The 71,503-nt window shown below is 49.1% G+C and overlaps 1 protein-coding gene across 2 annotated transcripts; it reads right to left on the reverse strand.

The window, feature by feature from the left end:
- Positions 1-35,877: 35,877 nt before the first annotated feature.
- On the reverse strand, positions 35,878-48,728 carry LOC127035719 (C-type lectin domain family 4 member F-like). Of its 2 annotated transcripts, XM_050925994.1 has the most exons (6): positions 48,603-48,728; positions 44,845-44,958; positions 42,153-42,278; positions 40,389-40,534; positions 39,352-39,458; positions 35,878-37,000 (listed from the first exon to the last, which is right to left on the reverse strand). In XM_050925994.1, exons 1-6 carry the CDS (start codon positions 48,691-48,693, stop codon positions 36,862-36,864), a joined length of 723 nt encoding a protein of 240 aa, XP_050781951.1. In that variant the 5' UTR covers positions 48,694-48,728; the 3' UTR covers positions 35,878-36,861. The 2 variants fall into 2 exon arrangements, with proteins under 2 accessions (XP_050781951.1, XP_050781952.1); XM_050925995.1 differs by lacking the exon at positions 42,153-42,278.
- Positions 48,729-71,503: the final 22,775 nt, after the last annotated feature.

The following is a 71,503-nucleotide window of genomic DNA, read 5'->3' on the forward strand; positions in this document are numbered from 1 at the left end:
CTGGGCTGGCCGGCAGTTCATAACAATAAGTTGGTTTTCAATAGACAGCTAAATATCCTGCCTTGGGGTGCCTCCTCTGTAATCACTGAGGAAGGACACCAAGTCCGAGGTTTTTTCAGCATTAGAGTTTCCTTGCGGAAGCAGCTGAAAAGCCAATGGGCCTTTGAAAAGCTTTGCTCTAGCAGATTTCATCGATCTCTCTCTTTCCCTTGCATTTCCCTTTCAAATTCCTTGGCAAATGCTAAGAACATTCGTTTGGCTTCTTGCCTGTATTATCTGGAAACGTTTCAGTAAATGTGGAAATTATTAAACTCAGACTGAAGTGGCATCTAACTGAGCCCTGCCTACAACACTAATGCAGAAGCCACAGCCTGTGTTGTTGTAGCTGTGTTGGTCCCAGGGGATTAGACAAGGTGGGTGAAGTAACAGCTGTTATTGGACCAATTGCTGTTGGTGACAGAGACAAGCTTTCCAGCTACACAGAGCTCTTCTTCGGGTCTGGGGAACTTGGGCCATATCTGCACTACCATTTATGTCGGCAAAACGTACGTCGCTTAGGGGTGTGAAAAAAAACCCAGCAGAGCTTCTCCTGCTGACATAGCTACAGCCGCTTCTTGGAGGTGGGAGACGTCTTGCCCATTCATAGGCACCGACTCCGTGGGTGCTTCAGGGCTGGAAAAATTGGTGGGTGCTCTGTACCCACCAGCAGCTCTCCGCCCCCCACCCAAGCTCACCTCCGCCTCCGCTCCACCTCCGCTCCACCTCTTCTCCCCGCTTTTCCCCCCTGGCTCCCAGCGCTTGCTCCCCCAAACAGCTGTTTTGCGAGGCAAGCACTGGGAGGAGGGGGAATGCGGCGCATTCGGAGAAGAGGCAGGGCCAGGGTGGGGAGAGGGCGAAGACTTTGGGGAAGGGCTTAGAATGGGGGCAGGGCAGGGGCAGGGAAAGGGTGGAGTCAGGGCAGGGCCAGGGGTGGGGGGGCACGAGCACCCACCGAAGCCTGGGAAAGTTGGTGCCTATGCTCCCATTGGTATAGAACTGCTACACAAGAGATCTTACAGTGGCACAGCAGCATCGGTACAACTGTGCCCAGAGGCAGTGTGTGAGTCTTCCATTTGGGGAGGCTTACTCATGAGTGCCAGAAGCTCCCTAGGAATGGGGGCTGTGGGGGGACCACTGGCGTGTGGACTTTGCCCCCCCTCAGGGCCCACCGCTGCTCCACCTCTTCCTCCAAGGACCCACTCTCACACCATTTCTTGCTCCCTCCACTCTGTCCTCGAGCCCCCTGTCTGCCCTTCTCTGCCCCCAGCTCCTCTCTGCATCTCCCCCCGAGGCCCGCCTGCAGGCCAGCTTGCCTCTTTTTCACTCGCTCGCTCCCCTTCGCTGCAGAGAGGAGCGAATGGTGGGTGGGGGGCGCCCAGAGAGAAGAGGTGGAGCAAGGATGGAGCCTCGGGGGAAGAGGCTGAGTCTGGGCAGGGACTTGGGGTGAAGTGTGGGTGGGGCCACGGTCCAGGCACCATTGTACCCACCCCCACCCCTCAACTTCTAGGGAGTTTCACTTCTGGCGCTCCAAAGGCAGCAGGCGGATGCACTTCCAAATGGAGGAGACCCGCACCACATCTGTAGCATTTACCCTCCTGGATGGCCAGCCTTTTCTGGGGAGGCTTAGCCACCTCAAGCCTCTTATATGTGCAACCTACAGCTGTGCCGCGGTAAGGTCTGTAGTTAGACATGGCCTTATGCAGAGTGTCACAGTTAACTACACAATGGAACAGATTGTTGCACAAGAAGGTAACACATCTCAAGGGATCATTGAAGGTGAAGTGGTCTGTTAATGCCCCTCCAGTCAGGGAGGAAAGGCAGGGGGAGGGAGGGGTTGTATTGAGTTATAAATTATTGTAATAAGCAATATATCCCGTATCTCTGTTCAGTCCATGGTTTTTAGATAAGATCTGGCCTATGCAGATAAGACCCTGCAGACACAGCGTTCTCCATTTGGCATCTTTGGATCCAGATTAGATGTCTCTTTCTAAAAGAACTTAAGCTCCAGTTCAACCACAAAGTATTGGGTGAATTGTGGGTGAAATTCTCTGGGAGGTCAGTCTCGGTGCTCAGAATGGTCTTGTCTAGCTTTTACATCTAACCCTTTATGAGTATGTCTACACGGCATACAAGCCCTGCTGCATTGTTTCGGTTGGCCCGCTCAGCTTACTCGGGCTTGTGGGGCTCTGGCTGCATGACTCAAAATAGCAGTGTAGACGTTTGGGTTTGGCTGGAGCCTGGGCTCAGAAACCCAGCAAAGGGGGAAGGTCTCAGAACCTGGGCGCCAGCTCGAGCCTGAATGTCTACTCTCAAATTTTTAGCCCTGCAGCATGAGCACAAGTCAATTGACCTCGGCTCTGAGCCTCGGCTCCATGGGTTTTAATTTGCAGTGTAGACATACTCCTTGTCTAGAGACAAACAGAGCGTTATTATTATCAGACGGACGCAAGCGATCTAGAAGAAGCTGCTGATCTATTGTCAGTTAATTAGGAAGAGGTCTCAAAAGGAATACGCTCTGCATGCTAATCCATGGCAGAATGGGCCTGGGTGACATCAGACAGGAAAAGCAGGGGCAGTGTCTCAGAACGAGCCGAGCCTGCCTGACAGTTAGAGTAACGTTTTTCTTCAGTCAGAGAGAGGGCTAATTTCATAATTGAACTAGGCCAGGAGAAGCATTGAATTAAAGCAAATTAGCTCTTCAGAAGAGCAACAAAAGAGTCCTTGATTTTCTCCTCGTCAGAGGATATGGCTGCTTCTGCCACTCATTCACTGGTTAATAGCTGTGCAATTTGTCATCATCCCGAGAAAATGGCACCTCTTAGCAAAATGTGGCATATTGTGTGGCGAGCTGCCCTTAAATCTCAATGTTGCAAGGTTGCCTTGTTTCTGCAGTAGAGGCCTAACTCGCAGCTGGATGCGATTTTTCAGTTTGTCTGTAATCTGGTAACTTTTGACAGCAGTGTCCAAACAGTTCCAACATTTCAGGGAACGTTCTAGGCATTCATGAGAAGAACCCTCTGGATTTTGGTGACAACTGGGAACCAGAAAGGCCTGATTTCCACTAAAACCGCTGATTGGCTGATTTGCCTTTGATGTCACAATCCGACTGGGAAGCTTCTTTGGTGCTGAGATGGAGGACACAGACAGCCCCTGGCATGGGGGGCAGAATGGGTGGCCTTGGTATGACGGAATGGGGCTGTCATAAACAGATAGTTAAGGGTTAATGTCTCTTTTACCTGTAAAGGGTTAAGAAGCTCAGTAAACCTGGCTGACACCTGACCAGAGGACCAATAGCGGGACAAGATACTTTCAGATCTTGGCAGGGGAAAGTCTTTTGTTTGTGCTCTTTGTTTTTGGCAGTTGTTCGGTCTTGGGACTAAGAGGGACCAGACATCAATCCAGGCTCTCCAAATCTTTCTGAATCAGTCTCTCATGTTTCAAACTTGTAAGTAATAGTCAGGCAAGGCATGTTAGTCTTATTTTTGTTTTCTCAACTTGTAAATGTTTCTTTTTGCTGAGAGGATTTTACCTCTGTTTGCTGTAACTTTGAACCTAAGGCTAGAGGGGGTTCCTCTGGGCTATATGAATCTGATTACCCTGTAAGGTATTTTCCATTCTGATTTTACAGAGATGATTTTTACCTTTCTTCTTTAATTAAAAGCTTTCTTTTAAAGAACCTGACTGATTTTTCCTTGTTTAAAGATCCAAAGGGATTGAATCTGGACTCACCAGGTATTGGTGGGGGGAAAGGAGAAGGGATGGTTAATTTCTCCTTGTTTTAAGATCCAAGGGGTTTGGATCTGTGTTCACCAAGGGATTGGTGAAGTCCCTCAAGGCAACCCAGGGAGGGGAAAGTTTTGGGGGACAGAGAGTGCTCCAGACACTGGAATTCTGGATGGTGGCAATGTTACCAGATCTAAGCTAGTAATTAAGCTTAGAAGTGTCCATGCAGGTCCCCACATCTGTGCCCTAAAGTTCAGAGTGGGGAAGAAACCTTGACAGGGGCAATGGAGGATTACCCAAAGCCCCTGGCATGGGGGGAAAAGGGGGACTTTGGCATGGGGGGGTATCGGGGGGCAGGGCTATTGTGAATCAGAACTCTGTCCATCAAACTGTTAATTCTGTGGCATCTTCTATTAAGCCTCTGCCACGTTAAGGTACAATAACTTTGCAGGTGCATGGCTGGCATGGCTGGTGGATGTGAATGCTGAGGAGGCCACCATCGGAGGCTGCAGAAGTTCGCTTTGAATGGAGGGGTGGTGGTAGGGTTGCCAACTTGGTAATATTTAAAAACCAGACACTCCAGCAAGAGTTCCAGAACTTCTCCTCTCCTGCCTCTCCCCCCCCAAAGCCCCACCCCTGCCCCACCTCTTCCCCCCCCCGGAGGCCTTGCCCCACGTCTTTCCCCTAAGGCCTTACCCCTGCCCCTGCCCCACCTCTTCCCTCGGAGGCCCCCCGCCTCCCGTCCACTCCTCTTCCCCCCCCATCCCCCTGTCACTTGCTGCTTTTTTCCTCCCATCCACCCAGGTTGGGAGGGACTTGCCGGTGGAGTTGGGCTAGGAGCTGCAGCAGCCCGATGAAGGTAGGAGGTGGCCCTGACTGAATAGAGGCTGGCGTAGGTGATGACCCAGCGCCTCCCTTAATCCGCCAAAGTTCCTGCTGGGAGTGACCGGCCCAGTGTGGCTGCCACGAGCAGCGCAGAGCCGTGGCATCCACTCCTCCAGCATGCATGGTCTCTGCCACTGCCTCTGCTTTGCGGCCACACTGGCAGGGCTCTCCTGGGCCAGCAGTTTCTGCTGGCAGGCACCGCTTCCATGCCTGCCTCCCTGAGGGGAAGCAGGTGCTTCCATTGAACCCCACTAGCTATATACTGGTGACCAGATGTCCCGATTTTATAGGGACACTCCTGATTTTGGGGTCTTTTTCTTATTACAGGCTCCTATTACCCCTCATCCCCTGTCTGGTCACCCTATATGTATGGGAGCTGCTGAGACTCAGCAGGCAGGAGCAGGAGCTAGCTCCAGGCTGGGAAGTCAGTCTCAGCCAGTCTCTGTCTTGTCAACCATCAGGTAGCTGCTCCCAGCCCCGGCCTGATCACTCCAGTTCCTACCTGGTCCTTGGCATGGCAGCAGCCACTCCAGCCTCCAGAACCTGCTGTCCCCTCTGCACCCCACAGAGGCGTGTGTGCAGTTTACAGGGCATATTGGGTCCCAGGATGTGCAGTGGAACAGGGTGTATGGACAGGAATACAGACCAGCCCCCACAATATTTGTATTGCAGAGGTGCTAGCCACCTCCCCAGGTCTGTGTGACAATGCTTAGAAGGGAAGCTGCACAGAGCACTGCATGAGTTAAGGATGGCGTTGTGAGTAATATGAACGGCGTGAGTGTCAGAACAGAACCCAGGACCTGTAGATTTAGAACCACACACACCTATGGCCTGAGCTACAGCAGCTGCTTCTAGGTTGGTGGCTGCAGCAAACTCACAGCCGTGTCTCTGCTCTGGTGCAGCATCTCAGTGCGGTAGGGGCTGGTGGCGCAAGCAATGCAGGGGACTTAGGGCTATATTTACAACGGTATTTAGGTGCTTAAAGATGCAGATAGGTGCCAAGTAAGTTTTACACAAGCACCAAAGTGAATTAGGCCTTCAACATAGGTGTGGCCTCGTGGAGCACATCTTGGACTGAGAGGGTGGAAATGTGGGCTCTAGTCTCACCTCGGTAACTGGGTGAGGGCAGGTCTGTTTCCTGCTCCGTGCCTTAGTTTCACCATCTATAAGACTGGGATGATAATAATACTTGCCTCCTTTGGAAAGGACTTTTAAAATGGCGAGGGTTATATAAGAGCTAGGAATTATTATTATTACTATTATTAGTTATTATGATGTACCTTTTTAAACCTGGCCCTTTTTCCTTTGCTTGTTGTTTGCTTTTAAGATTTTGGATGGGTGGTGGTGGGGTTTGATATCACCTTAAACTGTCACTAAACAACAGTTTTGTTGGTGTTCATTCTGATATTAAACCCAACGCATTGTCATACATTTTCCATCTGCTGCAGGTTTTTCATATTAACACATCACTGAGTCGTAACTGTCAAGGGAGAAGCTGGATGTTTCCAGCATCTGCCTGGGGCTTTTGAGATTCAGTGGGAAGCAGTTGGCAGTTGTGACTGGCATGAATATATTTGCTTCAGCTACAAAGATCATGGGTGAAATTGCAGTCCTTATGGAATTTTCTTCACCGTAGCAGACAAAGGCAGGATGAGATCTGACAACTGGGACGTGAAGGGAGACGGACTAGAAATAGGGCGCAAGTTTCTAACATGAGAGTTAAGCATGGAACAGATTCCTTTGGGATCTGCTGCATTCTCCGGGATCAGCCCAGGATAAAGAACAAACTTTTGTAGCCTGTTAGGTTTGTCTGAACTGGAAGGTTTTACTCTCAAAAATGATGCCAGCCACTCTGCTGAAAATGAGGATGCATCACAGAATAGCTTCAGACATAGGCGGCGGGTTATATGGGCTCGAGGTGCCTGGGCTCCAGGAATATTCAGGGCAGGGTGCCCTGCTCCAAAAATTTTTGGAGCTGGGTCTCTCCCCCGGCCCTGCCTGGATCGGGACCCGGCCCCCGCGGGTCTTCCCTCATCGCCCCACCGCATCCTTGCCTGGAGTGGGTCCCAGCCCCGGCCCCCAAGGGTCTCCCCACACCGCCCCGCCACGTCCCTGCCTGGAGCGGGTCCCGGTCTCCGCTTTCCACTCCTCCCCCTGTGTCCCCCCTCCGCTGCGTCCCTGCCTGCTCTGCTCGTGCTGCCACAGAACAGCTCCCGGCAGAACTGCTGTCTGCTGCCCCAGGGTCCTAGCGCCTGCCATTCGCTAATGGCAAGGAAGGCTGCCCTTATCCTGCCCTTCTGCCCTAACCCTGAGCCTCTCCAACGCCCCAAACCCCTCATTCCCAGCCAGAGCCCTCATCCCTCTGCACCCTGATCCTCATCTCCAGCCAGAGCCCTCATCCCTCTTCACCCTAATCCTCATCCCCAGCCAGAGCCCTCAACCCCCTGCACCCTAATCCTCATCCCCAGCCAGAGCCCTCATCCCCCTGCACCCTGATCCTCATCCCCAGCCAGAGCCCTCATCCCTCTGCACCCTGATCCTCATCCCCAGCCAGAGCCCTCATCCCCCTGCACCCTAATCCTCATCCACAGCCAGAGCCCTCATCCTCCTGCACCCTAATCCTCATCCCCAGCCAGAGCCCTCATCCCTCTGCACCCTAATCCTCATCCCCAGCCAGAGCCCTCATCCCCATACACCCTAATCCTCATCCCTAGCCAGAGCCCTCATCCCTCTGCACCCTGATCCTCATCTCCAGCCAGAGCCCTCATCCCTCTGCAACCTAATCCTCATCGACAGCCAGAGCCCTCATCCCCCCGCATCCTAATCCTCATCCCCAGCCAGAGCCCTCATCCCCCTGCAACCTAATCCTCATCCCCAGCCAGAGCCCTCATCACCCTGCATCGTAATCCTCATCCCCAGCCAGAGCCCTCATCCCCCTGCACCCTGATCCTCATCCCCAGCCAGAGCCCTCATCCCCCTGCACCCTAATCCTCATCCCCAGCCAGAGCCCTCATCCCCTCTGCACCCTAATCCTCATCCCCAGCCAGAGCCCTCATCCCCCTGCACCCTGATCCTCATCCCCAGCAAGAGCCCTCATCCCCCTGCACCCTAATCCTCATCCCAAGCCAGAGCCCTCATCCCCCTGCACCCTATTCCTCATCCCCAGCCAGAGCCCTCATCCCCCTCCACCCTAATCCTCATCTCCAGCCAGAGCCTCCATCCCCCTGCACCCTAATCCTCAGCCCCAGCCAGAGCCCTCATCCCCCTGCACCCTAATCCTCATCCCCAGGCAGAGCCCTCATCCCCCTGCACCCTATTCCTCATCCCCAGCCAGAGCCCTCATCCCCCTCCACCCTAATCCTCATCTCCAGCCAGAGCCTCCATCCCCCTGCACCCTAATCCTCATCTCCAGTCAGAGCCCTCATCCCCCTGCACCCTAATCCTCATCCCGAGCCAGAGCCCTCATCCCCCTTCACCCTAATCCTCTGCCCCAGTCAGAGCCCTCATCCCCCTGTACCCTAATCCTCATCTCCAGCCAGAGGCTTCATTCCTCTGCACCCTAATCCTCATCTCCAGCCAGAGAACTCCTCCTCCTGCACCCTAATCCTCATCCCCAGCCAGAGGCTTCATTCCTCTGCACCCTAATCCTCATTCCCAGCCAGAGAACTCCTCCTCCTGCACCCTAATCCTCATCCCCAGACAGAGCCCTCATCCTCCCGCACCCTAATCCTCATTCCCAGCCAGAGCCCTCATCCCCCTGCACCCTAATCCTCATCCCAGCCAGAGCCCTCATCCCTCTGCACCCTAATCCTCATCCCCAGCCAGAGCCCTCATCCCCCTCTACCCTAATCGTCATCCCTAGCCAGAGCCCTCATCCCCCTGCACCCTGATCCTCATCCCCACCCAGAGACCTCATCCCCCTGCACCCTAATCCTCACCCACAGCCAGAGCCCTCATCCCCCTGCACCCTAATCCTCATCCCCAGCCAGAGCCCTCATCCCCCTGCACCCTAATCCTCATCCCCAGCCAGAGCCCTCATCCCCCTGCACCCTGATCCTCATCTCCAGCCAGAGACCTCATCCCCCTGCACCCTAATCCTCATCCCCAGCCAGAGCCCTCATCCTCCTGCACCCAAATCCTCATCCCCAGCCAGAGCCCTCATCCCCCTGCACCCTAATCCTCATCCCAGCCAGAGCCCTCATCCCTCTGCACCCTAATCCTCATCCCCAGCCAGAGCCCTCATCCCCTCGCACCCTAATCCTCATCCCTAGCCAGAGGCTTCATCCCTCTTCACCCTAATCCTTATCCCCAGCCAGAGCCCTCATCCCCCCGCACCATAATCCTCATCCCCAGCCAGAGCCCTCATCCCTCTGCACCCTAATCCTCATCTCCAGCCAGAGCCCTCATCCCCCTGCACCCTGATCCTCATCCCCAGCCAGAGCCCTCATCCCTCTGCATCCTGATCCTCATCCCCAGACAGAGCCCTCATCCCCCTGCACCCTGATCCTCATCTCCAGCCAGAGACCTCATCCCCCTGCACCCTAATCCTCATCCCCAGCCAGAGCCCTCATTCCCCTGCACCCTAATCCTCATCCCAGCCAGAGCCCTCATCCCTCTGCACCCTAATCCTCATCCCCAGACAGAGCCCTCATCCCCCTGCACCCTAATCCTCATCCCCAGCCAGAGCCCTCATCTCCCCGCACCCTAATCATCATCCCCAGCCAGAGCCCTCATCCCCCTGCATCCTAATCCTCATCCCCAGCCAGAGCCCTCATCCCCCTGCACCCTAATCCTCATCCCCAGCCAGAGCCCTCATCCCCCTGCATCCTAATCCTCATCCCCAGCCAGAGCCCTCATCCCCCTGCATCCTAATCCTCATCCCCAGCCAGAGCCCTCATCCTCCTGCACCCTGATCTTCATCCGCAGCCAGAGCCCTCATCCCCCTGCACCCTAATCCTCATCCCCAGCCAGAGCCCTCATCCCCCTGCATCCTAATCCTCATCCCCAGCCAGAGCCCTCATCCCCCTGCACCCTAATCCTCATCCCCAGCCAGAGCCCTCATCCCCCTGCACCCTGATCCTCATCTCCAGCCAGAGACCTCATCCCCCTGCACCCTAATCCTCATCCCCAGCCAGAGCCCTCATCCCCCTGCACCCTAATCATCATCCCCAGCCAGAGCCCTCATCCTCCTGCACCCTAATCCTCATCCCCAGCCAGAGCCCTCATCCCCCTGCATCCTAATCCTCGTCCCCAGACAGAGCCCTCATCCCCCTGCACCCTAATCCTCATCCCCAGACAGAGCCCTCATCCCCCTGCACCCTGATCCTCATCCCCAGCCAGAGCCCTCATCCCCCTGCACCCTGATCCTCATCCCCAGCCAGAGCCCTCATCCCCCTGCATCCTAATTGTCATCCCCAGCCAGAACCCTCATCCCCCTGCACCCTAATCCTCATCCCCAGCCAGAGCCCTCATCCTCCTGCACCCTGATCCTCATCCCCAGCCAGAGCCCTCCTCCCTCCGCACCCTAATCCTCATCCCCAGCCAGAGCCCTCATCCCCCTGCATCCTAATCCTCATCCCCAGCCAGAGCCCTCATCCCCCGCACCCTAATCCTCATATCCAGCCAGAGCCCTCATCCCTCCAGACCCTGATCCTCATCCCCAGCCAGAGCCCTCATCCCCCTGCACCCTAATCCTCATCCCGAGCCAGAGCCCTCATCCCCCTGCACCCTAATCCTCATCCCCAGCCAGAGCCCTCATCCCCCCGCACCCTAATCCTCATCTCCAGACAGAGCCCTCATCCCCCCGCACCCGAATCCTCATCCCAGCCAAAGCCCTCATCCCCCTGCACCCTAATCCTCATCCCCAGCCAGAGCCCTCATCCCCCTGCACCCTAATCCTCATCCCCAGCCAGAGCCCTCATCCCCCCGCACCCTAATCCTCTTTCCCAGCCAGAGCCCTCATCTCCCTGCACCCTAATCCTCATCCCCAGCCAGAGCCCTCATCCCCCTGCACCCTGATCCTCATCCCCAGCCAAAGCCCTCATCCCTCTGCACCCTGATCCTCATCCCCAGCCAGAGCCCTCATCCCCCTTCACCCTAATCCTCATCCCCAGCCAGAGCCCTCATCCCCCTGCACCCTAATCCTCTGCCACAGCTCTGAGCCCCCCCGCATCATGAACCCCTCATCCTCAGCCCCAACCCTCATTCCCCTGCAGCCTGATCCTCTGCCCCAGTGTGCACCACCTCCCCCTTCCTACACCGCCACCCCCAGCCGAGCCTGCACCCAAACTCCATCCCAAAGCCTGCACCCCTCACCCCCTCTTGTGCACCCACCCCATTCCCCAGCCCAGAGGCTGCACCCAGTACCCAAACTCCCTCCCAGAGCCTGCACCCCTCACCCCTTCCTACTCCCCCATCACCAGCCCAGAGCCTGCACCCCTCACCCCTTCCTACACCCCCACTACCAGCCCAGAGCCTGCACCCAAACTCCGTCCCAAAGCCTGCAGCCCTCACTCCCTCCTGCACACCCACCCCCTGCCCCAGCCCAGAGCCTGCACCCAGCACCCAAACTCCTTCCCAAAGCCTGCACCCCTCCTGCACCCTAATCCCCAGGCCAGGAACTCCACCCCAGATCTCCCCCCTGAAACCCCGCCCAGATCGTTAGGCAGGTAGAGGCGGAGTTTGAGGGGGCGGAGTTGGGGGGGCGGGTTCTGGGCACCACCAAAATTTCTACAAACTTGCACCCCGTGGCTTCAGAGTAGCTTGGCTTTCTTGTCCATTTAAGGACAATGCAAACCATTTTTGCTGTGAATTTGTTTTTTGTTTTTTGTTGGGTTTTTTTGGTACGTGCAAGGCCACAATCTTCAGGCACAGGCTACTGAGGATGGGCAGACAATAGAGCTGAGCAAATAATAGATTTAAAAAAAAATCCAATTCCATTTGAACTGAAAACAATATTTTCTAATATTACATCAAATCTAAACTGGAACACTTTTTGTTTCAAATCGACTAAAACATTTTGAACAGACTCCACACAATTATGTTTTGATTTTTATTTATTTCATGTTGAATGAAACATTTTGGTAAACTGGAAATGAATTCTTGCCCCCAAGGTTTTCATTTTGATTAGGCTGTTTTGGGTGTTTTTCACCCTCTTGGTTTTTTTTTTTAATTGTCCAAATCTGAAATGGAAACCGTGTTCGGAATTGAAAAGTCAGTTTTTGACTTTTTCAAGATTTCTTTTCCGCAGCTGAAACCATTCTTCAAATTCAACCGAGATTCAGTGAATAGTTTCTAAACCCCCAAAATGGATTTTTCACCCGAAACTGCCAAAGAATTTGTGGAAAAAACGTAGCCAGTGGATGCATCTTTAGAGCTATTCATGGGACAGCTGCATACGATGAGAAGTGGTTTGTTGCCATCCAATGAGCACTGAGTTGGTGACTCCACAGATCATGATGAGCGCCTAGGATGGCCAGCAGCAGCTGCAGAACTTTTGGATGCAAAAGGCCACACTCCTGGAGTCATGTGTTGAACTCACCCAGCCTCCCCCAGTGCCCAGATGCCAGGATACAGGGTGCTCTGGCTATAGAGAACCAGAAGCCATATGGAAGCTTGCAAACCTGGATTGCTATCAGTCAACAGGAAATCAGTTTCACCTTGATCACCTTGATTGATCGGTCCTTCAGCCTTCATATAAATTGGGCTGATCGCAACACGACTTCCATCCTTCTCTTATTCTGGCCTTCCTTCTCCATGTGTAGCTGTGCCTTTTCACGATAAAATCTTCCCATCTCTTTGGAGGTCGGCCGAGTGGTCATTTCACTTCCCATGGGTACCACTCGGCGACAGCAGCAATCCACTGATTGTCAGTGAGTCTCGCTATATGCCTGGCCCATCGCATTTTATTGTACCTACCTGCTTTCAACAACGACGTCCTGCACTCCACTTTGCTGTCTGATCACTTCACTGGGGACTCGGTCACGGATTGAAATCTCCCAAATTCTTCTTTCCATCGCCTTCTCCATGACAGTGTGGCTCTTCTATCTTCATCAGCGCTCATGTTTTGCTGCCATACCACGTTGCTGGTGGTATTGTTGAGTTGAAGAGGCTGGCGTGTATTGCTTTGGGTTGATTCTTCTTTAGAGGACATCCGTGATAGAATTGAATGCACACCAACCAGCTTTCTTTTTCCGCAAGAGTTCGCCTTCCTGATTGTGGCACATGTTAATTTCTTGGCCCAAATAAACTCAACTTCTTCTATTTTCTCCCTTGACAATTATTTGGGCTTTTGGCAAGGCAGCAGACAGCATACATTTAGTTTTGGAGTGGCTCATTTTCAGTCCGACTTGGCTGCTTTTTTGTGTCGAGTCCTTGCAGCATTTTCTGTATTTGATACTGTTTTCGGCAATCGACACGATATTGTCCACGAATCTGAGGTGGTTTAACTGCTCTCCATTGACGCGGATCAATTGGTACTGAAAGATCAACAGGCTGTCAATGAAGTTATGGATTCTTTCAATCAATCAAGACTAGATGGCTCTTTCTAAAAGACCTGCTCTAGCATGGCCGGAAGCTGTTGGGCTGGATGCTGGCTTGACAGGGCCTGTGTGTTGCTGTGCAGAGGGTCGACCAAGATGATCTTAATGGAACCTTTTAGCCTTCAAATCAACGAATTGCCCATATTATAGGGGCCGTGTACGTCACGCCTGCAGCGCGGCGCAATCAGTGACTGAACCCATTGTCCTCCCAGCTGGGCCCAGCTGGCATCTCCTTACAGTCATCAAAGGAAAAACGTGAAACACATCCCCGATGTGCGTCCAGGATGAAAAGCAGCTGCAGGCAGGGATAAGAGTAGCAGCCCAGAGCTCATTTCCATGGCAATGGGCTCAGCTGGGACCCTGCTATCAAGAGGGGATGGCTGCAATTATATTAATGGGACTCAGAGACTGACCTGGGCACAGCTGGCAGTGGACATAGTGACAGACACTCAGAGCCAGCAGGGGTTGCAGCAGGCTCTGGGGAGCAGCCGCCAGCCTCACTCTCAGCCTAGGGGGTGCACAGAGAGGGGGAGGGAGAGCAGGTGGCTGTGGGTGTGAGGGGCAGCCATGGCCAGCAGCTCCTAGCATGGGGGCAGGAGGAGGGGACAGCGTGGTTCCAAGTGCTGAGAGGCCATAAACCAAATCCTGAGAGCCCAAGTTCTCTGTCTCCTGCCCCCTATCCCCAACAGCCCCTACCAGTACCTCCAGGGCAGGGAAGAAGACTGCAGTGCATCCTCTCCCCTGCCACCCCCATATAGGGGGCACTGAGGGCAGCCAGCGAGGATGGGAGATAGCTGCTCCTGTCACCAACGGGCTCCTGTACCCAGGACTGAAGAGGCACAAGGGGAGTGAAAGCAAGACCCAGGGGTGGGTTGGGGAAGGAGAGAGGGAAGAGGGGGGGACCTTGATGCTGCCCAGGCTGGAGCTGTTCTGGGGACAGAAGCCGTCAGTCTCTGAGGCTGTCACTTAAATGCTGTGTGAGAACCGAGCTAGCACAGAACAGAAATGCTGAGTGGGGAGGTCACTGCAGACCCAGTTGACCCACGTGGAGGTGGGAGCTCGTTACCTGTAGGGTTGCCAACTTTCTAATCTCACAAAACTGAACACCTTTGCCCCGCCCCCTGCCCTGCCACTTCCCTGAGGCCCCACCCCTGCCTGCCCCTTCTCAGAGGCCCCATATCCCACTCACTCCATCCCCTCTCCCTCTGTTGCTTGCGCTCCCCCACCCTCACTCACTTTCACCAGGCTGGGGGGCAGGGGGTTGGGGGGTGGGAGGGGATGAGGGCTCCGGCTGCGGGTGCAGGCTCTGGGGTGGAGCCGGAGACGAGGGGTTTGGGGTGTAGGAGGAAGCTCAGGGCTGGTGGAAGGCGTTAGGGTGTGGGAGGGGATTCTGACCTGGGTCAGGGGGTTGGGGTGCATTCTCCAGGAGGGACCTGAGGGCTGGGGCCAGAGCAGTGGGAGGGGGTGAGTGGTGCGAGCTCCGGCAGGTGCTTACCTCAGGTGGCACAGCTGTACACAACCCCTCCCCCCTGTGGGATAGGAATGTTTTACAGATGGGGAAACTGAGGCACAAAGAAAGTGATTTGCCCACAGCAAATCTGTGGCAGAGCTGGGAGGTGAACCCAGCCCTTCCGAGGCCCAGCCCAGTGGATTTCAATCCGATCCAAGTCAGGAGTTCCCAGCCCTCTCATCTGCATCTGACCAGGCCCCCTCCCAAGTGAGCAGTACCAGAAAGGCAGGGTGGTCCTGTCCCTGCCCTCGACACCAGTCAAGAATTCCTGCCTTGCCATAAGGATTTTGCTTGAGTGAGGATGGCAGAATAGAGCCCAGGGAGAACACTCTGGGACCCACTGATATGAAAGGTCCAAGGGCAGATATTCTGACATCTGATTCCATTGTCCCTTCAAAGGTGCACAGAGAAACCACGATGCCAGCTTTTCAGATCCCATATCCCAAGCTAAGCCACCCCTTATGGGAAAATTGGAAATCCTATAGAGGTTCAACCAATACGACACTACAGAAATTTCCTAGGGACCTAGAGAAATCCCACTATCTCTAATCTGCAGATTTGAATAGATTGAAATGCCTTCTATTGGGGTTTTTAGAAGCACACTGTAAAAGTCTGCAACAGGCATCTGTTTAAATTCTACAGGATGGTGCGAAAAGAAAAAAAATGCTACAGAAAAATGCTGACGTGCTGCTCAGTTCTATAGGACTTTCCAGTAAGGGGCAGTGCCAGGGGTAGGTGACCATGAGGGGGCAAAGGAATCTATGGGGCAGGGAGGAAGCCTCTGGGGAAAGGAGGGGTGAGGTGCAGAGAGGGAGACTGGGGATGCAGAGCTGCTTCCTGCCAAGGCCGTGTGGAAATGGTGGCAGTCAAAAAAGCTAACAGCATTTTAGGAGTCATTAGGAAAGGCAGGGCCGTCCTTAGGCATAGGCAGAATAGGCAGCTGCATAGGGCCTCACACTGCCTGAAGGCACCACTCTGCAGGCAGCCCAGACAGTGTAGAAGCAGGGCTGCTGGGTCCTAGAGAGAGCCCAATGCAGCACAGTCTGAGGAATGGGATTGGCTGCTGGGGTCTCTGGGAAGGGGAGGGGGTGGGAGTTGGGAAAGGAGCTCACCTGTGAGTGTGACTCTTTCCCCCCGGCTGAGGTCAGGTGAGGCAGGCTCTGTGGCTCTGGAACCAGTATCCTTTGTTGTCTCCCATAACATCCATTCTTCTCCCCCCTGCCCCATGGAGCACCCTGTCCTTTCTTCCTCCTCCCCAGGAGCACCCCTCTCTCTCTCCTCCCTCCCCTCCGTCAGGGCTGGATTGGGTGAAGTGCTAGGGGAGGGGAGGCTGGCTGGCTGCTTGCTGAGGAATGAAAGTGAAAGTAACTCACTTCCTGGGCAGGCAGCCAGGATTGGAATGTCACACAGGGCTTGGCTGGGGTTAGCCAGATGTGTGACAAATCGGGATAGGGGATTGGGGTAGGGTGAGCAGATATCCCTATTTTATAGGGACACTCCCAATTTTGGGGTCTTTTTCTTATATAGGCTCCTTTTACCCCCCCACCCCCACCCATCCCTGTCCTGATTTTACACACTTTCTGTCTGGTCACTCTAGGTGGGGGTAATTGGTGCCTATATAAGACAAAGCCCCAAATATCGGGACTGGCCCTATAAAATCAGGACATCTGGATCTGGCCACCCTAGCTGGGGAGCACCTCTCCCCCAGGCTGGCAGCTGCCAGCGATCCATCTCATCCGGGGGGAGCTGCACAGGGCAGGATGAGCTGCTGTGGCTCCATGGGTGCCCTGTCCCTGAGATCAGATGCTGTGCTAACTTCACCATGGTCCATAAGGCTGGTGGTGGTGCCCATTGGCGTGTGATTGGACCTGAGGGTTTGCTGCTGCTGTTGCCACTCTGCACCCCAAGAGGTGGATTTTGGGATCCTGCAGTTTTCCACCTATCTCCTCCTCTACTGCAGCTTTTGGGGGTGAACCAAGCATGAAAGCAGTACTGTGTTGCCATTTAGATTGTCATTTAACAACTTTGTTTGCCAAAAATTCTTGCTAACAATCCTGAATCCAATTTCAATATTTTTAAAAAAAAAATATCTTAGCCAAAAACAGAAAATTAAGTTGTTGACAATTATTAGTGACAGGTTTGGTTTGAGGCAGGGAGTGGGCCAGTTTTCATCAGAGAAACAAAAAATGTTGACTGACTTTCCTATAGCCTGTTACTCCTGATAAGAGCCCTCCAACAACTGTAATATGCTCATCTCCTTACTAGTGTATAAAGCAGGGGTCGGCAACCTACGGCACACGTGTCAAAAGTGGCAGGTGAGCTGATTTTTGATGGTATGCAGCAGCAGGCTGAGCAGCTCAGCCCATCACTGCTCTGGGGTTCCGGCTGCTGCCCTATTGCCAGCTGGGATACCAGCCATCGGCCCTACTCAGCACCTGCTGCTGGCCTGGGGACCCCTAAGGAACCCCAGGCTGGCAGTGGGCTGAGCAGGCCAGTTGAACCACTCAACCTGCTGTCAGCCTGGGGTTCCATTCACTCAGCCGGCAGTGGGCTGAGTGGGCTGGTGGCGGGCTGAGCAGGACCGGTGGGGGGTTGAGTGGCTCAGTCTGCTGCCAGTCTGGGGTGCCAGCAGCACTCAGCCTACTGCTACTCCAGGGTTCCGGCTGCCGGCCCCTTGCCAGTCAGGAGCTCAGCCGCCAGCCCCACTCTGCCTCCTGCCAGCCTGGGTGAGCAGAATCCCAGGCTGGTAGCGGGCTGAGGGGGGGTTGGCGGCTGGGATCCTGGCTGGCAGGAGTTGGTGGTCAGAACCCCAGACCAGCAGCGGGCTGAGCAGGGCCTGGGATCCTTGTCTAGGGTTCCAGCCACCAGCCCACTGTCGGTTTGGGGTTTCATTTACTCAGCTGGCAGTGGCCTGAGCAGGACCGGTGGCCAAGACCTCAGATAATAACAATAGTTTATTTATATAATATAGACATAGAGAGAAACTTTCTACAAACATTAAAATGTATTACTGGCACGAGAAACCTTAAATTACAGTGAACTTGGCACACCACTTCTGAAAGGTTGCCGACCCGACCCGTGGTATAGAGTGACCATATGTTGTACTAAGATTCTCCTGCTTTTTTTTTTCCCTGTGAGTCAGTATAACTTTTGCCAGCCCAGAAGTTGGGCAGCCAATGTTTTACGTTTTCACAATGTTTTCTCCAACTTTCATAAAGTAAATACATAGTTAATATGAGTTTAAAAGGCCAGGGACAGTTCTTTGTGAAGAATCTGTACAGCAGATCATGCCCATAGACGATCCAGAAAAGAAATTTGAGGTTGAATTTTTTAATGTTGTGATGGATAAAGCAGTATCTGCTGTTGATGAAAGGTTTAATACCTTGCAAGTACACCATGAACAGTTTGGATTTTTGTATGACATAACTAAATTCAACGAAATAGGAAAACAAGAGCAACTAATGACAAAGTGCAAGAACCTAGAGAGCCTCCTGAAGCACGGTGATAGTTTTGATTTAAATGGACTTGAACTGTACGAAGAATTGAGTACACTGTCATCAATGTTGCCACATGCAAAATCGGTGATGGACATTGTACAGTTTATTCATACCCGCAAACTTGTTGACATATATCCTAATGTATACATTGCCACTCGTATTCTACTGACAATTCCTTTAACAGTAGCATCAGGAGAACGGAGTTTCTCAAAACTAAAGCTCATTAAAAACTATCTCCGCTCTGCAATGAGTCAGGAACGCTTAACTGGTCTTGCTATTCTTGCAATCAAACAAGAAACGACTTTGTCTTTGTCATACGATGACATTATTACTGATTTTGCAGCCAAAAAAGCCAGAAAGATTGCTTTTAATTAAAAACAAATCTTTGTTTCAATACCCTCTTCATATAAATTTCCAATAAAATTTGGATAAATTAAAAAAAAATTTGCATCATTCTGTCATCAGAATTTTTTCTATAGTGCTGCTTCTTTAGTGCTAGTCCTCAGCATTACAGTGTGCTTAATTAAGTTAAACTGGTTTTAATAACGTGAATGTGGCAAGTTTTCCAATACTGTAAGCTTATGTTTGTGTTGCTAAGAGCAGATCAGGCACAGGGGCACCAGTTTAATAATCTCGCCTAGGGCACCATAAATCCTAAGGCCGGCCCTGAGGAAAGGGATAGATAATAAGACAGAAGATATCACAATGGCACTATATAAATCCAGGGAGTACCCACACCTTGAGTACTGCATAGAGTTCTGGTCACCCCATGTCAGAAAAGATCTATTAGAATTGGGAAAGATGCAGAGAAGGGGAACAAAAATGATTAGAGGAATGGAACAGCTTCTGTATGAGGGAAGATTAAAAAGACGAGGACTTTTCATCTTGGAAAAGAGACAACTAAGGGGGGATGTGATAGAGGTCTATACAATCATGACTGGTGTGGAGAAAGTGACTAAGGAAATGTTATTTATTTCTTCACATAACACAAGAAGCAGGAGTCACCTGATGAAATTACCAGGCAACAGGTTTAAAACAACCCTAAGGCAGTACTTCTTCACACAACGCACAGTCAGCCTGGGGAACTAGTTGCCAGGGAACGTTGTGAAGGCCAAAAGTATAAGTAGGTTCAAAAAAGAATGTGATAAGTTCCTGGAGGATAGGTTTATTGATGGCTATTAGCCAAGATAGTCAGGGACAGGGCCGCCCAGAGGATTCAGGGGGCCCGGTGTCTTTGGTGATGGGGGCCCCCGCTTCAGCGGTAATTCTGCAGTGGGGAGGTCCTTCCGCTCTGGGACCCGCTGCCAAAATGCCCCGAAGACCCGCAGCAGGGGCCCCCTGCCAGAAGTGCCAGGTCTTCGATGGTAATTCAGCAGCGAGGGGTTCTTCTGCCCCAGAGCGGAAGGACCCCCTCCTGCCAAAGACCTGGAGCAGAAGAAACTCCTAGATTTTTCTGGGGCCCCCAGAGTTAGTGAAGGATCCCACTCCAGGGGCCTCAAAAAACTCTCGTGAGGGCCCCTGCGGGGCCCGGGGCCTGGGGCAAATTGCCCCACTTGCTCCCCACTCTGGGCAGCTCTCTCAGGGACCCAGCCCCATGCTCTGGGTGTCCCTAAACCTCCGACTGCCAGAAGCTAGGACTGGATGACAGGGGATGGATCATCCTCTAATTGCCCTGTTCTGTTCCTTCCCTCTGAAACCTCTGGCACACGCCACTGTCAGGAGATGGGCTACTGGGCTGCATGGACCATTGGGCTGACCCAGCTCTTTGGGGCTGGGACCATGTTTTTGTTCTGTTTGTGCAGCACCTGGGGGATTGGGGCCTGGGCTTGTGACTGGGGCTCTGTGGCGCTACCACAACAGCATGTATATAGGTAATGTTAGCTTTAGCCCCCTCTCCCTGGCAACCCCTACATAGCCCGCGCTGCTCAAGAAATAGCAGCTCTAAGGAATTTCCAAGATAATGGTTAAAGATGGTGTTGCCCCTTTTTGACCCATGTGGCTCATCAAAGTTTGTGGCCCTGTGAGTGTTCCGGGGGGTGGGGGGTGGTAGCATTTGGGGATTGTCAGGTATTTCTTCGGTGCCATTTTATTTATTTACAAAGAATGTACAAAGTTCTGTGTCTTTGATCACAGAAGGAATCAAACAGCAGGACAGAGCTTCTTTTGCTCACAGCACCCAGAAAAATATTTCCTGCTTGCACCCCGGCCCACAAGTTTCCTCCAGCATCAGACATTTTACTTCCAGCTGTTCCATATCTCTCCTTGTTGTCAGTTTCTGTGTGTTCTCTCCCAACCTATGCCCACCTGTCACCAAACCCGGTTGAAACACACACACACACACACACACACACACCCGTACCCGTGGTTCTAGTGTCTGGGCAGACAAGATTAGGTTTTGGTTTAGATGTGATCGCTTAACTGTCTCTTACAACTGTCTTAAGTGGAGGACTGATTCAAACATCAGCCGCAATGAGGTTTTAACACAACCCATAACAAGGTTACACCCAGGTGATGATCAGATTTCCCACTTAGCAGTCTCCCACACAAGAAAATGTTTAGATACCCAAAATCAAGATACCAAAAATTAAGACAAATAAATAATCCAGAGTTAAGGCTCTCGTGTTAAAATGAAATTTGTGTTTCTCTGTCCTGGAGCTGAATACTGTGTTTGTGTGTGAAATGCTAGATCCGTTGTGCCCATATCTATTCAGTTCCTTAGAGTTAAGTGCTTGGTTTTTGCAACTGTGGTGATAAGTCAGGTCCCGATTATCAATTGCATGGCTGTGGGGGAGGAGGCAGGGGTTGTTCTGGAATAGGCGAGTGCATGCAGCATGATTTTGAGATAAGCCGAGGTGGATGTATGCCAGTGGCTGAACGTGTTGATAAATGAATGTGTGTGTATGCCAGTACACGGACCAATGGCTGGATATACAGGCACATCTCCTGAGGGCGAGATCACACCTACCTTACAACCATCACCTCTCCCTCCGCCCCTCGATGAGAAAGGTCCGGAGTGGACATTACAAAAGCAATCAGAAGAAGGGAACTTTAAAGTCATAGCGAAAATGATTGAAAATGATTCCTGTTTAAGTGTTTGCTTTTTTTTTTTTTTTTTTTTAAGACTTGGAGGCAGCTGGGGCAGTAAAGAGCAGAAGGCCTTACCCGCCCCTTTCCAAGAGAATAAAAAAGGCACATTTGTGTGACCCTTTTGGGGCCCAGGGGGATTGCTACTGTCCGCCCATGGCACGAGGGAGCCTCATCTGTACTCAGAACTCACCCCGAACTACAGACTGCTGGTAACACAAGTGCCCACTCTGGGCCCCGCACTCCGTGCTCTCCCTCTGCAGGCTGACAACCTGCACAGCCAGGCCCTTCGGCTCCCTGAGTGGGTCCTTGGGGCGGAGCAGAGAGTACCTGGGGCTTCGGTTAAAACACTACAGTGGCAGCGTGTCAGTGTAGCCACTCACTCATTTCTGTAGTTAACCCACCTCCCCAAGAGGGGGTGACAGAAGAATTATTCCATCAGCCTAGCACTGTCTATACTAGGGCCTAGCTCAGCTTAACTGTCACTCAGAGATGTGGACTTTTCACACTCCTGTGTAACTTAGCTGGCTCAGCTTAACTTTTCAGTGTAGACCTGGTCTAAATCTCTGGAGATAGTTAGCCTCCAGAGTTCTCCTCTGCCCCAGGGCACAGGTCCCTCCAACACCCACTTCCTCACACTCAAGTGCCCAGTCCCGCGACTTCTGGCCACCTGCAATTCGCACAGACTCGCTGCCCCCAGGGAAGCAGCCACGCCCTGGGTTCACTAGCTTCACCTCTGTCCAACCCTCTCCTTAGCACACACCACGTGGTCGAGCCTAGAGTAAAACCAGATGGAAGTTTATTTGACAGAGCTTAAGAGAGTCAAATAGAAGCCAGTGTAAGGATTGGAAACGTACAGTTACAGAGACAAGAAAAATATAAACTGCAGTGTAGAGCGGGTACTTATTACCAGTTCCTTTCCTGTCTAGCTAGGTACTTCGGCCCCAACGCTCCCTCCGTATAGCGCTGGTGCGGTCCAGGGAGCTGGGCTCCACCTTTCATGAGATGTTTCTGCTGGCAGAGTGTCTGTCACCTCTTCTGCCGTCACGGATCCCAGCTTGTGCCATCCTGTCTCCTATTGTACGGTTCTCAATTGGCGGTCTCCTTCCATAACCAGGCAGATTCGTTTATGTCAATTTGCTCCTTTTGGGGCCCCTATTCTTGGGTTCTTCTGGGCTTTGCACAGACCCACACCAGCTCCTTGTGAACACTTGGCTGGGCTGGGGAGAAAGATGTCAGGGAGTCTCACTCTGGGCAGTTTTGGAGCATGCTATTCTATATGTTACATAATGCAGAAATGACTGAGGGTTCTAGGCACTACCACAATACACCTAATAAATAATGTACAGCACCTAGCACAATGGGATCCTGGCCCATGACTGAGGCCTGCTCAGAGGCACTAGCATAATACACCTAAAAAATCATACTAATCCCAGTGGGCCTTGCCCATGCCATGGAGGATGAGAGGGTGGGGGGACAAGATTAGGGAAGTGGCCGGAGAGTTTCCATCAGCAGGGAAGGCTCCAGGAATGGCACTGGAGCAATCTTTCCAAGGCCAGAGAGGCTCATTTTGATTTCTAGTCTGACCTCCTAGGTAACCCAGGCCAGAGAAATTCCCTACAATAATTCCTGGACCAGCGCTTTCAGGAAAACATCCTATCCTGGTTAAAAAATGGTCAATGATAGAGAATCAACCATGACTTGTTTCCACTGGAGCTGGGCCCTCATGGTGGTAGAGAAAAGGTGGAGGAGAGTGACCCCTCAATGCTCTGAGTTCAGAAGGCAAAGAAACAGAACCCAATGGGTATTATTATTATTATTATTATTATTATTATTATTATTATTATTAATCATAGAATCATAGAATATCAGGGTTGGAAGGGACCTCAGGAGGTCATCTAGTCCAACCCCCTGCTCAAAGCAGGACCAATTCCCAACTAAATCATCCCAGCCAGGGCTTTGTCAAGCCTGACCTTAAAAACCTCCAAGGAAGGAGATTCCACCACCTCCCCAAGTAATCCATTCCAGTGCTTCACCATCCTCCTAGTGAAATAGTGTTTCCTAATATCCAACCTAAAACTCCCCCATTGCAACTTGAGACCATTACTCCTTGTTCTGTCATCAGGTACCACTGAGAACAGTCTAGATCCATCCTCTTGGGAACCCCCTTTCAGGTAGTTGAAAGCAGCTATCAAATCCCCCCTCATTCTTCTCTTCTGCAGACTAAACAATCCCAGTTCCCTCAGCCTCTCCTCATAAGTCATGTGCTCCAGCCTCCTAATCATTTTTGTTGCCCTCCTGTAATAACCTTAGTCCCAGATTTGGACCTTAGCGTCCAAAATATGGGGGTTAGCATGAAAACCTCCAAGCCTAGCTACCAGCTTGGACCTGGTACCTGCTGCCACCACCCAAAAAATTAGAGTGTTTTGGGGCACTCTGGTCCCCCTGAAAAACCTTCCCTGGGGATCCCAAGACCCAAATCCCTTGAGTCTCACAACAAAGGGAAATAATCCTTTTTCCCTTCCCCCCTCCAGGTGCTCCTGGAGAGATACACAGACACAAGCTCTGTGAATCCAAACAGAGTGAATCTCCCTCTCTGTTCCCAATCCTGGAAACAAAAAGTACTTTCCTATTCCCCCAGAGGGAATGCAAAAATCAGGCTAGCAATCCAACACACAAACCTCCCCTTGATTTCTTCCTCCCACCAATTCCCTGGTGAGTACAGACTCAATTTCCCTGAAGTAAAGAAAAACTCCAACAGGTCTTAAAAAAAAGCTTTATATAAAAAGAAAGAAAAATAAGTACAAATGTTCTCTCTGTATTAAGATGATACAACACAGGGTCAATTGCTTAAAAGAATATTGAATAAACAGCCTTATTCCAAAAGAATACAAATCAAAGCACTCCAGCACTTATATTCATGCAAATACCAAAAAAAAAAAAACCATATAACTTACTATCTGATCTCTTTGTCCTTACACTTGGAAACAGAAGACTAAAAAGTAAAACTACTTCTCCAAAGCTCAGAGAAAGCAGGCAGGCAGAAAACAAAGACGCAGACACACAATTCCCTCCACCCAAAGTTGAAAAAATCCGGTTTCCTGATTGGTCCTCTGGTCAGGTGCTTCAGGTGAAAGAGACATTAACCCTTAGCTATCTGTTTATGACACCTCCGCTGGACTCTTTCCAATTTTTCCACATCTTTCTTGTAGTGTGGGGCCCAAAACTGGACACACTACTCCAGATGAGGCTTCACCAATGTGGAATAGAGTGGAATGATCACGTCCCTTGATCTGCTGGCAATGCCCCTACTTATACAGCCCAAAATGCCATTAGCCTTCTTGGCAACAAGGGCACACTGTTGACTCATATCCAGCTTCTTGTTCACTGTAACCCCTAGGTCCTTTTCTGCAGAACTGCTGCCTAGCCATTCGGTCCCTAGTCTGTAACAGTGAATGGGATTCTTCCGTTCTAAGTGCAGGACTCTGCACTTGTCCTTGTTGAATCTCTTCAGGTTTCTTTTGGCCCAATCCTCTAATTTGTCTAGGTCCCTCTGTATCCTATCCCTACCCTCCAGCGTATCTACCACGCCTTCCACTTTAGTGTCATCTGCAAACTTGCTGAGAGTGCAGTCCACGCCATCCTCCAGATCATTAATGAAGATATTGAACAAAACCGGCCCCAGGACCGACCCTTGGGGCACTCCGCTTGAAACCGGCTGCCAACTAGACATGAAGCCGTTGATCACTATCTGTTGAGCTCGACGATCTAGCCAACTTTCTATCCACCTTATGGTCCATTCATCCAGGCCATACTTTAACTTTCTGGCAAGAACACTGTGGGAGACTATATCAAAAGCTTTGCTAAATTCGAGGAATAACACATCCACTGCTTTCCCCTCATCCACAGAGCCAGTTATCTCCTCATAGAAGGCAATTAGGTTAGTCAGGCATGACTTGCCCTTGGTGAATCCATGCTGACTGTTCCTGATCACCTTCCTCTTCTCCAAGTGCTTCAGAATTGATTCCTTGAGGACCTGCTCCATGATTTTTCCAGGGACTGAGGTGAGACTGACTGGCCTGTAGTTCCCCGGATCCTCCTTCTTCCCTTTTTTAAAGATAGTGAGAGTCGCTGTTGTTTCCAGTCATCCGGGACCTCCACTGATCGCCATGAGTTTTCAAAGATAATGGCCAATAGCTCTGCAATTACATCCGCCAACTCCTTTAGCACCCTTGGATGCAGTGCATTATTATTATTATTATTATTATTATATCTCATGATTTTGGGGAGCTGGAGTCATTCTTTTTGAAGGTTTGGGGCTGACGATGCTGTTAAAGGGACCACATTTTTTGCTGGAAAACTCATGGCTCATTTAATACCAATGGGTCTGGCCTGACCCCCTGGAAACTGACTGTAAGGGGTGGGGTGGGCTCCGAAGGGTGGCATTGTATTGGGAATCTGGATAGGTTATCAGCAGCAGAGGGACTCCAGGAAATGTCCATCGAGCATCCCGAAGAATTGTTCCCACTAGAGATGGGTCCAAGGCATGAATCTCAGAGCAAAGATGCACGTGGCACAGATTTGTCGAGGGATGAGTTTTGAGCCAGCGTCCTTTCCATTACTGCATAGTCCAGGACAGGATTTAGGGGTACCTAGGTGCTCCCACAGTCTGGGAGTCTGGGGAGCCAGAGAGAACCCAAGGTTCTGTGTTCAGCAGCCTCAGTAACGAATCCCCATTATGCTCATCATCACTCGAGCTGTCTGGGAACTTCCCACCGAAACGATTTGCAACCAAAAATGCAGTTTTCACAGAATCAGAATGTTGCTGCAGGAAATCTTCGATGTTGCTGAAGCTTCTCCATTTTCTATCAGGAAGTATGAAATATTTCATTTGGGTCAGTTCGACACTGCCCAAGGTGCCTCATGGCAGTTGTAATTCTGGTGTTTGGTGCCCTCATGCTCTTCTAGGGGCATAGCTCCTTGGCCAGACTATATCTCCCATGATGCACCAGGGTATCCCCTCCAAGTGCATGCTATATCCCGAGAGTCACGTGACCACGGTGCAATGGTTGGAACTTTTCCTTCAGGGAAGAATTTGGATATTTTCATTGTGATTTGGGGATACATACAGATGTTGTGATATTGGAATTATTCTCCATGGAGTAGAAACCTCAGCGTTAACCACAACCTGCCTCTTCTGGCCTGAAACTCTCTAATGCTGTGTCATCACAAGAGGACGCTACAGGGCTCATATCCAGGGCAAATCCTTGCCTGGTCAAGTTTTGCCACTGGCTTCAACAGAGCCTGGATTTCACAGCAGTAGCACCCCCTGTTTCCACCCTATTGGTTGGAGTGTATGTGTTTCCATAGGCTGGGGATTGTTGAATGCTGACAGAATCTCTCTTTTTCTTGGTAAATTCCCTGCTGTGAGGGGGGACTCCAAACCAAAACATGCGATCCTGAACGGGGATCAATGAACCAAACCAGAGGAAGATTCAGGGCAGAGCCGGTGTGTATCAAAGTGTGCCCCAAAGCAGGGCCTCAGTGGTTAAGGGATTGGGACTCCTGGCTTCTAGTACTAGTTCTGGAAGGGACTATGGTCTAGTGGTTAGAGGAGGAGGGATTGGGAGTTGTCAAGGATTCTGAATTCCCAGCTGTGGGAGGGGAGTGGTTGAAGTTTAGTGGTTTAGAGGAGGGAGTTGGGACTCCTGGGTGCTATTCCTAGCTCTGGGATGGGAATAAGGTCTAACAGGTTAGAGCAGCAGGTGCTGGGATGCAGGATTCCTGGGTCCTGTCCCTGTTTAGGGTGGTGGGGTCTAGAATAGGGACCTGCGAACCAGGATTCCCAGCTTTGGAAGGGGGGTGGAGTCTAGTGGGTTAGATTCGTGATTCTCAAACTTATTTGATAGCGCCCCACTTCTTTGTGTCTGTAGCACTTTACGTCCCCCATCCTGTCCTGCCACACACATGCATATACCAATAAAAAAACAACAGCAACTCTTACTAAATATTAAAAACAGTAAAATATTGATTCAAACAGAGCCTTTTAAGTGTAACGTAACGTTGAAGTGAAATGCTGCTTACTGGCATCACACCACACTGGTTCTACTAGCGTGATGGGTTTGCTTGTGTTTTGGAGCAGAACAATCCTGTGAATTGCAGAAATGAGCCAACGCTCCATTCTAATAAGAGCAAAAGCAAAACCGTGGCCGCGGTCGCTGCTTACAATGAAATTCCCATAGCGCATCGTAGCAAACGGGTTAACGTACAGACGGCAACGACTTCGGACAACGCTGTGCTAGCGTCACAGAAATCCATCAAAATGCACAGCGCCATGTGGAGTTAAAGGCACAGCACCAGCCAAGCACCTGATGTGCCTGGAGGAATCTGCTTAGCTAGTCATTTATTGCTGTGGGTAAAATGTGTGTAGGAAGGGTTTTTTTTCTTACAGCTCATGCCCCCTGCAAAACATTCCTCATCCCCCAAAGGGGGTGCATCCCCCCCAGTTTAAGAACTTCTGGGTTAGAGTAGGCGTGCCCTGAGACAGATCACTTAGTGACTTTGTCTCACCTTCCCTGCTGGGATAATAATTGGAGGAAACTATAAGATTTGCAACTGTGAAAGGCTCCAAATCTAGCAGTTTTCCATCCCTTTGGTGCTGGGACTGTCCTTACGTTGCTCCCGGGCAAGGCTGCAAAGAAATAATAAATTGCAATAATTGTGACTCTGCATAGAAAGAAAGATTATAATAGTAGGAGTTTCTGTTTGTATTTTGTATGATTTAGACTGAAGGATAAAGAATAATGAGATGATAATGTAGCATGTATTAAACGTATTGGTGTATGATTTGATCATACCCTGCCAGCCACCATTTTTGAACAGCAGAAAGGAACAACCTAATGGGCCATTTGGTAAAGATGCATTAGCTGGAATCTGTGTCTGGGCTGATTTCAAGGCAATAACGGACATTTTAAGGTCACTACTTTGTTGTAGGTTTAGCATTTTAAAATACGTAAAAGAATGCCAGGATTGTTTTCTTGTGCATTGTAACTTGATGTTCCTGTTTCAAATGTTCTGTGTAAATGAATTCTGTTTTGTGTGTGAATGAGGAATGTGTGTGTTAAGAGAGAAGTGTGAAGGCCATCGCTGAGCCAGATGTATGCGGGAGGAACCGGAGACAGATGCAAAGGCGCCAGGAAGCTGCAACACTCCCCTGTTGAAATGTCAGAGGTGGACAGATTGACACCTCTAAAGAGGAGACAAGCACCTATCAATGGGGACAAGAGAGCTGTGCTAAAGAATAAGAAAGACAATTTAAGAAAACAAGCGCTCGTCAAACAACAATTGATTACAGCATGACGGTGCAAAACTTATTGGCCCCAGTGAAGGAAAATCACTATATAAAGAGGGTGCCTTTGCCAGGAAACTTTGGGTTTGTCCTGCCAAGACTTCCCTGGAGCATTGTGTTGCGACCGACGGAACCCGGCTCCTCCCTACCCGCAATCAACCTAGCTGGCCACTAGATTGATCTGGACTCTGGACTGGTAACTATAACATCCACTGGTGGGACAGTGAGTTTGTGTGTGGGGTGTGTGTGATTGAATGCATATGCTAATTGTTGTATCTTCAATAAATGCGGCATATTGCCTTTTCCCCTGAAAAAGATCCTGTGTGCTTCTTATAAGCATAACAAGATGACCCTGCTTGCACTGTTATAGCCACTGATGTACCAACACTGTTGTACAACTGTGATAAATCTTATACAAAGGTAGGTGTCATTGGATCAAGCTGTGATCTGTTGAACAATGTTATCCTGTTTATATGCGTGTATTATCACTGTCTATTGACATTATGAATCTTTGTTAAGTGTTCGTATCTCAGACATGTTGTGTTCCTGGGTAACACCAATATGAAACATTTCCATCAGGAACCGCAGAGAATCAACTCTTCTAGTGGGCCCCTCCCAAGGACTCCTCAGCAGCATATGGACAGTGGAGGCCCCGTGACTCAGCAGGGCATGTAGAACTCCCTGTTTGAGACAGTAGCTTGCCAGGCACATGGCAGTGGGTATAATTTGAAGAATGTGACATCATCCCCTTGACTCTTTCTCTGGACTATGATGTCTAACAAAAAAAGAGCTTTGAACAATGGATTGAGGACCCCAATACACCTCTACCCCGATATAACATGACCCGATATAACACAAATTCGGATATAACGCGACCCGATAGAACACAAATTCGGATATAACGCAGCAAAGCAGAATTCCAAGCGGGCAGGGCTGTGCGCGCCAGTGAATCAAAGCAAGTTCAATATAACACAGTTTCACCTATAACACAGTAAGATTTTTTGGCTCCAGAGGACAGCGTTATATCGGGGTAGAGGTGTATTTGAGATGAACCAGAGAGACTTATTACAAACTGTCAGATTTAACATCACCGCTATTATCCTGATCTACTAACTCTGAAATCAACTGTAATGTACCTGATTAATTTTAAACTTTTAATAACTCTCTTCCTTTCTTAACATGAATAAACCTTTAGCTTTTAGTTACTAAAGGATTGGCTACCAGCATGCTGTCTGGGGTAAGAGCTGAAGTATATTTTACCCAGAGTGTTGATCTGGTTCTTTGGAACTAGTAGACCCTAGTACATGTGATTTCTGGTTTTAATAATAATTTATCACAGAAGTCTGGTGTGTCTGGGTGGAACAGGAGGGGCTAGAGGGGCCTGTCTGTAGGTCCATGATAACTAGTAGAGTAGTTTGGAAGCGCACATCTGTTACTGGTTTGGTGAAATCTTATGAGTGAATATACCACCAGTTTGGGGAACATGTCCTGTTTCCTGGCAGTCTGGCCTGAGATTGGAGCTCTTAGCTGTGGCCCATACCAGGCAATGTGACAATAATAATTGCATTGTGAATTTGAAATGGGTCTTATTTGTGCTTGGAAGTGGGAGCACCTGTAGGGAGGTCAGATCTGTTGTCCAGTCGTGTGGTATGCAGGGTTCATCGGAAGGATTCGCGTTCCAATAAAACCAGATACAAGCTCGGGCATCTAGGAACAAAGAACATAGGTCACAATTATAGGATGGGGGTTCGTACCCTGGAAAGCCCTAAAAGAGAAGTGGGGCCATGATGGGAACCGGCTGAACAGGAGCTGTGACTAAAACAGCTAGTGCCACCCTGCTTTGTATAAGTGGGGGAAATCTCACTAGCCACAGGAAGAGGTTTTACCTCTGTATACAGCACTGGTGAGCCCATCACTGGATACTGGGTCCAGTTCCGGGGGCCACACTGCAAAAAGGAGGGCGATGAATTGACATGGGCTCAGAAAAGAGATTCTAGTGCTGGGAAACATGCCTTAGAGCAAGAGCCTAGGAGCTCAGTCTGTCCCGTTTCTCCAAAAGAAGGTTCAGAGGTGCACGGGTCCCTGGCTGTACACACCTCCTCAGGGAGGAGAGTTCTGAGAACAGAGGACAGACAAAGGCAGAACAAGATGACTGGTGTAGAGAAAGTAGATAACGAAGTGTTATTTACTCCTTCTCATAATACAAGAACTAGGGGTCACCAAATGAAATTAATAGGCAGCAGGTTTAAAACAAACTAAAGGAAGTATTTTTTTCACACAGTGCACAGTCAACCTGTGGAATTCCTTGCCAGAGGACGTTGTGAAGGCCAAGACCATAACAGGGTTCAAAAAAGAACTAGATAAATTAATGGAGGACAGGTCCCTCAATGGCTATTAGGCAGGATGGGCAGGAATGGTGTCCCTAGCCTCTGTTTGCCAGAAGCTGGGAATGAGCCACAGGGGACGGATCACTTGATGATTCCCTGTTCTGTTCATTCCCTCTGGCCACTGCTGGAAGACAGGATACTGAGCTAGATGGACCTTTGCTCTGACCCAGCAGGACTATTATTATATTCTAATGTTCTTAAGATGCCAGGGCCACGGGCTGAAACTAGATAAATTCAGGCTAGAAATAAAGGTGCAGGGCTTTAACAGTGAGAGGACTTAGTCATTGGAACAACTGCCCCAGGGACCGTAGTGATCTCCCTGCTCGCATATAGCACTTTTCATTGGTAGATCTCAAAATGCGTCACAATCTTTACTGGCTTTATCCTCACACACCCTCCTGAGGCAGGACAAGGTTATAACCCTATTTTTTACACCTGGGGAACTGAGACACAGGCAGGCTAAGGGCCAGGTTTCTAAAAGTTTGTCGTGTCTAGTGGGGTTTTCAGAAGTCCTTTGGCACCTAACACCACTGATTGTTTAATGCCCTAGCCCCTGGGCAATCCTCCAGCAGAACCCGGGTGCATGGGTCTTCACTGCAGAGGGTGTGAGGGAGAGCCCCACATGTGAGCCATTCTTTTCAGGTGACAGATCTGAGGAGCTGTCCCAGACTGAGGTGTTCATAGAGCAGGTTTTGGAAAAAAATGATAAATTTAGCAGTAATAAGTCCCCAGGCCCAGCTGCCATTCACCCAAGAGCTCTGAAGGAACTTAAAAGGGAAATTGTAGAATTACTAACTGTGGTGTATACTCTAATGCTTAAAGCAGGCTCTTTACCAGATGATTGGAGGATAGCTAATATGACACCAATTTTAGAAAAGGCTCCAGATGTCATCCCGGCAATTACAGACCAGTAGGCCTGACTTCAGTACCAGGCAAATTGGTTGAAACTATAATAAAGAACAGAATTATCAGACACAGAGATGAAAATGATGTGCTGGAAAAAAGTCAACACGGCTCTTGTAAAGGGAAATCATGCCTCACCAATCTATTGGAATTCTTTGAGAGGATCAACAATCATGTGGACAAGAGTAATGCAACCAATATAATGTATTTAGACTTTCAGAAAACCTTTGACAAGGTCCCTCACCAAAGGCTCTTAAGCACTGTAAGCTGTCATGGGATAAGAGGGAAGGTCATCTCATCGACTGGTTAAAAGATAGGAAACAAAGAGAATAAATGGTCACTTTTCAGAATGGAAACAGGTAAATAGCGGGGGTCTTCCAAGGATCTGTACTGGGACTAGTCCTGTTCAACATATCCATAAGTGATCTGGAAAACAAGGTTAACAATGAGGTGCCAAGATTTTCAGATGACACAAAACTACTCAAGATAGCTAAGTCCTAAGCAGTCTGCGAAGAGCTACAAAAGGATCTCACAAAACTGGGTGACTGAGCAACAGAATGGTAGATGATATTCAGTGTTGATAATGCAAAGTAGCTCGCACTGGAAAACAAAATCTCAACTATACACACAAAACGATGGGGCCTAAATTATCTGTTATCATTCAAGAAAGAGATTTTGGAGCCATTGTGGATAGTTCTCAGAACTCATCTGCTCAGTGTGCAGCAGCAGTCTAAAAAGCGAACAGAATGTTGGGAGCCATCAGGAAAGGGATAGATAAATAAGACAGAAAATATCATAATGCCCCTGTATAAATCCATAGTATGCCAACAGCCTGAATACGGTGTGCAAATCTGCTTGCCTCATCTCAAAAAAAGATCTTTTAGAAATGGAAAACATACAGAGAAGGGCAATAAAAATGGTCAGGGGGCTGGAACAGCTTCCGTATGAGGGAAGATTAAAAAGACTGGGACTCTTTGGCTTAGAAAAGAGATGATTAAGGTGACAGAGGTTTATAAAATCATGACTGGTGTGGAGAAAGTGACTAGGGAAGTGTTATTGATCCCGTCACATAACACAAAAACCAGGGGACACCCAATGAAATTAATAGTCAGCCGATTTAAAACAAACCTAAGGAAGTATTTCTTCACACAACGTACAGTCAGTCTGTGGAACTCATTGCCAGGGGCTATTGTGAAGGACAAAAGAATAACTGGGTTCAAAAAAGAAATAGATACGTTCCTGGAGGATAAGTCCATCAATGACTATTAGCCAAGATGATCAGGGAGGAAAACCTGTGCTCTGGGTGTCCCCAAGCCTCTGTCTACTAGAAACTGGGACTGGACGACAGTGGATGTATCACTCGATGATTGCCCTGTTCTGTTCATTCCCTCTGAAGTATCCAGCCACTGTCGGAAGGCAGGACACTGGACTAGATGGACCATTGGGCTGACTCAGTATGGCCATTTTTATGTTCTGAGTTGGAGTCTTTGAATAAGGCGTGGGTATATCTTTCTAAAAGATATGGTCCCACTAACCCAGGGGTCAGCAACCTTTCAGAAGTGATGTGCTGAGTCTTCATTTATTAACTCTAATTTAAGGTTTTGCCTGCAAGTAATACTTTTTAATGTTTTTAGAAGGTCTCTTTCTATAAGTCTATAATATATAACTAAACTATTGTTGCATGTAAAGTAAATAAAGTTTTTGAAAAGTTTAAGAAACTTCATTTAAAATTAAATTAAAATGCAGAGCCCTCCGGACCGGTGGCTAGGACCCGAGCAGTGTGAGTGCCACTGAAAATCAGCTCACATGCCGCCTTCTGCACACTTGCCATAGATTGCCTACCCCTGCGCTAACCAGAAATTCTGGGCTGGGTGCCAGAACCCCTGGCTGCCATCTCTGGCCTGCCCTATGCAGGACATCAGGCAGGATGGCCTAATGGTCCCTCCTAGTTTTACCATCTACAGCTCTCTGAATAACCAATCGCTTTCTCTGTGGCAACATGCAATCTGTTGCCATTCTGTGCAAGGTTCTCCACCCCAGCTCCCTTTTTATCAGTGACTCTGTGAAAGTGCAAATGGTCCAGTGAGTGGGACTGGGGGGTCGCAAACTGCTGCATGATGATTTTCACACCGTCACATGGTCTCCACCCCTCTCAGCTGGGTGATGAATGTGAAGTGCCCAGAATTCCTCAATACAACTTTCATAGCCCCCTCCACCCCCCCCGCCTCCATCCAGAGGATTGTTTAGTTTAGATTTCAATGGCTTTTTATTGGTTTTGAATTTTTAAAAATACAGTCCAAGGAACTGGGTGACCAAAAAGTCATTTCCAACTGCAACGACCAATGTTTCAACTTTTGCCTATTCCACCCCCACCTCCCACGCCCAAACCCAACAATTCAGCGAAACGACTCACATTTGGCCAGTTGCCGGATCTTCGTTTTTTTCCAGAAAAAAAAGATTCGGCTGGAGAATTTCCCCTTGCTCTAGCTGAGGGCAAAGAGGAGCAGCTGGTGTTTGGTATGAGGAAGGGGGATGCAGTGGAGGGATGCGAAGAGGGGGCAAACCAACAGGCTGGGAGAATGGTCATTCTGAAGACGCTGGGGGCCAGGGAGCCCCTGGATATTCAGACCCATGTCAGGTGTAGCCAGGGCCAGTGCTTCCATTAGGTGACCCTAGGCGGTCGCCTAGGGCGGCAGGATTTGGGGGGCGGCATTTTGCCATCCTCGGCAGCAATTTGGCGGCGCGTCCTTCACTCGCTCTGGGAGCCACCGCCGAAGCACTCCAAAGACACAGAGCGGAAGGACCCCCTGCTGCCAAATGCTCTGAGAAGGAGCCCTGCTGCCTAGGGCGGCAAAACTCTGGTGCCGCTCCTGGGTGTAGCCCTGTGGAGTGGAGCTGGGAATATATTCTGCAGCTGCCTCTGCCCCCCAGCTTGGCCCTACTCCTAAAGTAACAGCGCCACTCTGTGGCCATTCCCTCTAACAGCGCCGCTGTTTGATTCTTCCCCCAGATATTGGGTCGAGTCTCACACACTGTCCTTCTGTGATGCTGGGGTGGGATGGTCTCCACGTGCAGGGAAATGGCCAGGGCCAGACAGGCTGTGGCAGGGGCATGCTCAGCATGATGTAGAGGTGAGGCAGTGTGCTCGAGTGGAGTCAGGCCTCCTCAGTTCTCTCCCCAGTGCTGGGAGGGGAGTGGGGTCTAAGGCCTTGCTACACTTCAAAGTTTTGTCACAAAAGCTGCCCTTTCAAAGCTCTGGGAAGTATCTGACATCTAGAGTGACCAGATGTCCTGAGTTTATAGGGACAGTCTCGATATTTGGGGCTTTTTCTTATGTAGGTTCCTATTACCCCCCCCTCCACCCCCATCCCAATTTTTCACACTTGCTGTCTGGTCATCCTACTGTCAGCTGAGCGTGCTGCCTCATTTGGGGACCAGAGAGCAAATCATTCATGTGGAATGCTCCTGTTCTGCCCTGCACTAGGAACACAGGCAGACTGCTGCTGCCGGGAAGGGGAATTGCTATGCTGCTTTGACACTCCTCAGCACGGAAAGCTCACAGAGCTGCTCAGGATGCCGCTCTCGGAGGGAATCACAGAACCATAGGCAGGCAGAGCAGGCTGCATCGGGAGTGACTGCTGTGCCGAGCAGAGCTGGGGGCTGATGTGTGGGGAGGTGTCCCTCTCCCTCTGCTGCAGGATAGACCTGCTGTCTCCTCCACCCCAGACACACCACTCCTCCCACCCTGCCCCCCCCCACTTCAGTCAAAAAAGTGGCTGACAATCTACCAGGATGCTCCCGGAAGGATGAGATTGAGAAACTTGCGTCATGTGAGGCATTGCTAATCCTTCCCAAAGCATCCTGAGGCCAGTTGCACAGTGGGATAGCTACCCATGGTGCTCTGCTCTCTTTGTTGATGCAAGAGCTGATAGTGTGGACTCACTCTGCTGACACAAAGAGCTAGTGTGGACATGCAACAGCAATTTTAATTAAAGCAGCATAACTTTTGCTGACAAAACTGTAGTGTATACAAGGCCTAGTACTTAGAGTGGGTGGGGGAGGAGGAGAGGGGGGCTGGGTGCCTGGATTCTTGGGTTCTTGCCCCAATCCTTCCACTGACTTGCTGTGTGACTTCAGGTGGGTGACTCACTGATGGATAAAAGCCTCATCCTGTCTAGTGCCGCTGGCTCTAGGCAGCCCCTGGCAGGAGGCACTCGGGGACTGGCAGGGGCGAGCAGGGGGTGTCCAGGATCAGACAGGATTAGAGCACTGTTTACTGCAGTAGAAGAGGGATTTCTGCAGAGTTCTGAGCGCCCAGTGAGCTGAACCCAGATTCACACAGATGTTCTCTCCACTGGCTAGAGAGATGCACCTGATACTCCTGCAGGAAACTGGAACTGCTGGGGGATCCCTGCCCTCACTGCACAGAACTCCCTATAACTTCACAAGCAGACTCCTTTGGGCTTCAGATTTAAATGCCAGCACAACCAATTAGTGAAGTACCCTGAGAACTAAACCTAGTGGGAACAAGGGACTCTGGAGAGCGATGGGAGAAACAGAGGGATTGTGGGTCTCATCGTGCCAGGGGCTGACCACTTCTGACTTTAGTGGCAGTCAATGGTACTCAGCACCTGGCCTGGATCTTACATGATGAAATAGACTACTCCACAACAATGACCTGTGCCAGGTCACACAGCAAGTGCAGAGCTCCGAGCAGGACCCAGGTCTGGCAGCTTCTCAGCTAGACATTGGGTTTTGCTCGGCTAGGAGGGAGGTTGAAAGCTGAAAGTCCTCTAGATCTCGCCGTATCCAGTAGCTCCGACTCAGCCCGGACGCACTCAGCGAGGTGAGCTAGCCCACGACGGCGGCCAGGGCTCTGTTGGCTTTTATTGGCTGCTTAAAGAAAATAAACCTCAAAACGGCAAAATGTTTTCAAAGGTGAAAATTACACACAAAAGGGCCCAGCTCTTTCACAAATGAAGTTATAGCGATTCCCACAATCTGCGTTGCTCCAGTTGCCTCTGTCATCCCCTGTGAGATGGATGCAGCGTTTCTGAGTGTTAACACTGGGGATCCCTGAAGATCTGAAAGAAATGAGGGGAATATTTCCTGTGGCTACAGCAGCTCTTGGGGAATCCGCCCTAGTCAGGAACATCTCCGTCACAGACCCACATGATCCGACAGAGCAACTTACTACAACCGCTGCAAGGGAAGACTGCAATACCTGTCCATCTACCCCCATATCACACATCTAGCCATCTATCGCAGGCACTCCACCTAGCGATCCCAGCACACACCTCCCGAATGATACATCCCCATGTACTCCTGCCATCTGCCTATCTGTCCCCATTCACTGTGCTTATCTGTGCACCTAACCATCCCCATGCCCTCCTACCAATCCCATACGTCCATACATTTCCCTCTAGCAATCTATCCCCATACATACTCATCTATACCCACACTCTCTAGCTCTATTTTGCTTTTGAGCCATGTTTTTCAACAAAAAATTGAGATGTTTTGCAAGATGATGCAAAAGATGTTGAGTCAAAATCCCAATTTCCCATAAAAGAACCGTTCAGTGGAAAAATTTCAACCTGCTCCATTGACTCCCCTGCTGGTTCTGGGTCATGTAACAATGCTTGTTCCCAGCCACGCTAGCCTGAAGCCAGTTCGCTATTCCCTTCTCCCCATAGTCCTGACCCCGGGACTCACCAGCCTGAGGGACCGGGGCATGGGTGAGTGAGGTGCAGTGTACAGGGCCCTGTTGGGTTTGGGAGCAGGGCAAGGAGACAGATGAAAGCAGGCAGAGGACAATGAATGCTCCAGCATGTCTACACTACCAAGTTTACTTCTGGGGGAATTCTGTGTCACTGCATACACACAGAATTCATGTCTGGTGCAGAATTTTTTTTCCCCACAGAAAATACGTTCTGCCCAAGAAGTGCTGCAGTTCCTCCTTTTGCCCACCAGAACCACTGTCTGGCCGGCAGTAATGGCTAGCAGCTAGTTGCGTTCGTTACAGCAGCCTGCCGGTGGAGCCAAGTTAGGAGGCACAATGGGGCACATGGTGCTGCCAGGGGGTCATAGCCTGAGGTTCAGAAGGACTAGTGAGGGGACAGACTGGGGTGTGGGCTCAGGAGCTAGAGGAGTGACATTGATCCAGGGACTGAATGAGAGGGGGGCCCCTGGCCTCATGAGGACTGGGGGTAGGAGGGCTCTAGGGCAACATGGGGACAGGGCCAGATGTACCTGACTGAATGGGAGAGGCTCCTCTACTCCCTAACAATTCCCCCACTCCCAAAAGAATCATGGAATATTGAGGTTGGAAGGGACCTCAGGAGGTCATCTAGTCCAACCCCCTGCTCATAGCAGGACTGACCCCTGACAGATTTTTACCCCAGTTCCCTAAATGGCCCCCCTCAAGGATTGAACTCACAGCCCTAGGTTTAGCAGGCTAATGCTCAAACCACTGAGCTATCCCTCCCCCCCTGAGAAACTGCTCCATACTTCTCCCACCCACATACAACAACCCTCCAGGTTCACTCCTGGGCTCCTTCCCTCTCCCTCAGCTCCTCCATTACCCCAACTTCCCCAAGCCTTTGCACTGTGTCTGAGGGGTGAGGAATACGGTTCTGTATTGGAGCTTAAATGAATTACTCAAAGTTCTGAATTAAAATGCCTAGTAAAGAATCTAGTTGTCAAAAAATACCTGCCCATTTCCTGAATCTTTTTTTCTTTTTTTTTGCATGTATTGTTACAGACATACTTGCTTACAGGTATTTTGAAATAAATTGCCAAAATAATTGTAACTGGTGTGATTATACTGTTGTTTTGACAAATAAAATGTGCAGAATTTTAATATACTCTCTGTAGAATTGTACATTTTTGGCACAGAATTTTAATTTTTTGGTGTAGAGCTCCCCCAGGAGTAAAAGTTCAGTCAATGTAAAGCAGCTTATGTTGACCTAACGATGTAAGTGTCACACTACAGGGTTCCTCTCACCGCTGTAACTCACCTGCTATGCTGACCTAGTAAATCCACCTCAACGAGAGGCATAAGGCTTAAGTCAACATAGTCCAGGCGACGTAGTGTCTGTATGGACACTGCTTTACTTGCATTGCCTGTTGGCTGTCAGCGTGTCAGGTAGGGTCCCTGAGCGGAGTCAGGGGTGTTCCACTGTGAGCCCCAGCAGCGTGGACAGCTGGAGCCGCACTGCCCGGTGCTGAGAGCCCATGCTGAGAGCTCTGCAGGGTGCCTCCCAGGCTCCCAGGCTCTCAGCCTCCCCCACACTACCCGTCTTAAGCACTCCTGGTGAGACCACACACGACTGACAGAAGGGCAGTGTGGACATGATAAGCACAGTAATTGCTGGTGGCAGTACATAGACTAATATAAGTCGAATTAACTTTGTAGTGTAGACGTGGCCTTACTCACATGTATGATACCGGTGAGCCATCCACCCACATCCAGCTTCCTTCTGCGCCTTTGAGGCTCAGGCCGATCCAGTGCTGAACAGAATTGATCCCCACTGTCAGGAAGGCCTAAGGGTGGGTGGGGTTGGAGAGAAGCATGAAGCAGCAATTTGTTTCCTACCTGGGGTTCTACAAGCCACCAGGGGCCCACGTACCACCAGGCCTGCCCAGCCCTCTGTCACCTGCCTTGCCCAGGTGTTGTGCTGAAACCGCCCACCCCACCTGCAGGCACACAGACTGGATGGCCAGGTGGAAGGAGGGGTGGAAGCAAGCAGCCGTTGCTCCTGGGAAGGGGTTGTGAGGTGAAACAGGGTTATGGATTTACACTGATGTAAACAAGACAGGATCTGGTCATGGGGCTTTGTCTGGATCCCGGCAGTGTCTCCGGGTAACAATGTGCACCTATGCCTATCAGTTCTGGCCACATGCACCCTGCGCAGCTGATCACAAAGGCTGGGAGCTGGAGGGCAACCCCCACTGGGGGCCGTATCAGTGGGGGAGGTTGGGTGAGGGGCCTGCAAGTGGGGTCATGTCTCTTCTGGGATTGCAGGAGCTGGGGTGCTGAGAGGGGATTGCACTGGCTGTGGGAGTGGGAGGGATGAGGGACTTGCAGGAGGCAGGGGCTGGAGGGGCTTGCAGGGGTGGGAGGGCACTGCTGGGGCTTTGTGGCAGAAATCCCTAGAGCAAGCCTCTGCTGATTTCTCTGGTGCTCGTCTGCAGCATCTGCTGTGCCCAGGGGACTTGGGGCAGGGAAGTAGGTCCCTGCAATGTCCTCACAGCACAGGGCCCAGGGTCAAGCAATGCAGCTGCCCTCCTCCCCCTGAGGATGGTGGGCTGGATCCAGAGGCTGCAAAGCATGGGCCTAGGAGGCTGGGGGAGCTGAGTGCAAGCACTGGGATAACAGCAACAGTTTCGGCCTGGGAGGAGAGATCCCAGGCAGGTGGCCCAGCACTGCCCCCAGTTCTGCCTCTCCCCAGGGGCAGGAGGATCAGGACCTACCTGCTCCCACGGGTTGCTGATGACAGCTAGCTCTGCACTGTGGTTGCTGCACGAGTTCCTGGCCATTTCCCAGGGCTCCTTTTCAAGGGAGAAAAAGTAGCATTTCTTCTGGAACTCCTCCCAGCCATGCGAGCAGCACGGGATCCCTGCAACACAGGCTGCAGCTCACTCCAGGAAACAGAATCCATGCTGGTAACATCCCGCTAATCCTGCATCCCAGCCCAGGCCAACCTCAATGAGCATCCCAGCCGGCTACTCGCTCCTAGCCAAGGAGGCTGCGGAACAGGAACAGACTCTGTGGTTCTGCAGCTCCCAGCCCGCACTACACACTCTCGTCCTCTGGGGCCTCCCGAACTCCTGGCTGGACGCAGCCGATTGCGCTGCCTCCATGCTGGGGCTGGCAGGAAACGGGCTGAACTGAACGGAAGGTTTTGACATTTGTTTTCATTCCAATGCAAAAAGAAGCCAAGACTGGCCCAGAATAACAATGGCCCAGCGGCGAGGGCACCTGCCAGGGGGTTGGGAAAGCCAAGGCCAAGCCTCTGACTCAGGTAATGCAAGGACTTGAACCTCAGTCCCCCGCCACCCTGGCACGTGCCTTGAACACCCAACTATAGAGTCATTCTCAGGGAGGGGGAGTGAGCGAGTGTGCACATGCACAGGAGTGACTGACCCTGGAGGCCCCAGGCTTGGGCACTCGCCAGACTCGTGTCTGCTGTGCCTGGTGCAGTCTCCTGCGCCAGGCCATGCCCAGAACGAGCTAGGACTTCCTGTCACTGCTTCTGACCAGAGCTTCCACCACGGCCCTGACAGACTTTCCTGCGGAACACTTAGTCAAAACGGATTGGTTTCTGTGAAAAGCTTTGGTTTTGATGAATCACTGCTTTCCTGGGAAAAAAGGTTTTGTCCAAAATTTCCCAATCTGCTGGGCACTCCTCTAGGTGAGAGCCGAGCCCTGAGTCCTCTCCATCAGCCCCCACATTCACACCTCCCACAGCACCCGTTCGGCCCCTAAGAAGCCTGTCGTCCTGTTCGGGGGAGGAGCGTGTGTGCCATAGGCTGTGATTGCAGAGTTCTGGTCTGAGACACACAGTCCCCCCCTTCCTTCCTGCCTCAGATTGTTGTCTGGACGCGTTTGTTCCTGTTTTGCATCCGTCGGATCTTGAGTAATCAGGATCCCAAGTAAAGAAATAAACAAGAAATTGTCACTGTGAGAAACCAGCTCAGCCAGAGCAAAACCTCCACTACAGGAAGCCTTAGTCACCCTGACTTACACCCAGGATCTAGCACCTACAGCTCAGCTCAGTCACAAGAAGGATTTGAGGGGGAAAGAAACATCCCAGGTTTGTGGCAAAGTCACTTCTACAGTTGAGATTGAACCAGGGAGCATGAGCACACAGCTCCAGCTGTGTGAGGTCAAGGAGTGGCTCCCTCAGCTGGTGGCAGAAATCGGCTGTTATCCTCTATGCAGCATAGGTGCTGGGACAGTGACGCATTCAAGGACAAAGCAAATCAGCACATGTCTAAACCCTCTTCAGGTCTGAACATGACCAGACTATGTGAAAGTTCTGATCCGGATCTGGATCTAGATCCCACTTTGAGTCCATCTCAAGGCCACTGATCCTCCCCCTGCAGGGTGCGTGGATGCAGCACTGGCATGCGGGAGGCTCTTCTGTCACCTCCCTACCCCTCCTTGGTGCAGGGCTGGCTGCCTGGAGCCTCCATCCAGACACATCAGGCAGCAGGCCTGGGACCAGCACTTACATTTCAGGAGCATTAGCAAGAAGGCAGCTGTCGACACCAGCAGAGACACCCCCACCAGGGCATAGAGGATGCCCAAGGACTTTCTCCCACAGCCTCTCTGCTCTGCTGCCTTCGGGATGGAGATAGCTGCAAAGAACAGCAACATCAGCGGCTAGAGCACGAGTCAGCAGAACAGTTGATGTAATCTCTCCCCATGCCACCAACCACGGGCAGGAGAATGACCTATATGTGCAAGATGGTGGGAGAGGGGTCTAGTGGTTAGAACGTGCAGAGAGGGGCTGGGAGTTAGGACCCCTGGGTTCTATCCCCAGCTCGGGGAGGGGAGTGGCAGATGGGGCTAGGAGCCAGGGATCCTGGGTTCTATTCCCCCCTCTAGGAGAGGAGCAGGGTCTACTGGGTGCCCCCCACAGCACTAGAGAGTGCGCTCTGGGGTGTGAACTGTAAAGAGGAGAGAACAGAGCCTTCTTGTCCCCACAGGACCCTGAGCCCATCACCATGGTGTTTGAGCTTGTTTGCCTTGCTACAGTTCCAATCCTTGAAAGCACTGATGACTCTCCGCTTCTGCCAGGGTCCATGGGCACTGCGGAAACTCAGCAGCTTTGAGAATCCAGCTCTTCAGGGCCTTGTCCACATAAGTGAGTGTGTTAAATTGGTGTGACTCACCCAGGCCTGGTCTATGCAAAAACTTTCCCTGGTTTAACTGAAGGTGCAATTTCACTCCCCTCTATTTAAACTGGGGCTGCTTTGTATGTGAACACTCTTAAATCAGCTTAACACCAGCTATCGGCACCGATTTCACAGTGTTCACTAAATCACTGATTTGCACTAAATCAGTTTGTAAATCAATTAAAACAAAACTGGTGCAACTTAGATGCAGACAAGTCCCTAGTATAGACATGCTTGAGTCAATTCAAGAGGATCTTACAGAGCTGTATCTTAAGCAGATTACAAAGGGCTCATCTGCATGAAAAAGGCACACCAGTTTCAGCAGAGAAGTGAATTTAAACTGCTTTAATCAAACCAGTGTAGACACACTTAACAGCCCCTTTCTTCAGTTAGTTTCAGTTGATTAGGAGCAGGATTGAAAAACCCAAATAAACCAAAAATCAGAGCATCCACTTTTGTCTTTGCTAGGAAAAAAAGGAAGTGTTCTTAACTTGTGACAGGAAGAACGGGGTAATGCCCGAGGCCTGATCTACCCTACAAAGCTTCACTGGCTTAGCTATGTCAGCTAGGAGTGTGCAAAAACCACACACGCTCTCATGCCAACACAGCAATGCCAGCAAAACTTCCAGTGTAGACACAATCACGTGAAAAGAAGAATGCTCCTGTGGGCGTGGCTAATGTCGTTGTGTCCGCCAGCCCAGGAACATCTCCAGCTGGCCGACCTAGGGCACTCGGCAGACACAGCTATACCGCCACAGGCTCTGAAGCGTAGACAAGCCCCCAGCAGAGAAAAGACAACCTGGAGCATTCCCATGGATCAGTGGGTCGAAGTAGCAACCACGGGAGCCAGGGGGCACCAAGCTGGGTGGGTTTCCTGGAACCAGGGGGCCTGGGCGTGGTAGCTTCTGTACGGAGCACATGGCACCCGCCAGGGCTCTCTGTGTGCCATCCTCCCATCCCCCAGCAACTGCCCACCCCTTCCCCACACCAGATGCTCTGGATGCCCACCATCCCTCCTCCCCAGGGGGCTGGCACATCGGTAGTGGTTCCCCCTTCCCCCCCGAATTGGCAGGGACAGAGGCAGGCGTCACCAGAAAAGCCACAACTAAAGCCAATAATGTTACTGTTCTCATTTGTAAAGCTCTTGGAGATCCACTGATGAAAAACACTAGAGTCGAGCTGGGAGTTAACCCGGCAAAGTGCTGAAAGCCTCTGGGGAGATCTCGCTCACTGCCTCTGCAATCCATACATTGAACCCACCACCACAGCACTGAGTGTGCATTGGGTTGTTTGCCCAAGGAGGGGCTTGGGGGGTGAATTCCTGCAAATGCCCCATTTGCTCACCCAATCGTGAGACACCGAGCCAGGCAGTCACCCAAGGGCTGGGGAGAATGCACGCCAGCACCACTCAGGGTAGCACTGCTGTAGGGGGCTGGGTTTCGGTCTTCTTCTGAAGATGAGTTTTTCTAATGGGATCGTTTCCCTGGAACAAGGATTATTTGTGTCCAATTCAGTCAGGGGCCCTGCTAAACTCACCTTTGCAAGCCTGAGCATCTCCACTGTGCTCAGATGCTGTGTCTAGGCCACAGTCCTTGGTATTCTGCACCCATGGCAATGGCTGCAGGATTTGGCCCAGCTGCGTCATGCTCCAAAACCTCAACTTTCATTTAAAAATAAAACCATCGGGGAGATTTTCAAAGGCACAGTGGGAACTGGGCACCTAATTCCCATTGGTGGGTGGGGGCAGTGGGAGTTGGGCATCCAACTGCTTGTACTGCCTTTGAACAAATCCCCTTTGGCAGCGGAGATAACACTGGAAACATGACTCAGGTGTGACTGATGCAGAGAGGCTGCCTGAGCCTGCAGAGAGCCTGAGCCAACTGCTCTTCATTTCCATCTGTAGCTTCACATTAATGCTTTTCCCTTTGTCAAACCCAGACATCAAGCCCGGTTGTGCTGACAAATCAATTCTGTGGCCCACACACCTCCCGTGCTCTGTGAGATGCAGCTCAAGCGAGTCACCCACCTGGCTCTGCCTTTGCTTGCCACTGAGGCTGCATCTGAGGCTGGGGTGGTGGCTGATTGGGATCGATGTTCTCATAATCCCTCTCGCAGTCATCCTCAAAACTGCCCATCGAATCTAGAGACAGAAAGAAGGTTTTCTAGAACAGCCATGGACCTGTTTTATTGTCTATTCTGGATTACAAAGCATTTAAAACTCAGACTCCTCCCCAGGCCTGGATGTTGGGTCCATTCACTTCCCAGCCCAGCTGCGGCTTTCGCCGTCATTGTTAATATTATTTATCTGTATTGCAGATGCACTGGAGCCCCAGCCTTGGCCCAGGCCCCCACTGCACCAGGCGCTGTATAGACCCAGGTCCCTGCCCCAAAGAGCTTCCAATCTAAGTCAATCAAAGCAGTTCACAACCCACAGAGTCAGCTGCTGATTGCTGGCCTGGGCTGCGAGAAGGTCTACAGCTGCAGAAATGTTCATGGGAATCCCTGGGCAAAATCCTTGTTCTCAGGGCTGAAAATTTGCCCTCTAATGATTCACCTGCCCTCCCTCTGCCCAAACCCTTCACCTGTGCTGTCTGGAGAGTGTAATTTTAGTTGGCTAAACCAGGTATTCATCTATCTATCCCCATACATCTCCCTGTATCTATCCATCCCCATATACTGTATCTAGTCTATCTATCTATCTATCCCCATCCGCCCCTTCTGTCTATCTATCCCCATACACCTCCCTGTATCTATCCCTCCCCATACACCGTATCTAATCTATTTATCTATCTATTTATCTATCCCCATACACCTCCCTATATCTATCTATCCCCATGCACCTCCCTATATCTATCTATCCCCATACATCTCCCTGTATCTATCCATCCCCATATACTGTATCTAGTCTATCTATCTATCTATCCCCATCCGCCCCTTCTATCTATCCCCATACACCTCCCTGTATCTATCCCTCCCCATACACCGTATCTAATCTATTTATCTATCTATTTATCTATCCCCATACACCTCCCTATATCTATCTATCCCCATACACTGTATCTATCTATCTATTCCCATACACCTCCCTATATCTATCTATCCCCATACACCTCCCTATATCTATCTATCCCCATACACTGTATCTATCTATCTATTCCCATACACCTCCCTGGATCTACCCCATCCACTCTATCTATCTATCTATCTATCTATCCGTCTCCATACACCTCCCTATTTCTATCCACCCCCGTACACCGTATCTCTCTATCTATGGAGCTCTCTAGCTGTAAGCAGGGTCTGAACGAGCCCCCCACTGCCATCTAGTGATGTGCTGGGGGAAAAGACTTCAGGAACAGCCTGTGTTTGCTTCTCCTCTGCCTAGGTGCGCAGCATGATGGAGAGCTTGACCAAAATGATCACTTTTGGCTGGTGTTGGGTTACAATTCACTTTACTATCGAGTGCAGGGGTAAGGAAATATTTTTCTCCTTATTGTATGAAGAAAGGGCAGCAGAACCGTACTTAGTCTGGCCTGTGAGGCGCCACCTTAATCTGAACCTCATTTGCTACGCATGGGGTAGGGCTGCCAAAGGCCTGTGTAGAAGAGCAAGGATGGGAGTGGCATTTGAGGTGGGAGGTGTGGCTAAAGGAGGGTCCTAGATGCTAGCTACTTCTGCACTCTGTGTTTAGAGACTGAACTAATTAGCTTCAAGTGAGATACTTTGTTTCTCTGTTCTGGGGTACCGGCAACTGAATGTTAGTAGCTTTAGGGGCTATGCCTTAGGCCATCTCTACACTAGCGAGCTTGCAGCTGTGCCGATGCAAGCTTGCTTGTGTAGCTGCTCTATGCCGGTGGGAGAGAGCTTTTCCGTCGGCATAATAAAACCCCTTCCATGAGCGGCGTGAGCCAGGATGGTGGGAGAGCATCTCCTGCTGACATAGCACTGTTCACACCGGCACATCTGTGGGTGTAACTTACGTCACCCGGGGGGTGGTTTTTACACATGAGCCATTCGATGTGGGGTAAGGACTGTGGTGACAAGAAAGATGGGGCAGAGGCTGTATAGCCGGAGAGACCAGTAAGAGCTGAAATCGCTATCGCCTGGGTTAAGCCATGTGACCTCAGCCCATGGAATGACAGCAGTGGCAGTGCCAACCAGCAGCAGCAGAGACAAAGAGCGGAAGCAGCCACCGACATCTAGTTGCAGAGGCTCATAGCAACCACAGAGACATTGCTTAATCCCCCCTGCACCCTTTCTGGGGTGGGAAGTGACACCCTATGACCCACCGCTGAACTCTCGGTCCTTGCTAACCAAGGACGGGCCACCTGTGAGTGGGGTGCAGTGGGGGGAAAGGGGAATAATGTGGTAAAGGGACATTAATTCATTGGACTTTCCCACCCCAAGGTGGAAAACTGAGGCAAAGGACACAGCCCATTGTGCTGTGAGGTCGTGTTTGCTTATCATCACATGCTTTTGAGTGGGGTTGTGGTATTTCCCCAAACTAATGCTTGGTTCTCTTTCGCTTTTAACACAAGTTCTATTTTGTTACACACAGACTCAGTGCTTGTGAGTGGGGAAGTGTTGCCTCTTAATGGTGCCCAGTGTTTGTGTTTGGTTTTCCCAGATTCCTGAGTCGGGGCTGGTTCTGTTCTGTATTGTTAAGAGGAACCCCCTAGATACTGAACCTGGCCCTACTTGCTGCTGACTCCACCTGGCAGAAGGGTTACACATCATCTATCTATCTATCTATCTATCTATCTATCCCCATGTTCCCCCTCTATGCATATGTAAGACACTGGTGGTAATTGTCCTGCTCTAATCAGCACTGATAAGGCCTCAGCTGGAGTAGGGTGGCCAGTTCCAGTCACTGCGCTTTAAGAAAGTTGTAGACAAATTTGAGAGAGTCAAGTGAAGAGCAAAACAAATGATCAAAGAGTTAGAAAACCTGACCTGTGTGGAAAGGTAGAAAAACGGGGTAGACTTAGTCTTGAAAAAAGAAGGCTGGGGTTGAGGGGGGACCTGCTAAGGGCTGTTATAAGGAGGACAATGATCCATTGTTCACCTCATCCACTTGAGGTAGGACAAGAAACAACCAGCTTAATCTGAGGCCAGCAAGATTTAGGTTAGATATTTGAACAATCTTTCTAGCTGTAAGAGTAGCTCAGGTCCTGCGTAGGTTGCTGAGGGAGGCTGTGCAATCCCCATCTGGAGGGTTCTAAGAACAGGTTGGACAAACGCCTGTCAGGAATGGTCTAGGGGTTTACTTGGTCCTTCCTCAGCGCAGGGGGCTGATGTCTTGAGGTCCCATCCAGCCTCACATTTCTATGATTCTGGGAGTAGGGAGACATGTCCAGACGATCCCAGCTGGTGATCCATGCCCCATGCTACAGAGGAAGGGGGGAAATTCCCAGAAACTCCAAGGTCCCTGCAATCTGACCTGGGGGAACATTCCTCCCCAACCCCAAAGCTGGCAATCAGTGTGACTGTGAGCCAGACACACCAGCCAGGCATCTAAGTAGAGGATTCTCTGTACCGCCTTAGAGCACCAGTTCTCAAACTTCACTGCACTGCAACCCTCTTCTGATAACAAAAATTCCTACATGACCCTGGGTGGGGGCACAGCCTGACCCCTGCTGCCCTGAGCTAAAGCACTCAAGTTTCGGCTTCGGTCCCAGAGAGTCTAATGCTGGTCCTGGCTTCCCCATTAAAACGAGGTCCTGACCCACAGTTTGAGAACCACTGCCTTAGAGGGATGAGCTAGAAGGTCGGTCCCCCTGTGTTTACCTGGCCTTCCGTGTGGCATCTTGGCTCTTTTGGTCTGCGACAGCTGCATGGAATCGTTCTGGTACCTGCAGTAACTGGATGATGTTTGCATCACACTGTGAAGCAGCTTCCTCCCGAGCGGGAGCGTCTCCACCACAGACTGATTGCAGCACCAGGGCTTGCAACACACCACAGCCTCTTCTTCCCTTTCACAAACCACGAGTGCTGAAGACACCCACCATTAACCCCTTCCCTGCCATGGGCACAGCTCCAGCCCTTTAAAATGTCAGGTGGTTGATGCAGGGGAGCCACTGATTAACACTTGGGTCCTGTAGAGGAGACACGCCTTTCCTGTAGGAGGCAGAGGGAATTGTTCTGAGACAGGTAAGCAGGCGAGGCTCCAAGCTCACCAGTGCCTCGAAGGGGCTGGTCCGGATAATCCAACATTCCCCTAAAGGGACCCCACCGTGGAGGGCAGGGCAGAGAAAGAAAACAGTGCATCTCAAACTAGGGGAATACAATGTAATGTCACATACCTTTTATGGGAGAAGTCCTAGAGGCAGCTTTCCAAGTTTGCCTCCCCATGTTTTTCCCTACATTGTATTGCCACAACAGCATCTAGGGCTCATACTGGGATCAGAATTGTGCCAGTGCTGCCCAGAGCCCACATGGTACCAGCCACATCACACAGTGCTCCCAAGATCAGGGCCCCCTTGTGCTAGAACTGCAGACAGGGTAGATTATTATCCCTCCTCCACGTGGGAGCTGGAGAGCAGACAGACTGACTGGTCCCTAGTCACAATGCAGCAGAGCTGGGAATTGAACTCATGATGCTTACTCTTTTGGCCCCTGCCATGCACCCCAGGACAGCCTGCCTTTCTGTGAAGGGGCAACCTGATCACAGGAGCAGAGTGCGCCCTGCAGAGCATGGCGTATCCTCCACTGCAGCATTTCCCCAGGTATTTGGGCAGGCGGGGGCTGGTGAATTGGGGTCGATACCGTTGTGAGTGGGTTGTGTAGATGGCATGTGCTGGGGTGGACAGGGCATCTCTCTCGTTTCCATTGTTTGTGGTGAGTTGCTGTGACTTTACATTGGGGAAGTGCCTGGGGCTGAGGAGAGGGGCTGAGATAAAATGAAATGCAGGATTTCCTCATCCTTGCCTTTGAACACTCCTTGCTAGTCTTTATTATTAAGGCTACAATTTTGGCACATAGGTGACAGTGGTTGTTAGACTGTCTGGAGCAGCTCGCTACCAGGAGTGCCCACTTCAGACTGTCACAAATAGGGCAGATCCCCCAAAGTGCTGGTGTGTTCTCTAATTAGCTTTCACCAAGTCAGTAACAACTGTGAACTCCTGGATCACTGTGCCAGTCATACCATGGAGTCGGGCAGTCCCCTTAGACTCTCCAGTCTATCCTGCCACCCAGACACACTGGACATAGGGATAAATGGTCACTTACACCAAAAATGACGCCACATTCAGGTTGCTTCCAGTCCTAAGAGATCTGTCACCTACCCCAGATCAGTTGGTACCCTAAAGCTTATACCAAACATGGCAACTGTAGCCAATCCTGGAATAAACTATCTAAAGGTTTATTAACTATGGAAAAGCAGTAAATGCGTCATTTACAGTTCAAAGCAAGTGAACATGTACAACCAATGAGTTACCATCTAACTCCTGAGAGTAACAGAATTGTCGAGACTTGACAATTCAAAGCGTCTTTCAGGGCACCCCAGGAGGCAGCCCCTGGGCATCTCTGGCTTCAGTTTAAAGCTCTGGCCCTTCAGAGGCCTGGGCTACACTGGCGCTTTACAGCGCAGCAACTTTCTCGCTCAGGGGTGTGAAAAAACACCCCCCTGAGCGCTGCAAGTTACAGCGCTGCAAAGCGCCAGTGTAAACAGTGCTGCAGCGCTGGGAGCACGACTCCCAGCGCTGCAAGCTAATCCCCATGAAGAGGTGGAGTACGTGCAGCGCTGGGAGAGCTGCTGTGACCACACTCACACTTCAAAGCGCTGCCACAGCAGCGCTCCCGCGGCAGTGCTTTGAAGTTTCAAGTGTAGCCATACCCAGAATTCAAACAGCCACAAAGATGCCGTTTCTTCTTGTCAGGGATTTTTATTCCCTTCCCCCACAGTTCAAGGTGATGGGATAAGTTCATGTGCACTGGGGGGAAAGGGAGAAGCAATCAGTAAAGTCTTTTGTCCTCTGATGTTCCACAATCGTTCGTCTGGTGTCTTTGAGCCTTCTTGTGCTGGCCAGGAAATGACACCTTGTGTAGCAAACTAGTATTTCACACTTATTTGGTAATGCTTCTCTCCTCGCTGGGAGGGGGTGGGTTTCCAGTTACAGTACAAACACTGAAATCTTATCTTATAACATGGGACATAGACATTACCAGTGAGATTGATGCATGCTGCAACTTACAAGCATTTCATAGAGCCTAAACACTGAACACATTCGTATTAGACTAATCTCTATTTTAAGCAAAACTAACATGCAGATGACCTGGTCTGGTCTCCTGCTATGAATTGTCAGTTCGTAGCTAATGCCTGCAGCCCAAGCAAGAGCTGGAATCCAGCCTTTCAGCATCACAGTGGTCACAGAAACTGTGAATTTAAATAAAGACTGTGAACTCTTGGAAATATCGGGGGGCAGGGTGTGTGTGTGTGTGTTGGCAAGTGAGCCCACCTCAGCTGCAGTTCCTGTCCTACTGGGTTGGGCCCAGCTCCCTGCTGCAGATGTTACAACCTGGTGCACAAGGTCACAGCGCCACCGAGGTTTTCCCCAGCTGCCCCTCCATCTCCATCTAAGATTGGCAAGTGCACTAGACCTGAGTGGTGCCAGGTTGCAACCCTCAGAACCAGGCCCAGCTCCACAGGACAGGAACTGGGCTCACTCTCCAACCCAACTCCCCCACCTCCCCCACCCCACAGCTCCTTTCAAGATTTCACAGACTTTATTTAGGTCACTGAAAAAAACAAAGGAAATGCCTTTTCCTGTGCAATGCCTTGAAGATAAAAACACATGGCCAGAAAGGAATGTCAGGGACCTTTCCATGACTTTTCATTTTCCCCTCTCATCTCTGCTGTGAAATTTACTACAAATTTCCATGCCAGAATCGTAGCCTTGTTTATTTTGTGTCCTGTGGTCGTGCCTGGCAGCTCCAGACATGGACCAAGACCCCATTGTGTTAGATGCCGTACGAACGCAGAACAAAGACAGTTCCTGATGCAAAGAGCGTCCAATCTAAGTATAAGGCCATGTCTACACTATGGACTTTGGTCAACCCAAGTTAACTTGGTGTAGAACCGCCAAAGTTATAGCTCAGGTGGGTGCATGCTTGGCTGCTTTCACTGGTGCTTCACATACTCACTAGCAGTGGTTGTGCTGATGCAAAGTGAGGTGCACCATGGATAAGTATTCCAGTGGGCCACCGCTCAATGTAATGCCTTTTGAGAAATGTTTGCAATGTGTTGTGGGGTAGAAATGTGTCACCCAGGGATCTCTGGAAGTTAGGGGTCAAGTTCCCAGCATGCAACTTTTTCTATCTTATAATGCCATCCGTATCCCCTAATTCTTGCAGTTTTTTAAAAAAAAATCCCACAAACCCGCGTAGCACTTTCCAGTGTCCGCCATCTCTGATGGAAGCATGGAGCCCACTCAGCACTGCAATGATCTCATGAATGCTGAAGTTGTGGGACACACGATCCTCTGGCATTTGCAGAGCCACAGGAAGAACCATAGCCATGGGGGAGGGGATGAGAATGGGTGCAAGGGAGATCAGGTTTTAGATGGGATCACTGGGACAGGTGGAGGGGTGAAAGGAAGAGAACAGTGAGAAACTTCTGCCTCTGTGGCTGGAGAGAAGGAGGAGAGAGTTACAGGGGGTAGTGGGGAAAGGAGGGAGAAGGCCACATATTTTGTCCATTTTCTCTTGGAAGAAATCAGCAGCATCCTGGGCAGACAGAGAAGTGGAGACAGAAGGAGGGGAGAGTGTGAGGAGTGTATCAAAGGAAGCAGTACCTGTCCTAATGCAGATGTGCCAATGCTGCTTTGGGCTCCTTTTGTGCCCTTTGAGCCAGGCCAGCTCTCTCCATGACTGTTAGGGCACCTGGATCCTCCAGCAGACAATTACTGCCATTGCTCAGTTCCACCAACTCTTCTGAAACACACACGATGTTTATTTTCAACAGCACCAACTTGACTGAGAGCAAGTTTCTTGTAGGCTGCAGAAGTGACGCAGACTTTGAGAAAACATTGGTAGATGCAGGTGAACTTGCAGAGGAGTTGGATGTCCCGGCACTTTTGGAACCAGATCCAATCCGTATTAGAAAAAAGAGGAAGCAGTTCACATATGAAACAGATGACAAACCTATTCATAATCTGAAAGAAAAATTCAAAGTGAACTTTTACTTTGCAGTCATCAACACGGCAATACCTTCAGCTGAAGAAAGATTCACATTGATACAGCAAATTAGTTCCGTATATGGCTTCCTAGATGTTGTTTACAGTCTGCAAAATCCAACACCAAAGCAAATTATGGAACATTGCTTGAATCTGGAGCAAGCTTTGCAACACGGTGAATCCAAAGATACCGATGCCTTTCACTTGTGCAATGAATTGCAAGGTATTGCACGACGAGTCCAAAAGAGTGCATCACCGCAAGATGTATTGAACTTCATATGCACAAATAAACTGACAGAGCGCGTCCCCAACACAGCTATTGCTCTTTGCATCCTCTTGACTCTCCCAGTTTCTGTGGCCAGTGGTGAGCAAAGCTTCTCGAAGCTCAAGTTGTTAAAAATATACATGCGAACATCAATGTTGCAACAAAGACTTGTTGGCCTATCTACCTTGTCAATAGAACATGTTGTTGCTCGCAGCATTGACTTGGAGGAATTTGTTTCTAAATTTGCTAAACTGAAAGCGCAGAAAAATAAATTATAACGTGTTACTTTGTGACAGTGCATTGTGTATAAGGTATGTGATTTATTTTAAGATCCCGTGCTATGTTGTGCAAAGTGAAAATAATAACAATGTCAACACTGTCAGGTTATTCATTTATTTTCATTAAATATCTAGACGAAATAATTAAATTAATACTTTTTCAACGGAACGTGTGTTAATTCTAATGAACACATGATACAGCTTTCATTTTTAAAGTTTTTAATAAGTGATGCTTGGAGGGGGGTGGGAGCAAGGTGGAAGTTTTGCCTAGGGCGAAAATATCCTTGCACCGGCCCTGTCCAGGCCTCAGAAGTGTCTAGCGGAGATCCTGGGGGAAGTGTTTGGGGGGAGGGGGAAAGTGTGTTTAAAGGCGAGCTGCAAAGAGCAAACTTGGACTTGTTTTCTTCTTGGGACGTGTTGAATGTTGCAGTAATTTTCACATTGTCCTCCCTGTGTGGAAAACAATCCCCTCAAATACTCCTGGCCTCCTGTGTACATAGCAAAGAAGAAAAAGAGGGGATGAGTCCAGTGTCTACATTCTCCCCAACTTCTAGACTCCCCCCACCAACTAAAAATAGAACCCAAGAATTCTGGCTACAAGTCCCTGCTCTAACCTCTGGTCCCTACTGCCCCATACTGTATTTTTCAGACAAACCCTCAAGTTTAGTTGCTTCTGTATCTTGTCTCCAGACCCATCATTGATGTAGTGAGATAAACAAGCCCTTCATATCCCCTTCCCAGGAAGAACATTACTCAGAGTCTCACTCAAGGGCTAGGAGTGGGTGCCAGATTCTGGCCACATTCCAGGCAGCATCTCACTGGCAAGAAGACATCTGAGATCTGTGCTGAAGCCACCCCTCTGTGTGCAGCTGGCTGCTATCCCAGGGGCTGAGGTGGTTTTCCATTCTGTCATTCCAGCCTGACTTGACTCATCCCATTTCCAGGGCCACAAGTTCCTCTCTGCACCTAGCAGGCTTCAAACCAGAGTGGAACACTTGTCAGAAGGGGAAGCATATGTGTAGTGAGCACATTTCCTCTGCTTTCAGTTACAGGGCAACGGCTGGAGCAGTGGGAGGGGAGGAGTCAGGGTTCCCTCCTCACTCTGAATTCTGGGGTACCGATATGGGGACCCACATGGAAGACCCTCTAATCTTATATTCCACCAGCTTAGATTAAAAACTTCCCCAAGGCACATATTCCTTTCCTTGTCCTTGGACGGCATTGCTGCCACCACCAAGTGATTTAAATAAACATTCAGGGAGGGGCAACCTGGAGCCATATCTCCCCAAAAATATCCCCCCAAACCCTTTCACCCCCTTTCCTGGGGTGGGGGCTTGAGAATAATATACCAACCGATATGTTAACAAAGTGAGCACAGACCAAATCCCTGTTTTTTACGACACTGAAAATCAATCAGGTTCTTAAAAGAAGAATTTTATTTAAAAAAAGTAAAAAAATCACACCTGCAAAATCAGGATGGAAGATAACTTTACAGAGTAAATAAAAAGATATAGAACACAGAGGATTCCCCTCTAGGCTCAACTTCAAAGTAACAAAAACAGGAATAAACCTCCCTCTTAGCATAGGAAAAATTCACAAGTTAAAACAAAAGATAATCTAATGCATTTTCTTGCTATTACTTACATTTTCTGTAATTTTTAGATTAGAGCCTGTTGGTTTGTGGTTATCATAAACACCTCATGATTAAGGCCTCTGATCTCCCATAGCATGGCAACTCTTTACTCAGTCAAAGTTCAACCAAATACAGGACCTGGCCTTTGAGTCTGTCACATTCCTACAAACTCATCTTGGATTTATCTGGGCTCTCAGATCTGGCCAACCTGGATCTCCCATCACATGGATAACTATGTTCATGTGCAGAAGGCTGAGTTCTACAGAGGGGGATGAATCGATCCCAGTGCACAGAAGAGAGTGATTCCTCAGCATGCAGCATTCTCCCTCTGGGTGCTTCTGGAAAGAAACCAGCCGTGGGACAAACAGGTATTCCATGGGACCACTTACCCATAAACCCAGCTCCCTGGGAGTAAGGGGGATGCAGGGGAAGAGCTAGGGAGGGTGCAGAGACTGAACCCCACCTTGTACATGTAAACCACACCCACTCCATTTTAGTTTAGTTAATAAGAATTTGCTGTAAGTGTGTATTTGGGTAAGATCTGGAATATTCAACAACCTGGGAGGTGATGTGTCTGATCCTTTGGGATTGGTAGAATCTTTTCTTTTATATGACAAAATAAGATCTGCAGAATTTTTCATCTTATTTGATATGGGTATGTGGATGGGGGCCTGAGGCTGGATCACTTTAAGGGAACTGTGTTGTTTGGACTTCTGAGTAACCAGTAAGATAATAAAGAAGCTGTTTTGTGCTGATTTGGTGAATCTAAGTATTTAAATATCCACCAGATTTGAGGGGATTGTCTGCCCCATTCTTTGCAGTTCACCCTAATTGAGTGACCACAGCTGGCTCCCCACTAGGCCCCAGTCACCGTGATGTAGGCCTGCTTGGATACACATTACCACAGGTTAATTGAGTTTTTGGATCAGAACCGTGTGCTTGTCAAAATTAAATGCTGATATTGGAGAGTTTAAGGACTAAAAATCAGTTACAGTGAGTGACCCATGATCAAGATCCTGACAGAAAAAACCTGGAAGAATTGTGCTCACAGAGGGGGTCATCTTTTAAGAAAAACGCCCCAGAGCAGGAACTGAAAAATCAGTTAATTGCCAGTGATAAGAAAGCAGACTCAGCAAAAATGCTGGGGGTGAGAAACCAGCAGCAGTTTGAACATGAACAAAAAATAGCTGCTATAAAAGGAGAAGCAGCTGAAGGAGAACGCCTGTGTTCTGAACATGAACAAAGAATGGCAAATATTTGACTGCAGGAATGGGAAGCTAAGGCAAAAGTGGACAGACTGAAGCTTCAGCTCAAAAGAATAAAGGAACAACAGAAACTGTATCATCCTGGAAAGCCCGCGCCTCTCAACAACAGAGATGGGGACAGAATCTATCCACTTTGTAACAATGCTGCTATGTTGTTTGACTCTAAGCAGTTGTCTGTGTGTAACCAAATTTACCTCCGTACTTCCACCTTTTATGTAAATACTTTTACTGCGAGCTTGGGTGAAGGGAACCCCATAACTTGCGCAGAGAATGTAAAAGTCAATGGTAAAACTGTTTTTAGGACAAATTACTTGTCAAAGAGGAAGATTATTTACCAGACAAGAGTGTGAATATTGTAATCCTCTTTGAGTTTACTGTAAGTGTTCCTTTAGCAAGGATCCATCTTGAATAGAAACATGAAGTTATAGCTGGTGTAAGAAAGTTCTTGCCTAAGGATCTTTTGACTGAGGATGATATTAAAACTTTGTTAAATCAAGTTGATGACATAAATCAGTCACAGGAAAGAACTGTGTAAGAAAGTTCTTGCCTAAGGATCTTTTGACTGAGGATGATATTAAAACTTTGTTAAATCAAGTTGATGACATAAATCAGTCACAGGAAAGAAATAGTTCTGAACCTGTGTCTACTAGGGGCAAGGATTTGCCTATGGAGGGTTTCTCCAAATGTTTGTCTGAGGAAGATGGCTGTTTATCTGTGCAAAGAAGCAGTGCATATGTGGAGGAAATTTCTATGTGTCTATCGGGTCTCTCGAAAGTGAATCTGACATTAGATAGGGCTCAGGGAAATGTTTCTCTAAAGCAGATTAAAGTTGATAATCAGGTTAAAGCCCTAACTGAGGAAGGAAGGGGGACATTCTTGGTGAATGATAAATTGTTAGCTAGTAAAGCTTGGGAAAGTAAGTGTGGCCCAGATAAAAGTGATGTGCTTAAAGTAGCTCAGTGTAACAAGACACTATTTGTGGAAAACAGCAGTTTATCTGTTAAGGGAGTGGAAGTCAAAGAACGTTTAGATGAGCATAGGCAGCCTTCTGAGCGGATGGCTTTGTCTAATCAGCAGTTTGGGAAGGCCAGGTTAATGGAACATGAGTATCCATGTGCCTTACCTGTTACCAGTGTGGAGAATTGTGACAGTGAAGGAAATATTCTTGTCTGTTAGGGGTAATGACTTGCCCATGAAGGGAGCTACCCCAGTCTCTGGCAGTTGTCTGTGAATAGCCATGTGTGCTGGGACAAAGGAAAGGATATCCCAAGCTGTTTTTCTGTTAAAGGTGTCGAGGGTCTCTCTTATCCCAGACGGCTCAGGTTTCGTTGTCCGACAGCAAAGAGACAGGCAACGACCAGCAAGAATCCCAGTATCAAGTTATTTATTGTAGCATGCCATGCAACAGAGAACTGCCCATCTCACTTTATACAGAACCAGCCCCCCGTCACAAATTCAAACTGCTTTTTATTAGCTATTCCGTCGCATTATTACTTATGTTGCATTATCACTGTACCTTTCCAGCATTTGTTTCCAGCATACAAAACAAAGAACAACTCTTACTTTTTGATAACTTTATGCTTAGTACAAAAAAGAATACATGTTACTTTAAAAAGTGTCTGTAAGCATTTTTCTTTCCCAGCCTCTGCAAGCATTCTCTTATCTAGCAAGGTCACACAGATGGTCTGTGCTGGCCTGTCTACCCCAGCCAGTAAATTAACCAGTAGGCCTTGCTGTGTTATTGCTAAGTTGAACTGGCCATCAAGGCAAACTCATCAATTCCCCCCTTTGTTCCTAGAGGACCCACTAAGGGGACTTGAGGAACACAACTTAGATTACATGACAAGGGCGCCTGACCTCAGGGGCTGTTCTACGCTATCTACTGGTATTAAGGGGCATATCCAACATGAAATGTTATTCAGTGCTGGCATACAGGCTTTCATTTCATGAGCAAAGCGAATAAAGGCATTATGTTTATATTCCCTAGTTAATTCAACCACCACAAAAGAAAAACAACTAACAATACACAAATGAGTCCACCAATTCCCAGGTGACTATTTGCTGCCATTCCTTGGGGAATGGGCACTAGTATGCTTCTTGAGTTTTAGCCTCAGGTTGCCCAAAGGGGTAGCAGTCCATTTGTCCTTGGCAGGGAGGTTGTTTGCTTTGGCTCACCCGGTTCATGGTGGGGTGAACGTGCATGGCTCCCTCAAAGTCCGATGCCGTCTGCTTCTGGGGAACCCTTTACCAGGTCGGGCTCCCTAGTGAGGCTGCATTTGACTCTGGTATGATGAATCCAAGCGGGAAGATCCTTGACTCGAACAGCCGTAGGGCTCACCAGGATTGTCTCGAACGGTCCTGGTCACTGGGGTTGAAGTGGAGTCTTTCGGTAAGTTTTGATCCACACTGGGTCACCTGGTGAAATAGAATGAACAGCTTCCCCAATGGTAAAGATCGAGACTGTGCTGAGTACTGTTGTAATGTAGTTAAATGCTGCTGCAATGCTTTTACATAAGCTTCTGTTTCACAAGTCAGATCAGTGTCACTAGGTATTGAAACCAGAGAAGTAAAGGAAGGTGGTACATGTCCAAAAAGTATCTCAAAGGTGCTAGAATTCGAGGGAGTCCGGACAATGTACAAAGCCAAAGGAAGAACTTTAGTCCATTTCATCCTGAGTTCCTTACACAGCTTAGTTAGGGCGGTCTTTAGAGTTCCATTCATACGCTCCACCCGCCTGAGCTCTGACGGTGCCAGGGAGCATGAAAAACCCATTTTGTCCCAACTGCCTCAATAAGTTCCTTGCAAATTTTTGCTGTAAAATGCGTTCCCTGGTCAGAATCAATCTTTTCAGGAGGGCCAAATCTTCGCATGATCTCATTAAGAAGCACCTTGCAAACTGCTTTGGCTGTGGCTTGGGCAGTGGGAAAGGCCTCTACCCATCCTGAAAGTTGATCCATGATCACTAACAGATGTTTCTTTCCTTCTGAAGAAGGTAAATCAGTAAAATCAATTTGAATGTTCTGCATGGGCCTATGAGCCCATCTGCACCCACCAGGTGGCACTTGTTGGCATGTTCGCTTAGGATTACATTGCTGACAAAGAATACAATTTTCCACTACTCTTCTAGCCATTTCACTTAATCCAGGGGATACAAACTGCCTAAGAATGATTTGAACCATTTTATTCACTCCTAGATGGGTGTTACTGTGAACCTTTTGTAGTACCTCACGCTGATAGCTTCTAGGTAGGATAGGAGATCATCACATTCCCAGATTCCCACTGAATTAAGTTCTGAACCCCACTTTTCCCATATTGCCTTTTCAGTATCTGAAGCTTGTAATTGCCATTGAGCTAAGGGAGAGATCAGGTCCAATTGGGCCCCTTGGAAGGCTGCTGCCTTGGCCGCCCTGTCAGCCAAGTGGTTTCCCATTGCGACTGGATCAGTCTGCCTGGTATGACCTTTGCAGTGTTTCATTGCCATCTCCCTAGGAGCCTGAATGGCTTGAAGCAGTTCAGCAATTTCCTTTCCATGGGCAATCTGAGCTCCAGACGAGGTAATGAAACCTCATTCCTTCCAAATTGCACCTGTGGCGTGGCACACCCCAAAAACATATTTTGAATCCATATAAATATTGACCCTTTTCCCTTTAGCATAGAGGCAGGCTGCAGTTAGGGCTTTTAACTCTGCTGCTTGGGCACTCACCCCGGGAGAAAGAGCTTTCCCTATTAATACAGTCTTGCTATCAGTAACTGCGTATCCAGAGTATCTAATTCCCTCACAGACAAAGGCAGGTCCATCCACAAACAACTCCATTTTAGGGTTTTGGAGGGGAACATTAGTAAGGTCAGCGCGAGGGGTGGAAATTAAGTTTTAAACCTGCAAACAATCATGCACATATCCACTACTTCCCTCCTGGGGCAACAAAGAAGCTGGGTTTAACGTGGCACATCGTTTGAGGGTTACCCCATAAGTCATTAGGAGAGCAATTTCATATTTTGACAATCGTTGGTTAGTCAGATGCTTATGCTGTGGTGAATTTAACAGCATATGTCTGGCCACAGCATGAGGCGTATGCACTGTAAGGCTGTGTCCTAGTACTATTTCTTGAGCTTTTTCCACAATGAGAGCAGCTGCTGCAACATTTCTTAGACAGCCTGGATGGCCTTTAGCTACCAGGTCTAACTGTCCTGACAGATAAGCAATAGGTCGAGGAGAGCCTCCAAATAATTGTGTTAACACTCCAGATGCCACTCCTTTAAATTCATGTACATACAAACCAAAGAGTTTGTTATAATTAGGGAGCCCTAGTGCGGGGGCCTGAACAAGGGACTCCTTGAGTGCTCTAAAGGCTTTTAACTGCTCAGCACTTGGATGTAAAGGTTCCTCTGCCCTTTCTTTAGTTAACTCATGTAACGGCTTTAATCATTCACCTGCAGCCACCATCCATGAATGACAAAATCCAATCATTCCAATAAAGTCTCTCATTCCTCATTTTGTTGTGGGGAAAGGAATATCTAAAATTGCTTTTACCCGCTGGGGATCTATGCAATGAATTCCAGGCCCTAAAGTACAACCCAAATATTTCACCTCTTGTTTTGCCCATTGCAGTTTTGTAGGGCTGACTTTGTGTCCCTTCATTGCCAACTGATTAAGTAGATAGATGGAATCAATTTCATTATCTTCCTGTGTTTTTGATGCCACTAAGATATCATCAACATAAGTTACCAAAGTAGAGCCATGGGGTAACTGGACATCTTTTAAATCTTCTGCTAAAATTCTAGCAAACACTCCTGGTGCCTCCACATACCCTTGGGGCATTCTAGTCCATGTGAGTTGCCCTGGGGGTGGAATTTCCTGTTTCCCCCCCTTTGCCCAGCTGTCTCTGGTATTCCCCAGGTGAATGCAAAAAGGTACTGTTTATCTGGGGCAACTGGTACAGAGAAAAAAGCATTTGCCAGATCCAGACAAGTAAACCATTTTGCATCTGGCAGCACCATTGCCAGTATGGTGCTAGGGATTGGCACTACAGGGTGTTCTGGGATTACATATTGATTAATCAGTCTGAAGTCCTGAACCATTTGATACACTGGTTTTCCATTTGGCCCAGGCTGAGGCTTTTTAATAGCCAGAATTGGGGTATTGCAAGGAGAGACGCATGGCACCAGAATTCCCTTCTTCTTTAAATCCTGTATGAGACATCCTAGCCCCTGAACGGCTTCAGGTTTTAAAGGGTATTGTCTCTGGGCAGGCAGAGGCTTGTTACTTTTCACTGTTGGATTTAAAAAGGGAGCTGACTTTACTAGTCCCACTGCATGTTTTCCTCCCCACACTATAGGGTTAACTTCATTTTACACTCGCACAGGGAGGCTTTTACCAGATCCTTGAACTTCCAGCCCTGCCAACAAATATGCCTTTTCCAATGGGAACCTTAGAATGATGCCATCCAGATTACAAAAAATTTGAGCATGCAATTTACACAGCAAATCTCGCCCAAGCAAGTTTACTGGTCCATTCATAAGCAAAAAGGAATGCTGAATATTTAAAGGGCCCAAAGTGGCCATGCTTTCGCTGGTCATAAAACATCGTTCTGTCTCTCCAGTAACTCCTATCACACATTTTTCAATGTTTCCTTTTGGAGCCACTCCCTCCGGAATAGCTGAATGAGTAGCACCGGTATCCGCTAACAGTTCAAAAGTCTCGTTCCCTATTTTAAGAGGAATCACAGGGAACTGGGCATCACATTTAAATTGCACAAGTCCAGCCTCATAAATCTCAAGACTCCAGGGGAGCGGTGCCTCCCTTCAGTCGCTGTTCTCTGCGAACTGCCCTGCTGCCTCTGGCTTATACTCCTTCTTAGGGTGCACTGGGCACTCTCTCTTCCAATGTCCTTCTGCACCACAGTAATGACAACCACGTCTTCTAACTTCTTCTCCACATCTTCTGCCTCTCGCTGCTCCTCCTCTGTTCCATCCACGACCTCTTCCCCTTCCCCCGGTCATTGCTGCTGCCAACAGTGACACTTGCTCCTTTATATCCTTCTGCTTTTCCGTCCTTTTCTCTTTTTCTTTCTTCTCCTCTCTTCCCTTAAACACTCTAGTAGCAATGCTAACTACCTCAGGCAAACTTTTGCTTTGCATACCATCTGGATGCTTTCTAAATCTCTTAGCAATATCCTCTGCACATTGTGACATGAAAACCAGTTTAAGTATATCCTTTCCATGATCAGTTTCAGGATCCAAATTCTCATGCTTTCTAACTTCACAAATCAGTCGAGCACAAAAGTTAGAGGGATGCTCGTCTGGATACTGAATACAAGCAGTCACCTTACTCCAATTTGGAGTAGCTTACCCTGCTTCCCTAATGCCTTTTAAAACAACTTTTAAAAAATTATTCAAACTTGTCTTGTGAGCTGAATTGTTGGGATCCCACTTAGGGTCATCATTTGGCCAAGGTGCATTCAAATGGGTTGCAGATTTTTCTTTTACCTTTTGTCTTTTATCCTGTTAGGAGAGTGTCTAATAACTGATTTACATCTGCCCAAGTGGGCACATGAGTGGAAAAGATTGTGCAGAACATTCTTTCCACTGCCTCAGGATTGTCTTGTAAGCGAAGCATAGTGCGCTGCCAGCTAAACAAATCTAAGTTGCAAACAGGGTATGGGTAAAAACCATCTCATGTCCCCCAGCAACCAGTGGAACCGGATAAGTTCTCAGCGGGGCCTGTAATATCAGAGGTGCCTCAGAAACATCCTCCCTTATGGAGTTAAGTGACCTGAAGGGGGTCCGCAAAGGCAAGGACGAGGGCTGCTGTAATATTGGGAGTGTTTGAGAAGTAGCCCCTGGCCAAGTTTGAAAAAGGCTGGCTGAAGGCTGCACAGAGGGGATGAGACTGCCTGATCCCTCTGAGGATGAGGCAACATCACCCTGAGCCCTCCCTTGATTCTCCTCTGCCCCTGAACTGTCCCTAGTCTGCTGTTCTTGAATCCTTGCACTCCGCCGGACAGGGGGACGAACAGGAACAAAGTCGTTCTCCTCCCGGTGTGACTCTGGGGCGTATGGTGGGGGATTTTTACAAGAGCTCTCCATACAAACAGCTTCAAAAGCTACCCATCCCTCCATGGGTTTATAATTATACCACACAAATAATCCATTTGTCCCGGCCTAAGATCGACCAAAATATTCCTTAAGGAGTTCATCCCATCTGTGGAAAAGGTTCCAAACTCCGGCCAGTCTCTAGTCAGGGACAAATGAAAGGTAAATGATGGCCACTGGATCCGACACAAATTTCTCATCTTAGCCTTGGACAATCCAGCTGTCCCGGATATATCCTTCCAATCTCTCAGAATGAGAGATAATGGGGCATCCCCCGGGCATTTACTGCCACCTTGTCCCATGTCCTGTACCGAGCGCTCACTTACCTAGTTCCCGGGACTCCTGCTCAAAGGGCAGGTGGATGTTGCTGGATTTAAATGGGCTCAGGCTGGTTCATGAGACAACGCCTTATCGCCGACGTGAGATCCGACTCCCAGGCAAGGCTCCTCTCAATTGAAGGATGCACGCTGCATTGCATTCGGAGATGGACTCCCCCGCCGGAGAGTCGGGTGAGTCCCACACGGAGTTGCCAAATTTGTCAGGGATCTCTCTTATTCCAGACGGCTCAGATTTCGTTGTCTGACCACAAGGACACAGCAACGACCAGCAAGAATCCCAGTGTCAAGTTCTTTATTGTAGCATGCCATACAACAGAGAACTGCCCATCTCACTCCATACAGAACCAGCCCCCCGTCACAAATTCAAACTGCTTTTTATTAGCTATTCCGTCGCGTTATTACTTACGTTGCATTATCACTGTACCTTTCCAGCATTTGTTTCCAGCATACAAAACAAAGAACTGTTACTTTTTAATAACTTTATGCTTAGTACAAAAAAGAATACATGTTACTTTTAAAAGTGTCTGTAAGCATTTTTCTTTCCCAGCCTCTGCAAGCATTCTCTTATCTAGCAAGGTCACACAGATGGTCTGTGCTGGCCTGTCTACCCCAGCCAGTAAATTAATCAGTAGGCCTTGCTGTGTTATTGCTAAGCAAAACAGGCCATCAAGGCAAACTCATCAAAGGGGAATGTTTCTCCAGCTCTTTTATGTTTATAAAGCAGACAGAAGAAGCCTGTCAGCCTATGATGGTTGAAAATGTATCAGTTGACCATAGTTGGTTCTGGATACAACTAAGGCCCAGGAAGGAACCGGTCATAAATTTGTGTCTACTAGGGAAGATGACATTGCAACTATGTTGCATCCAGTCACAAATAGCTCCCAGAGACTAAGCGATTCTAGTGCTTCTATTTTGCCTGTTGCTAGTGTGTTGCTGGGTAAATATATGACAGCCTTGTCTGATCAGGGTCATATCATAGCCATGGCACAAGGAAAACATGAAGGTGATTTGACTATGTTACCCACTGACAGTGCGGAAAGTTGTAACAAGAAAGAGAATGCTTCTAATCTTTTGATTATGAAGTCTAGTAGTTTACCTGAAAGGGGGTTGTGTGAAAATCCTCCTGATGGGCCAGAGGTGATTCTGGATGTATGTGACACGCACAGGGAGTTTGGTGATTTGTCTGTTGTGCCAAAGTCAGTTCTGGATATAAATAAAGTTCAGAAAGAATCTGTTGCAATGCATGATGTTGCAGAAGGAAAGCAATTTCTTGGTGAAGTCTTTGAAGTCTGTGAAAAGGAATTATTCCCATTGATTCTTAATGGGCCAGTGTTGATAGTAAACAACTGCATCCCTCTTCTGATGAAAGTGTGCTGCTGCCTAATGGCCAAAGTCTTTCAAATGAAAATGAATCCATTGAATTTGCTTTGAGAACATCCAGTGTGGATAGCTTTGAGAAGATTTTAGATGGAATAAAAATTGTTAGGGAGTTGAAAGGGCCCTATAAACTGAACCAGCTTGTTGGGGAGACAATGCTGTTGGAACATGAATGACTCCATGCTGATTTTTTAAGTAAGCAGTCTGTGACTCAGGTACTGAGGAAAAATCAGGTTACTGGTTTTTCAGAGCAGAACAGCCTTATAACTGAACCCACAAGGATGCAGGGGACAGCAGACAAACTCTCATCTCTAGATATTTTGGATAGAACTTGTAGTCTCTTAGTGGCTTTGACATCTGATTCCATGGATGGTAATGGAAGGACAAAAGAACCTTGAGTCTAACATGCTAGTGAAAATGGATGGAATCTCTTTAAGACAGAGTCCAGCCTTGGAACTGATAAACTGGTAAACAGTCGAGTGTCTGTGTAGATGCAAATTACCTGACTGACTGCGGGGAGAAAGACTTGCCTGTAGCTGTTAGCAAAAAGGACACACCCAGTCGGCCAGTGAATTCTGTTTAGCAAAAGAGCTCAGATTTTGACCCTTCGGAACAGGGAGAAAGGGGGAAAAATTATCATGCTAATGAAAGCCACAGGTTAACCCTAAAATGCCAAAACCCCAATGGTATTGAGCCAAAGGCGTGGCATAACAAAAATGATTGTGAATGTGCACCTACAATGAATTTTATGTTAATATTAATGCCAATGTTAACTTTTGTGATTGTGGTCCTGACACCAAGAACTGTAAAAATGTACAGTGTGCATGTTTTTTTGAACATGTTGGGGGTGATACATAAGAACTCATTATGTTGTAAAAGCCTTGATGGTTATACTGTTTCATTACATGACAATACACTATGTTAAAAGGCCTTGTGACACTAATATTTTACAGTTAGCGCCTGTATCTAATCTTGAAACTGTACACAGCAGTAAGAACACTACAAGCTTGAACTGTTGTGCAAAAGGGCAAAATGACGCGCAAAACCTCACAGCCTTCCTGGCTGCATGCCAGAGTTAGTGCTCTCTGAAGAACATTAATGGCTATGTTAAGTCAACACATAGACCAAACCCTGGAATCACTAAAGTGTTTCAAAATGTGGCAAATTGCTGGCACTATTATGATGAGTCCCGCGCTTTCTCCTCTTGTGGGGGTTCAGGGCACCATTTCTCACCCCTGAACTGGGGTATCAGCTGTCCCACTAGTGTTCCAGAAAAGGGGAGGGGTGAGGGAGGGACCTGGGCCCGCCCTCTACTCTGGGTCCCAGCCCTGGGGCCCTAGGGATAGTAGTAAAGCACTTGAACTAGTGATTCCTTCCCCTGGGCTACTTCCCTCTCCGGCCCTTCAGCTTGTGGGGCTTCCTGCCCTCTCTCCGCTTGGGCCAAGTTTCTCCCAACCCCATGTGTCTGTAGAGTCCCTCTGCTCTGCATAAGCCGGGTTCCCCTTTACCTAGGGTCTTGGTCTTCTGGCCCACCACAGCTCTTCTCCAAATTGCTCTCCTCCAAACTGCTCTCTGCTCCAACACCAAACCCCTCCGCTTCAACTCCTCCAAACTGCTCTCTGCTTCAACTCCTCCAAACTGCTCTCTGCTCCAACACCAAACCCCTCTGCTTCAACTCCTCCAAATTGCTCTCTGCTCCAACACCAAACCCCTCTGCTTCAACTCCTCCAAACTGCTCTCTGCTCCAACACCAAACCCCTCTGCTTCAACTCCTCCAAACTGCTCTCTGCTTCAACACCAAACCCCTCTGCTTCAACTCCTCCAAACTGCTCTCTGCTCCAACACCAAACCCCTCTGCTTCAACTCCTCCAAACTGCTCTCTGCTCCAACACCAAACCCCTCTGCTTCAACTCCTCCAAACTGCTCTCTGCTCCAACACGTTAAAACCCCTCATCATCCTGGGGCTTACATATCTCCCATTGATCACTCTCCTGCTGCCCTCTGGCTGTGCTATATCACACAAAGTATGGACTAAGATTTTGGCTGGGACCAAAGCAGGCATCAATAATTTGGCCTTACGAAGAATTTAATGTAAGCACAGCTCATATCAATGTTGGAAGGTCCTTAAGGAGTATCCAGAAGCTCTAATTTGCCCTTCCACACCAGTCTCACTTTGAGAGTGTGACACATAGCTAGAAAGGGTTAAACATCCTGCAAAATAAATAATCCTCAAAAGACATGTGGGGAGATAATGTTTGTGGTTTTGTGTATTTGCATATGTGTGAGAAGGGTCAAGGATGTAATCATCAGTCCCTGTCTGTGCTGTATTCTGATAGTTCAGAGATCAAAAGAAGATCCTAGCATTGAAATGAATTGTAAACATGGGCTATCTTGTTATTCATCTCTCTTTGAAATGTACTGTCAATGGTGGAGGAACAAGCAAATGGCCTTATGTTAATTTGTATAGCTAAGTACGGGTGATGGACCTCCTTCAAAGTCCTCCTAATTACTGTTTGTTCCCTGAGGAACTCCAACTTGTCAAAAGACATGAAATTATATAAATGATCTTTGGTTCCTGATTCTGTCATCTCAGATCTGTTTAGGCTTCACCAGGGGAAGTCTGAGTCGGAAGATTGAGGTTCCAGTTATGCTGGTACATCCTGAATATGAGAATTGGACATCGGACTATGACCTATGAACTATCTCTGAAAGAACTATTTTCAACAACAAAGCTCCCCACCTCTGCTATGAATCTGCACCTCAATGGATTGAACTCATGTCTGTACATATAGTGACCTTTTAACCATACTCTCTCTCTTTTATTTTTTAATAAATTTTTGTTTAGTTAATAAGAATTGGCTGTAAGAGTGTATTTGGGTAAGATCTGGAATATTCAATAATTTGGAAGGTGATGTGTCCGATCCTTTGGGATTGGTAGAACTTTTTCTTTTATATGATGAAATAAGATTTACAGGTTTCAGAGTAGCAGCTGTGTCAGTCTGTATCCGCAAAAGGAACAGGAGTACTTGTGGCACTTTAGAGACTAACAAATTTATGTGAGCATAAGCTTTCATATTTGACATGGGGACATAGATGGGGGCCTGAGGCTGGATCACTTTAAGGGAACTGTGTTGTTTGGACTTCAGAGTAACGGGTGAGGTAATAAAGAAGCTGGTTTGGTGAATCTAAATATTGGAATATCCACCAGCTTTTGGGGGATTGTCTGCCCCATTCTTTGCATTTCACCTTAATTGAGTGACCACCGCTGGCTCCCCACTAGGACCCCAGTCACAGCCCTAGAAAGGGAAAGGCAGAGCAAGGTCAGTTGCTGATGCTGCTAGCACTCCCCTAGAGGCATTTCAGAGCTCTGCACCCCTTATACACCCTCCCCAGCACGGCAGCGGCTGGAGGCAGTGTGAGAAAATTCTCTGGTATCCAGGAGCAAGCAGGGTTCTGTCTCTTTCAGACTCTGAGTGGGAGACGGGTCAAGCTGCTGGTGTGCTCAGCAAAGTCATAGTGAGGAGTCTCCCTTCTTCCAAAATGGTCCTCCATCTCTTCCCCTAAATGCCCTTCTATCTATCAGTGGAGGGTACTTCCAAGGTATCCCTGTGACTGGGATGGGATGGTTAAGGTTTTGTTTTAATCTTCTTCTTCCCTCTTTCACGTGTGTGTTTTTTCTTTGCTCATTTCCCCCCCTCTTTGCCCCCTCATGGGTCAGTCAGTGAGGGGAGAGGACCCCATTACTGAGACACATCCTAATCACATCCCTTATGTTTGGCTTTTGCTGAGAAAGGCTCTATGGGCACCAGTGGAGGGGATGGAATGGGAGGGGTCTGTTCTGAAAGTATCGGCTGGGCTAGGTCAGCCATGGTGCTATAGCAGCGTGGGGGTGGGGGAGTAACTGTGGGATGGAACTAAATAAGAGTGAGATACTTGGAATTACCTTCCTCTTTTCTAAGATATCGAAAGGGTGAGAAGATTTTTGCTGTCAGCAGAACGTCTCAGAGCCCATGGATCACCCAGCACCAGTGCCAGCTGCTGGAAACTCCCCTCCACGCCTCCAGCTGACTCCTATGGCTCCATGAGGAATCGTTCCTTCCCGACACTGTCTGGAGATTAGGCTGTGAGTCTGTCAATGACTTTCCCTAACCTCTGTGACTTCTGCAGTGGCTGGTGCTGGCGAAGGGGCTGCCTGAGCCAAGCAGACCCTGGGCCAGCAGCAGCAGTTTGGGGTATGGGAGGAGGCTCTGGGCTAGGGACAGGAGGTTGGAGGGGGCGGGGAGGGACTTACCTCAGGGTGGGTGGCTCCCAAGCTCCGACTGGCATGGCTCTGCAGCTCCTAGGTGGCGAAGGGGCCAGGGGCCTCCATACCATGTGCCCTCAGGCCCTACCCCCACAGCTCCCATTGGCTGTGGTTCCCAGTCACTGAGAGCTGCGCAGCTGGTGCTTGGGGCGGGCGCAGCGCACAGAGTCCCCTTGCCCCTCCGCAGCCTAGGAGCTGCAGGGACACGTGAAGCTGGGTAGGGAGCCCCTGCCAGCCTTGGCAACCCTCTCCACCCCAGCACCAGTGGGGATCCCAGGCCATGCGCTGCTGCCTGCGCACCCCCTGCAGCACCAGTGGGATCCCAGGCCACCTCTCCCAGCACCTGCAGCATCCCCAACTGCCCCCCAAGAACACCTGCGGCCTCCCACCCAAGTTTTAGTCAGAGGTATATAGTAAAAGTCATGGACAGGTTACGGGTCATGAATTTTTGTTTACTTCACTTGACCCATCCATGACTTTTACTAAAATTACTCATGGTTAAAATGTAGCCTGAATCATAGGGTATGTCTAACTGCCCACGTTTCAGCTCCACTCCTGGTGATAAAGCGCTGTCTATATTGGCGCTTTTCAGCACTAACACTTTTGTTGCTCAAGGGAGTGTTTTTTCACGCCCCTGAAAGACTAAAGTTTTAGCGCTGAAAGTGGCAGTGTAGACATAGCCATAGGTAAACATAGCCATAGGTTGTAATGTCCCAAATTACAGCAAAGCCCTCTATGACTAGAAGAACAGGCCCATTCAGATGGTGATGCTTTACATTTATAGAATAAAACCTTTCTCTCATAGTCCAAAGTGCTTTACAACTATTCAGTCATTCTCATCATAATGTAGGTGAGTAGCCTCCTTTTACAGATGGGGAAACTGCCTATAGCCGGGCAGGGCATGGGGCAGGGAAATGATTTGCCTGAGTTCACACAATAGGAGTCAGCAACAAAGCTAGAGATTGAACTCTAGAATCCTAGTTCCAAATTAGCTGTTTTGACAACTAGCTGCCCCACCTTCCAGAGCAGGGAAATAGAACCCAGGAGTCCAGATTTCTACCCCCACCCCCATTCTAGCCACTAGACCCTATTCCCCTCCCAGAGGTGTCCTGAGGAGTCCTGACTCCCAGCTCCCTAACCCACTAGATAAAAGTCTTCTGAGGTAGGGAAAGCTGATCCCTTTCTTTTCTGCACTCCATCCTGTCTGTCTGATTTCCAAACACTAACACCCCAAAGCAGATGGTAAAAAACCCTTGGAAACATTTACTAGACAGCAAAAGTTTCACAATGGCCCCCATAATCCACAAGTTCTGCCTTTGCGCTTGGTGACAGTCACGGGTGTTGCAGAATCAGAGAAGTTACAGCTGTGAAAGGCTTCCGCATAATCATTTCCTTGCTAACTTAGAACAGTTCCTCATCATCCATATGAAAGTGCCTTCTCCAGCTCTAGACCTAACTACTGACCCCATCTCCAACCAGAGCTGAAACCCCAGGAGTCCTGTTTTCAAATTTGTGTGCTCTAACCTCTCAACACCACTCTCCTCCCAGAGCTGGGACTGAACCTCGGAGTCCTGCCCCACTCCATGTTAATGACTAGAGCCCACTCCCCTCCGAGAGCTGGACACTAAACACCCCACTCCCATGTGTTAATCACTAGACATGCTGCAACACCACTGACTGGTGGAGGGGGAGAGAAATCAATTTTCCAAGATTTTTGTTCTTAAAACAATTTTAGTTTTTAACAAGACACACAGCATAGCTGACACACAGTGTAGCTGGCACACAATGTGTAACTGACACATGGTGTAGGTGGCATACAGTGTAACTGACACACAGTGTGTAACAGGCACACAGTGTGTAACTGACACACAGTGTAGGTGACATATACTATAGGTGACAGCATAGGTGACACATAGTGTAACAAACTGACACTGTGTAACAGACACACGGTGTAAGTGACACATG

Source organism: Gopherus flavomarginatus, chromosome 16 (assembly GCF_025201925.1).
Source record: "Gopherus flavomarginatus isolate rGopFla2 chromosome 16, rGopFla2.mat.asm, whole genome shotgun sequence".
NCBI lineage: Eukaryota > Metazoa > Chordata > Testudines > Testudinidae > Gopherus > Gopherus flavomarginatus.

What these genes read in the sequence shown, in the direction of transcription:
- LOC127035719 (XM_050925994.1), bottom strand. Translation starts at nt 48,693, where the DNA reads ATGCAAACATCATCCAGTTACTGCAGGTACCAGAACGATTCCATGCAG. An exon ending in GCAAGCAAAGGCAGAGCCAG is followed by an intron (nt 42,279 to 44,844) that starts GTGGGTGACTCG and finishes TGTTCTTTGCAG; the next exon opens with CTATCTCCATCCCGAAGGCA. An exon ending in CTTGCTAATGCTCCTGAAAT is followed by an intron (nt 40,535 to 42,152) that starts GTAAGTGCTGGT and finishes CCTGTGTTGCAG; the next exon opens with GGATCCCGTGCTGCTCGCAT.